The 60948-nt window shown below is 39.7% G+C and overlaps 1 protein-coding gene across 1 annotated transcript; it reads left to right on the top strand.

Annotated features, from left to right (window-relative positions):
* The first annotated feature begins 396 nt into the window (after positions 1-396).
* On the top strand, positions 397-38643 carry Cwf19l2 (CWF19 like cell cycle control factor 2). The gene is made up of 18 exons (XM_048343771.1): positions 397-532; positions 2605-2715; positions 3948-4067; positions 4494-4607; positions 5271-5390; positions 6400-6493; positions 11153-11268; positions 13655-14313; positions 15585-15675; positions 16521-16613; positions 19727-19843; positions 22080-22217; positions 26394-26603; positions 27393-27509; positions 30463-30618; positions 33555-33635; positions 36716-36817; positions 37942-38643. Exons 1-18 carry the CDS (start codon positions 440-442, stop codon positions 38080-38082), a joined length of 2673 nt encoding a protein of 890 aa, XP_048199728.1. The 5' UTR covers positions 397-439; the 3' UTR covers positions 38083-38643.
* Positions 38644-60948: the final 22305 nt, after the last annotated feature.

Here is a 60948-nt window from a genome sequence, read left to right as displayed (position 1 = left end):
TGCTCTACCACTTGAGCCACAGCGCCACTTCCAGTTTTCTGGTGGTTAATTGGACGTAAGAGTCACGCGGACTTTCCGGTCCAGGCTGGCTTTGAACCGCGATCCTCTGATCTCAGCCTCCTGAGTAGCTAGGAGTACAGGCGTGGGCTACCGGCGCCCACCTTTCCTTTCCATTTCCTTCAGGAAAACCTCGGTGCCCGCCTCTTGGTGGGCGCAGCGGGAGCGTGGGTATCACCACAGTGCCTGCCTGGCTCCCCATTTAAGACGGTGTCGGTCTTATTGCCGGAAGCCTCACGTGTGCGCATGCGCTGTTGTCAGAGCCACGCCCCTTTCTGCCCTGTACTCGGGAGTCCCGGTTTGTTTACTAAAAATTACGACCGGAGTCGCAAAGCGAGGTTTGCCTGACGGACGGCCTCCTCGCTTTACGGCGAAAACAACGATGGCGGCCTCCGGTGTGAGGTTTGAAAGCGCCAAGAGTATCGAAGACCGTAAAGAGCAGCTCCGAAGTGCCAGGGCCGAGGTGCTGCGTCAGGTACTCCTGTTTTTGTTGTCGTTCTGTGGAGCTGGGGGGGGGGGAACCCTCCCGCTCTTTCTCCGAGAGGGGTCCCCCGTGGCAGTGTGGTACCCCGGGTGTCTCTTCAGACGTCTGCTTCCGGACCCCCGAGGCCCCTCCCCTCTAAGCCCTCGGTTCTCCACACCTCCCCCACCCCCCCCTTGCTCCGCACCCGCGAGTACTCTGACGGGGCATCTCGCGGTCCGTCTTTCCCGAGATGAAATGCATCTTTTCCAGGTGCATAAGGCAGGCGCATTGGAGTAGGCCGGCGGTTCGTTCACACCTGACTCGCTGCAGGCTTACATCCCAGACTTGTCAGCCTGCGCGGATCGAAACAAGACCTCACACCCGAGATGCAGGAAATCTGCCCCCCTCCCCAAAGGCTGAGAAAAAAAAAAAAAAAAAAAAAGAGATGCAGCCCGCTGTTGGTGTCTCACGCCTGTAATCCTAGCTACTCAGGAGGCCGAGATCTGAGGATTGCGGTTCGAAGCCAGCCGGGGCAGGAAAGTCCATGAGACTCTTATCTGCAATCACCATTTACCTCCCCCCCCAAAAAAAACAAACAAAAACCCAACAACAACAACCCAAACAAACAGGGAAGTAGAGCTGTGGCTCAAAGTGGTAGAGCTCAAACATTGAGCTCTACCTAAAACCCAGGGACAGCACTCAGGCCCTGAGTTCAAGCCCCACGACCGACAAAACAAACAAAAACAAAACATTAAAAAAAAAAAACTGAGATGCAGAGAGGTAACATAAAAATAGAGTGAACCACTGAATTACCTGACAAGCTATTCAAGATGTAAGAACTGTGATAACCAAAAGAAGGGGGAGGCGGTCTTGTTCAGTTGTGAAACACTTGCTTAGCATGTGTGAGGGTCCTGGTTTCTGATTTCCAGACTCAGGGAAAGATAAGAGAAGTGTGACAATGAAAGGGCACAGTTGTAATTGTTGAACCACAAAGAGTAGAGTGTAGGTTTTTGTTTTGTTTTCAGATATGTTTTAAATGAATTGAAATGCTTGTGTATAAGGGGTCAGTGGCGATAAAGTAGAGGAGACCGAAGGCTGAATAGTGGCTACAACCAGAAGGGAGCAATTGGTCTGGACAGGTGAATAGTTGATACCATTCTTTGATTTCATAATATGTGTATTACATGCTCTCTATTCTTGTCTGTATCATATTCTGGCAGTTTTTAGAGGAAGTAGGCTTTATAATCTATGATACATTTTATAGTAGATATATACATGGGGTTTGAGAAGGACTGAATCCAGTTTTGGAGTTTGGGAGGAAAAATGAGAGAGCAGAAACAACCTCCTGGAAAAAACTGGTTTTACATCACTATTGTGGAAGAGTGAATAGAAATTAGCAATATGGTCATTTCCTTTTAGAAAGATGATTTTTTTCCTAAGGCATCCTTTGGGGGCTAAGTATTAGGAGTATAGGCATTGCCTGTTTAAGGCATGAAGGTCAGTCTCCTTGTTGAAGGTCAGACTCCTGATTGTTGTGAAAGTCTAAGGGAGTAGCCGCAAGTTGGGAAGGAAACAGGATTCCAAGTCATATTGAGATGGAGAAGGGATGGCCTGGAATTCTATCAATGATAGAATTAGATAGAGGTGATTCAGTGTATTGCAGGTTAGTAATGCCCAAGGGATATTTATTTTATTTATTTTTATTTTTATTTTTTTGGCCAGACCTGGGACTTGGACTCAGGGCCTGAGCACTGTCCCTGGCTTCTTTTTGCTCAAGGCTAGCACTCAGCCACTTGAGTCACAGCCCCACTTCTGACCGTTTTCTATATATGTGGTGCTGGGGAATCGAACCGAGAGCTTCATGTGTAGGAGGCAAGCGCTCTTGCCACTAGGCCATATTCCCAGCCCAATATTTTAAAGTCATTTTTACACTAGCAGAAGAAAATTCCTGGCAGGCATAGACCATTAATTCACTTTTGACCTCTATATCCACTCAGGTGCCTCTATAGCAAAGTGGTATTTGTTTTCATTTTCCTTTTTTGGAAAAGCAGTTGCATTCATTGCCATTTTTTTTCATGTTGTAGGCCAAAGCCAGTTTTGAAAAAGAAGAAAAGCGTAAAGAACTTAAGCGGCTTCGAGGTGAGGACACATGGATGCTACCTGATGTGAATGAGCGAATTGAACAATTCTCAGAGGTATTACCATGTTTATTTGGGGGAAGGATACCTATCTCTTTCCACACTAATCAAATTAGTACTGACAGAACAGTTTTATTTACTGTTTTCATAAGTTACAGAATGAATATTACATAGTTGGCAGTATTGAATAGTTTTAGCTCTGGCAAAAGTATTGTAATATTTTGGATGTCATGGCGCTAAAAGATTTTATTTGTTTTGGCTCATGGAAAATTTAGCTTCAAGTTCCTAGTCTTTGTAGGAAGCTTGTGGACTTAAAAGTATACATCTTAAATTTTATATCCTATTATGTTCTTTTAATCTTTTTTAGAGGGAGGAGACTTAAGCTTCATTTTCTCCTCTTTTAAATTAAAGAAAAATCAACAGTACCCATTTATATTTATGGAGTACAGTCTAGTATTTTGTTCTATGTATACATTAGAAAAACTTAGTAACCCATCTTTCATATCACTCCTTTTTTTGTGGTGAGAACATAAAAAAAATCACAAAAATGTTTTGTAATTTTGAAATATTCAACACATTTCTCTTAACTGTGGTTACCAGGCTGTGCAGTAAATCATTACATTTTTTTCCTTCAGCCTGAGTTCTTTATCCTTCAATTGGCATCTGCCCTTTCCCTTCCATCTCCTCCTGCTACTTTGTGATTTTGCTTCCCTCTCCTGTTTCCCTTCCCCACCTGCTTTTAATTCATGCTGTTTTAGTATATGCTTTATGGCCTAATAATTTTACTCAGATGTTTGGGGAGACTATATACATGTTCGGTTTTGTTTGTTTGTTTTTGTCAGTTGTGAGGCTTGAACTCTGGGCATGGGCACTGTCCCTGAACTCTTCAGCTCAAGGCTAGCTCTCTACCACTTGAGCCATAGCACCACTTCCTGGGGGAGACTATAGAGGAATTATATGTGTTATGTTTGTGTGTATGTTTATATACACATGTTTGTATATTTGTGTATATATATATGTATGTGTGAGTGTTTACTTAAAAATATCTGTCACATGTATTTACACCTAAACATTTCTGTAATTTTTATGAGCTATATCATTTATCAGTAGTTTCTGCCTTAAAGAAAATATTTTAAAGTTTCTTGGAAGGTTTCATGTATTTAGTTGTGATCTTGGTTTCTCTTTCTGAAAGATTTAAAGTGCCTTTGAGTATGGATTTTTTTTATCCCTTCAAAATGGCTTCATTTTTAATACATTTCTTTCTTTGTTTAAAATTTAATTGCTTACAGGAACATTCTGTGAAGAAGAAGAAGAAAAAGGAAAAGCATTCAAAGAAAGCGAAGAAAGAAAAGAAAAAAAAGAGCAAGAAACAGAAATATGAAAAAAATGAGTCAACTGATAGTTCATCAGTAAGTACATACTAAAACTAACCAAAACAGCTATTTGAGAAAATTTACTAGATATGATGTAAAAATGTGTAGAAGACATTGATGTGAGGATGTCCAGGAGATGTAAGCAATGTAGATCTTTAGTTTAGAGACAGGAAAGCGGGTGGGGATGTGATTTAGGTAGCAGTGTTTGTGGCGCCATTAGAATGGATGACATCCCTAGGGGAACTGGGAGTGAAACACTCACAGTGAAGAGCCAGATAGGGAGTGACGAATGGTGCTTGTACTCAAGTGATTAGAAAGTTGAGGGAACAGCTGGGAATGATCAGTATTATAAAAAGAAGGGGCAAGAAAAAAGGAGAAATCCAGCGGGAGCATTTTACCTATGAGTCATCTGAAGAGCATAGGGAAGCTTGTGAATTTCACTTATGTGATAAATATTCCTAGAGCTCGGAAGATGAATGGGTTGAGGCTGTTCCTTCCCAGCCTCCTGGCAAAGAAAAGGCCTGGAAAGTGAAGGGTGAAAAGTCTGAAAAAGAAGAGGACAGCCAAGTTATTCAGGTGAGTGAAAGAAGTGGCAGCTTCTAGGAATAGCTGAATGTCAAGATGGAACATGATTATAATTTCTCCAGGAGAAAAAATTAGTCTCAGAAGCAATTTGTGGTTTCTGAATGATTTTTGGTAATGAAGCTGTTTGCTGAACATCTGCCATGCGTTGTGAGACATCTGTACTGCACCCTTAGAGTTTCCAGCTTCTGCTTGTTGAAAGAGGTGGTACTTGCCCCTCAGATGTGGGTAGCCTTGCACTGTTTCCTGTCTAACCCTTCTATGTGGGCAGAGTTCTGTCACAGTGTTTGTTCTCTCATCATACATTAAAATGTGTTCGAATACTTTCAGGTGAATAGTTCAACAGAGTTTGAATTATAGTTGATATGTTTAAGGAAGGATATAATTTGTCCACTCCACCACAGGTAAAGGAAGAAAGATGGGGACTAATGTTTGATTGCTGTGTGTCAGGCCTTTTGCTTCGGTGCTCTATTCTTGTTACCTTGGGTACCCCTGAAAACCCTGAAAGGTAGCATTGTGTCTCCTGTAAGGGAGAGAAGCTTGCTTAAAGGCATATAGCCGTGTAGGGTTTGATCCTGCTCAAGTGCCTTCCGAGTCCCTGCTCTTAGCAAATTCTAATCAGTTCAGAATGAAGTGGCCTCCTTTTCTTTTCAACAGAGGGATGAGTGGATGACTGTCGATTTTATGTCTGTTAAAACTGTGTCGTCAGCATCACTCAAAGCTGAAAAGGAAACCATAAGAAAAATAGAGCAAGAGAAAACTGAAGCCCTGGAACGGGTAAGAGTGTTTTTGAAATGCTTAATTTTCTAAATTAAATTGCCTTTAATAAACTGTGAAGACAGTTATATAAATAGCTTCATTTGTAAAGTATTTTATCTTTCATGACATTTAATATAATGAATGTGGACTATCATGAACTATAACATAAATGCCTTGACTCTTAGTTTCCTATAGGAAATGAGTTTATTAGATTTATAAATCTAGGGCATGTCTAGCTGAGTGAATATTGAGTGGATGTTACCGTCACTGAATTAAGACTGGACCCCTGATTTCCTTTTCAAGTGAAACACATTGAATTAGTTATCATAAGAGGCTTCCATTTTATCACACTTAGAGATTCTGAAATACAAAATGAGCATGTATAGTTTATATTTGATTGTTTTCACTTCTTTGTTTTCACATCTTTAGAGGCAAAACAAAGTCAAACTGGGGGAAAAAAGGAGGCTGAAGTCGGAATCCAGCTAGTAATGAGGCATGAAGCTTCTTCAGGCAGCTTTTCCCTAGACCAGAGATGATCACTCTATGAGTTATCTTTGCCCCCAGCACAAGCCCCAGGGCAATTCAAAGTGGATAACGTGGCTTAGGCTGTGATTATTCTCCAACCTAGACTCACTGTCTCTATTGTGTACACTCCTAATTTCTAACTAGTCTTAAGTTAGATTGATTTCCTTGAAATCGTTGTATTTTCTTTCCATAGGTGTAATGAACATACTGGAATGTTTGTGTGTTCTCTACCCCCTCCCCATGTCCTTAACAGAAACTAAAGCAATTTCTGCTCATCTGTCTGAGGCTACCACATACTACTTCCTCTAGGGAGTCTTTGATCCCTCAGTGTGAGACAAGTTGGAATTTTTTATGTGACATTCATATTTGGTATTTCTATCTTTAGAGCAGGTATCCATTATGTATTGTCTGTATTCCTTGCTTTATAATAAGCCAGTTAGGGCTGAGTCAGTTTCATTGACAGTTATATCTTCTACACCTAATACCTTTCTGTTTTCCCTAGTCCAAACTGCTGGAAAGAGAATTGAACCCATATTGGAAGGATGGCGGGACAGGCCTTCCATCAGAAGACTGTGGTGTGTCTTCAGTTACTAAAGGTATCCATCTGCATGTTGTGCTTGTAGATACATAGATGTTTCTTGGTTCTTATAACTTGGTGTTAAGAGAATAGCCTGATTTTACAACAAAGCATGGATAAAATACTTAGAATTTTTTGAAGCCTTGAGTAAGTCATTACTACCTAAGAAGCTTATTTCAGTTATATATTTGGGTTCAAACTGATTATTTTTATACTCTGTAATGCTTTTTTTTTTTTTTTTTTGGCCAGTCTTGGGGCTTGAACTCGGCCTGAGCACTGTCCCTGGCTTCTTTTTGCTTAAGGCTAGCACTCTACCACTTGAGCCACAGCGCCACCTCTGGCTTTTTTATATGTGTGGTACTGAGGAATCGAACCTAGGGCTTCATGTATGCAAGGCAAGCATTCTTGCCACTAGGCCCAGTCCCACTCTGTAATGTTTTCATTTATAAATTTTTATTTTAAGTGGGTTAATATAAAGTATGATGCCTTTCATTTATTATATTAACTAGGAAAATGTAAAAATTATTAAGTGTGAAATTGTATGTAAATAGTGTGGAAACATTAAGATGTGATTTCATATCTTTAGAAAGTGCTTCTTTTCCAGTATTCATAAAATTTGTATTGATCTTAGGAAAGTGTTGTTCTTTTCCAGCAGATGGAGACAAAGTACGAGCCACAAAAACATTCTTTTTCACTTAGTTAAAAATTACTGAGATAGCCAGGCACCAATAGCTTATACCTGTAATCCTAGCATCTCAGGAGGCTGAGATCTGAGGATCATGTTTCAAAACCATCTTGGGCAGGTAACGTCTGTGATATTCTTTATCTCTAACTAAACACTAAAAATTCTGGAAGTGGAGCTGTGGCTCAAATAGTAGAGCATTAACTTTGTGCACAAAAGCTCAGGGAGAGTGCTCTGGTCCTGAGTTCAAGTCACAAGACAGGTACCAAAAAATCACTTTTATGCCTCTACCTATTATATTTTCTTGCTTTATATGCATTATTTATTTTTTGATTGTTTATTTAAATCTTTTTTTATTTTGTATGTACCTAAAGCCACTCAGAGCCACAAATAGGTTTCTTTTTTTTTTTTGCCAGTCCTGGGCCTTGGACTCCGGGCCTGAGCACTGTCCCTGGCTTCTTCCCGCTCAAGGCTAGCACTCTGCCACTTGAGCCACAGCGCCGCTTCTGGCTGTTTTCTGTATATGTGGTGCTGGGGAATCGAACCTAGGGCCTCGTGTATCCGAGGCAGGCACTCTTGCCACTAGGCCATATCCCCAGCCCCACAAATAGGTTTCTTAATAATTTTTTGTTTAGCAGTTTTACTGAAGTTGTTAAGAATGACAGAGTTTTTCTTTTTCCTATAGCATGGGCAGATGTGTTTGTGCTAGGTTGAGCCCTAGTACCTTTCTCTATAGAAACTTAGCAGTTAGGGGAAGTAGCCTGACTTCATGATGCATACTTTTACCTTGCCTAGGATCAGTGGACAGTCAATAAATTCATCATTGAGAAGATGAGGATCATCAGATTCAGCCTTTGGGTGTTGATAGTCAAAAGGTAGCAGAGAGGTAGTTTATCCTTAAGTAGTGTCTTTTTAGCTGGTACAAAGAGCAGAAGTGGGACGAAGGTGGTCTTAGTAAAGCTTTCACAGAGCTGTTCTCAAGGACTCATTTTGCTCGCTTGTCAGAGGCTTGGAGCCTAGAACTGAAAATGATTTGTGGGTTTTTCTACATATGTGGCTAGCGTTATCATTCTTGTTTAGACACCTCAAAAGTGTTACACAGTATTGAGAATGTTTTGTCTCTACTAAGGCAGTAGAGGTAACAGGTTTTGTTGGCATAGACTTAGACTGTGTAGTCAGACTACTTGAGATTCAATTGGGCATTTCTATTAATCAGTTTTATGATTTTTTTGGGGAGAGTTTTCTAACATTCCTGAGCCTAATAGGGAATAATGATAGCATCTATCTTAAATTATTTCTGTGGAGATTAAATTAAAAATCTTTTTGCATAGTATCTGAAATATACTGACTACTTCAGTAATGATGTCAAAAATTTGTTCGGTGATTAAAAGTTTTGGAAAGGTTTTGTCAACAGTTTTTTGGGTAATGATACGTTTTCAGAAATTACTTTGTTGATTTTACTCTTTTCCTTAGCAGAAACTAGTGGAAAAGTAAGCCAGTCATTTTCAGAACTGATAGAAAATTGTTTACAATCGTATCTTTTTTTTTTTTTTTTGGCCAGTCCTGGGCCTTGGACTCAGGGCCTGAGCACTGTCCCTGGCTTCTTCCCGCTCAAGGCTAGCACTCTCCCACTTGAGCCACCGCGCCGCTTCTGGCCGTTTTCTGTATATGTGGTGCTGGGGAATCGAACCTAGGGCCTCGTGTATCCGAGGCAGGCACTCTTGCCACTAGGCTATATCCCCAGCCCTACAATCATATCTTAATAATGGGAATATCTATTTAATTTTAGAGTTTACACAGCACATTTATAAATCAGCTTCTTTTCATAGCAACCATATGAGAAAGGTAGAATGGATATCACTGTCCTAATTTTAGTTCAAGAAACAGAGGCTTGGAGCAGTTAGGTAATTTTCCTGTAGTCTGTGAGTACAGCTAGAACTCAAGTCTCAGATTCCTTGTCTGGATTCTTTAGAACACTTGAGTTTATTATCATATGCTAGTAGAAATTCTTCCTTATAGATTCTTTGAGTGTGATTTTGCCTTTTCTGTTGATTCTTTTCCCCCTCTATCTTTTGACTTTCTCTGCTCAAGTTTTTGTCTTGGAAGGACTTTGGAAGGACTTCGGAAGGTGGCTTTCATCAACCACCTTCTTTAGTAGATGAAGAAGCAAAGCTCCAAAGAAGTGAATGACTATCTTTTGATCTTTATGGCTTTTTAATAGTAGTAGCATGACTAAAATTTAGGTCTCCTGATAGTTATTCTATTTTTAGAGAACTAGGGGAGACACCCCAGATTCATTGGTTGTATTTTGTTGACCTTTGAATTATGTTTGAAGCATTGTTTAATTTTGACTTTTTAATAAAAAAGTTTTGAAGTACAAATACATATCAACACTGCATAGCAGTGAGTTTGCTATTCTGATTTACACTATCTTTATCTCAGCATAGAAAACTAGCTGTATTCTTGCTTTTACATTCTGTATTTAACATGTTTTCACATAAATGGTAAATATTCAGTAAATATTTGTTGATTGGTCTTGATGATACTGCAAGTTGGTATTTTTGTTTGCTTTTTAAATATTTAAATTTGGTGTTTTCTCATACTAAAAGACTTCATTAGTATTGTTTTAACTAGAAGTCTATTAAGAATGCTGGAGAAAATATATCTTCAACGCAGTTTGTTGATATTGTGTAAATACTTTTTTTTTTGGCCAGTCCTGGGGCTTGGACTCAGGGCCTGAGCACTGTCCCTGGCTTCTTTTTGCTCAAGGCTAGCACTCTGCCACTTGAGCCACAGCGCCACTTCTGGCCATTTTCTGTATATGTGGTGCTGGGGAATCGAACCCAGGGCCTCATGTATATGAGGCAGGCACTCTTGCCACTAGGCCATATCCCCAGCCCCATGTAAATACTTTTAACACTATAGTTTTCACTTATGCCTGAATTAGCTGGAAATATTTGTTTTAAATTTCCCTCATAAATAGCACCATAAGAGAATAAAAACACTTGTGTTTGTTTCTCTAAGCTGTGTTACATTTTTAGAATCAGAGCTGTGCCCACTAGCACTGTATTAGATTCACACTTCATCCTGAGGGGTGAACAGTTTAATGAGATAGCTGGGGCAGTAGGAAAGTTACTGCCTTCTCTACTTAGCACTGTGTAGATTGCAGATTTAGGCTCAGATCTGTGAGGGGTTACACTTTTAATTTTGCACTCATAGACTATAAATAAGAGAAAAGCAAAAACAAACTTTTGAGTGAAAAATGTAAGTATTATCTAGACATCTAGGCTTGAAGTACAAAGTATAGCAAGGCCACAATTGTTTTAGAAGAGATTGCTTGAGGGGCTGGGAATATGGCCTAGCGGCAAGAGTGCTTGCCCCCCATACATGAAGCCCTGGGTTCGATTCCCCAGCACCACATATAGAGAAAATGGCCAGAAGTGGTGCTGTGGCTCAAGTGGCAGAGTGCTAGCCTTGAGCAAAGAAGAAGCCAGGGACAGTGCTCAGGCCCTGAGTCCAAGCCCCAGGACTGGAAAAAAAAAAAAAAAAGAAGAAGAGATTGCTTGATAAACTTGAGATTTGAATGAGAGAATATAATCAAACTGGATAGAACTAATTTGAGAATTATATATTGAAGCTAGATGCTGGTAGCTCATGCCTATAATCCTATTTAATTAGGAGGCTGGGATCCAAAGGATCAAGGTTCAAATCCACTCCAGGGAGAAAAGTTTGTGAGACTCCAAATAACTAGCGAAAAGTTGGGTTGGAGGCCTGGCTGAATTGATAGAACATCAGCTGAATAAATAAGCCAAGCAAGTGTGAGGCCTTACATTCAAACCCTGTAGTGTTAAACAAATAAACATAATTTTAAATGTGCTTATTGCTTTTACATATGCAAGGAAAATATTCAATTTCATATTTAAGAAGTGATAGAATCAAGTACCAGTTCTTTGATGACCACATTAACAATATAAACTGTCTGTTATTGCAACTTAGCTTCAGGAATAGAGGATGGTGGATTAAGCTGGCTAAGGAAGTCTTATCAAAGAATGAAGGAGCAAGCTGAAAAAGAAAACAGAGATTTTGAGGATATTGTATCTGAAAGGTATGGGGTAAGTATATCTAGTAAGGAGATAAGCATGTATTATTTTTAGAGTTACTTCAAAAATTAAGTGCCTTTAACTTTGTTTTGTGCCATGAAACACTTAACTTACTTAAAGTATGTGTTTAATGTAAAAATAACATTTTTGTGAGAAATTTTAAATGGCATAGAAGATATTCTTGAGTGAACTACTATTGAAACTTCATAAATTTGTTTGATATATTGAGGAATTTTAACCTTTTCCAGAGAGAGAGAGAGAGATAGAGAGTGAGAGTGTGTGTGTGTGTGTGTGTGTGTGTGTGTGTGTGTGTGTGTGTATGTGTGTCAGTGTCAGTCCTGGGATTTGAACTCTGGGCTTGGGTGCTGTTTCTGAGCTGTTGTGTTCAAGGCTAGTGCCCTACCATTTGAGCTATAGCTCCACTTATGGTTTTGGGGGCTAATTGGAGATAAGAATCTTATGGGGGAGGGGAGAGGGAGGAAGGGAAAAACTGGGTGAAACTGAGGGAAGAGGTGACACTGTTCAAAAAGAAATGTAATTCTCTGGGTGCTGGTGTCTCAGGTCTGTAATTCTAACTGCTCAGGAGGCTGAGAGCTAAGGATTGTGGTTGAAGCTAACCCAGGCAGGAATGTCCATGAGACTGTTCTCTCTAATCACAGAAAAAGCCAGAAGTGGTACTGTAGTTCAAGTGGTAGAGTGCTAGCCTTGAGCAAGGACAGTGCCTAGACCCAGAGATCAAGACCCAGAACTGGCAAAAAAAAAAAAAAAGGAAATGTACTCATTACCTGACTGTAACCCCTCTGTACATCACCTTTACAATGACAATAAATAAAAGAAGCAAGTTGAATGCAAAATAATACTTAAAAAATTCTCTGTCTCCTCCAAAACCATGGGAGAGCAATTTCTAACAAAAAGGAGTTTCACAGACTTCCTTGTCCAGGCTAGATTTGAATCACAGTCCTTGGATCTCAGCATCGGAGTAGTTAGGATTACAGATGTGAGCCACCAGCACCTGGTGATTTTTAATTATATAACAGTATATACTCTTATTATTTTGGGGGCTTGAATTCAGGTCCTGGGTACTGTCCCTTGAGCTTCTTTTGCTCAAGGCTAGCACTCTGCCACTTGAGTCACAGTGCCACTTCCAGCTTTTTCTGTTTATGTGGTTCTGAGGAATGGAGCCCAGGGCTTGCATGTTAGGTAAATATTCTACTGCTAAGCCACATTCCCAGCCCTGTACGTACTCTTAAAACTTAACAGTGCATCAGTACGCATTTCCAATCCCATTTACTTTCTTTGCTCTGTAAGTGATGTGTTATCTTCCTACCTTGTCTACATGCCTACTCACACGAATGCAGCCCTTCACCAATTCATCTTTGTGAAGGATTTACTTTTGAGTTTGGAGACTCGGGGATTAATAGTTTTTGATTATGTATAAGTTTTTTTCTGTCTTCTCGTTCCATCTCACAAGGCTATTACTGAGTCTTTCCGATCTGGAAGATCAGCTAGGAAGATCAGGGGCACTTTTCTTGTGTACATGTACTTTTTGTCTATATCTTTGTTTCTTCTTTGTGGAAGTATCAGTATATACCTGTTAGGTTATTTAGAATCAGTTGTCTAGGCTATTTTATTTATTTCTTTTCTTGCAACTAGAATTCCCAGGCTAATTTTGTTTTGATGACTTTGTATTCTATAGGTATATCTGGATATTATTTGAACAATTTTAAATTTATTAGTCTTGTTCTTGAACTTTTTCCCCCATCAGTCTGTTGTCTTTTAGGAATTTAGTAACCCCCTTGAATCTCATTTCCAGTATGAATTATTTTAAAATACTATATGTTTGTTGTATTCTGTATTAATTAGTACAGAGTATTTGGTAAATTTTCATTGCTTGCTCCTATTTTTTTTTTGGCCAGTCCTGGGCCTTGGACTCAGGGCCTGAGCACTGTCCCTGGCTTCTTCCCGCTCAAGGCTAGCACTCTGCCACCTGAGCCACAGCGCCCCTTCTGGCTGTTTTCCATATATGTGGTGCTGGGGAATCGAACTGAGAGCTTCATGTGTAGGAGGCAAGCACTCTTGCCACTAGGCCGTATTCCCAGCCCACTTGCTCTTATTTTTAACAGTGTTAATGTGGGATGATTGTATGGGTGCCTTCCTGGTAGTATGTATTTTATTCTACACCTTGACAGGGATCATGGTACAATGACAGTGGGAATCAAGTCACTGAGTCCTTCTTTTTTTAAGTTAATTTACTTTATTGTTATTCTAAAGGTAATGTACAGAGGTATTTACAATTACTGAAGTAAGTATATTTCCTTTTGTACAGTGTCTTCTGTTCCCCTCATTCTCTTCTGGATCTTTCTTAATTTTAGATATATTGTTATTTTTTTCTTTGTAGTCGATGGAAATATTTCAGTCGAAATTAGAAGAAGCCGAAAAAATTGCATTCAAAAAAGAAGATTATAGACGAGATGGGTGGAGGAAACCAGCATATTTGGATGAAACACAAAATAATAAGGAAAGTAGAAAGTCAGACTTGGTAAAATCTAGCAACAGTTCAAGAGATAGATACGGTACAACAGGAAACAGAAACAATGAAGATCGGTTTTATGCTGATGAAAAAAGTAAGAGATCTGGGTCTTTAGAAACATGTACCAGAGAATCCAGCCCAAGGCACAGTCAAGAGTTCTCTTCTAGGAATTCCAGACCTAAATTCTTAAGACCCTGTGATGATGACCAACCTCCCTTTCACTGCAAGGTCAGAAGTTTTGAACCATCTGCTTCATCTTTAGCACTCGTAGCTCAGGGTTCTTTGCGTCGTGGTTTCCGAAAACCCATGGAGAACAGTGACGAAAACAGTGAAAAAACACCATGGCATTGCCCTGAGAGGAGAGAAGGAGACAAGAAATGTATAGATCCAAAGCCATTGGAAACCAGGGGCAGTGGTGGCAGCCGACACAGTCCCAGAGATGGAAGAGAAGAGTTACAGATTGAGAGCGTGAGAGATGCCCCATCACAAAGAGAACATTTGCAGCACATGAAGTCTACTCTTGAGAGGTATTTTGTCATTCTTCTCTCCCGCTGACAGACTTCTTTCCCTTCTACTGTACAGTAGAGGCTTACCAGACTTCAGATATTGGACAGTCCTACAGGGAAAGACTTAAAGAAATATCAGGGAAATCTCTTCATCCAGTTTATCTTTCTTTACTTCTTCATTATTCTACCTGGCTAGTGTGGAGATAAAAAGTAGGCGAATTAGACATAATTTTGGTGGCTAGGTGAGTTAGATATGGAAAGTCAGATCCGTAAGTACTTGGAAAGGAAAGAAAGGCAGAAAATGCAGGAGGAAAAGCTACTAAGATATTTCTCATTTAGGAAACAGAAATTTAACAGACATACCCTGAAGCAGGCAGATTTCACGGGAGCATAATTGAACATGTTCTCTTTAGAAGGATTGTGAACTGTGGTTATCTATTTTATTTTGCATTAGACACATGCAGCAATTTCCCTAACATGCATGGCTATTTCTTCCGGTGAGCAGGTAGGAACAGTACATTTTCAGAGAATTTTTGAAGATTAATTTAATGAGAAATAATGTAAATTGAGAGGAGTTATGTTGAGTAGGAAGTAAAAGTTTATAGAAAAAATTAAAATTTATAGAAAAAAGTCTAAAATATATTTGGGTTGCCTGAAAATCAAATAAATTACATTATCTGAACAATAAAAATGATATGTCTTAGAATTTTAATTTGATAAAACTACTGAAAAATAGTTACTATACAAAAAGTATAAGTGATGATAAAAGCAATAACTCAACCCACAGAGGCATATAAAAAGTTGTAATGTTCTTTTGATCACATAAATGTGGTGTTCCTACTGTTTGTTTTAATTGCTTCTTGAAATATAGATTAAAAGAACATGGGGGGAAGGAAAATTGTAGTGATGCATTATTTCAAATAGTGTCCTTTGTCTAAGTGTCAGTCTTTGAGTTTTGTTTCCTTTTTAAATGAATATGGAACTGTTAAATGTTGTTGTTGCTGCTGCTGTGGTACTGGGGTTTGAACTTCAGGCCTTAAACTTGCTAGGCAGGTACTTTACTGCTGAGCCATGCTTTCACTCCAGCATAGTTGATTTTTATGTTTACCTCATTGTCACTAAAACTTTGGGGCATCATAGCTGCATAACAGATTTTTAGTTGAACATTGAGTCTAATTTTTATATGTTAGAATCATGATCCCCTATTGATGCGAAAGGTAACATTAAATCATTGATGTTGTTACTTGCACTGACTTTTTGTGTGTTCTCCATCTGTCTTGTTCCTGCCGTAGTGCTGAGGGTGAGTCCACGCACATCCTGACTGTTGATGAGAAGAACAAGTTAGGGGCCAAGATTATCAAAGCAGAGATGATGGGGAATATGGTAAGATCTTATATGTTATTCTTTTGGAGAATAGAGGTTAATATTTAATGTGTACAAGTGCTTTTGGAAGTTCCTTAGCACTGTGAATATCACATACATTAAAAAATAACTGCAACTGAAATTCCTAAACATTTCTAGAAACAGTACTATCTATTCTTTTCCAAATGAATTGTCTTATTTTCTCTATCAGATTTCTGAAATGAATGTTCCAAGGGAACTGTGTGACTTTTATTTTTTAACTTTTCTAATTTATGGAACAGAATATATTTGAAAGAGTTGAATATATCACTATTTTGTTCCCGATTTTATTGTATTTTATTTATTTGTTTGGGTCTTAGGGCTTGAACTCAGGGCACTGTCCTTGAGCTGTTTTTGCTTAAGGCTTGTGCTTTACCACTTAAGCCACAGCTCTACTTCTGGCTTTTTGGTAGTCTATTGAAGATAAGAGTGTCATGGGCTCCCTAGGTGGGCTTTGAACCGCAGGTCTCAGATCAGCCTTCTGAATAGCTAGTATTGCAGGTATGAGCTACCAGCTCCTGGACTCCCATTTTACAGTGAATACTTACTACATTTTAAAAAATGCTACTTAAAAACCTAAAAATGAGCTCTTAAAATGATTAATTTGTTTATTCAAGGAATGTGTGTTTGATACTGTATTAGATCCTTTTATGGGTTAGCTCAGTTGGTTAAAATGTAGTGCAGTAGGCTGTGAATTGGTCGTTGAAGTTAGCAGCACGAGATCTTGTTATGCTGTTTTCATTTCTGTTGTAGATATTTGAAATATTATGTAGTGAAGAATTAAAAGACATGTCATACCCATTTTTACTTATTTTTTTCTTTTGGAGGAATTAGCTGAAAGACTTAAAGCCCAACTTGAAAAGGCAAATAAATTCAATGAAACTGTAACACAGATGCCGTCAAAAAAACCAGGGTCAGAGGTGAGTAATAAAGCTTACTGTTTGTGTAGGTAGACTGTTGCCTGCATAATCAGTCACCTGTGTAGGACTATTTTGCAGTTGTGATCCTTTAATATGAGATGTGTCTACATGCATCTCTGTGTTTCTATGTATGGTTTGCTTGTTTTTTTAATTTCTTTTCATTTATCCTCTTAAAATTTCACCCAAGTTTTCTAATAGAAAGAAGCCTAAGTCAGGGGCCAAGAAGTCCTGCATTTATTCTAGACTCTATTGCTGTATGTGGTAGAAGTCTATGTGGCTCTTCAATTCTTTTCCTAAAGACTAAGAAACTTGAGTTGGATATCCATTTAATAAGGGACAAATAGTTTCGTTCTGTGATTCATTCATCTATTCATTATTGAGCAAAACAGATTAAAACACTTGCCAACATGAAACTTCCACTTTAATAGGTTTAATAGGGTTAGAGGCAAGGCAGTGGTAAGATAATAGCTAAGTAAATTGCATGGCACAGTAGAAAAATTTATTCTTTTTTCTTTTTGGTCATTCAAGGGGCTTGAACTCTGGGCCTCTACTCTGTACCTGAGCTCTTTTACTCAAGGCTAGCCTACCACTTGAGCCACAGCGTCATTTCCAGTTTTTTGGTGGTTAATTGGAGATAGGAGTCTTACGGCCTTTCCTGCCTGGGCTGGCTTTGAGCCATGATCCTCAGGTCTCAGTCTTCTGAATAGCCAGGATTACAGGCATGCATGAGCCACTGGTGCTTGGTCTGCAAGTTTTAATCCTATGGTGGGTGGGGATTTGAGTGCACAGGCTGATGCCCACTAGCGAGGGACTGTGATGTAGAGACCTGCAGTGAGCTAATGAGAGCACCTGTGTTTGAACGAAGAGTGCTCTAGGCATAGGGAGAGAGTATTTAGAGGCCCAGAGATGGGAAAAGATGTGTGGGAAGAACAGTAAGGAAACCAATGATACTGCAGTGGAGTGAATGAAAGTAAAAGTCATTGAGAAGGAGATAGGTTTTCTGACTGAAACAAGAAGCTATTATATGAAGTAATGAATGTAAAATATATACTTTTCTGGGCAGGTCTACCATTTGAGCCCTTCTATTAATTCTTTTTTGCTTGAGTTATGATTTAGTCTCGTGTCTTTGCCTCAGGCTGGCTAAAGACTGCTCCAGGACTGGTACACACAAAAAATTAAAATACAATACAAATGAATGATAGAAAATTGAAATAAAGAACATTTGAAGTACTAAATCCAATTTTTTTTTGTGTTTGTGTGTGTGTGTGTGTGTGTGTGTGGTTTGCTGGGTTTTGAGGCAGGTACTATACCTTTGAGTCATGGGTCCAGCCAGGTTTTTATTTTAGATTGAATTAACATAAGATTGCTCTGTTGACTGCTATAAAAGTGTCTAAACATTCAGTTTCTTTATTTACCTCATCTTGGATTAGTATCAAGTATTTCATGGCTGGTATAGTGGTGACTCACACTGTTCTGTGGTCGTACTTCGCATTGTGGTGATTAGGAGATTCTTAGGGTTTGCAGGTTTTTGAGTACAGAATAGCGTGATTATGCTGTGTTGATGCCTTGAAGTTTTTGACACTATGAATGGTAATTAGGTTTCAGTGTGGAAGACTGAAAACCCAGGGATTCTGGGATCAGCATTTGAGAGGAAGTTACAAAGGGAGGAGTAGGTGAAGGTGGTTTTTGTAATTGTGACAGTTCACATAGGATGTAAATCCCATACTAGGCTGTAAACTTGAAGGCAGGGGCTTTATTTTTTTAAGCACATTGAAGAAGAAATATAGTTTCTTAAAAATGTTTGATGATTAAATGGATGAGTCAAAGAAATAAAGGTAGAATAAGAGTTTCAGAAGCTGGGAAATGGGCCTGGGAATATGGCCTAGTGGTAAAGTGCTCGCCTCATATACATGAAGCCATGGGTTTGATTCTTCAGCACCACATGTGTAGAAAAAGCCAGAGGTGGCGCTGTGGTTCAAGTGGTAGAGTGCTAGCCTTGAGCAAAAAGAAGCCAGGGACAGAGCTCAGGCCCTGAGTTCAAGCCTGGCAAAAAACAAAACAAAAGCTTGGAAATGCAATAAGCAGAAAATGTTTCAAATCAAATTCATTGATTGGATTTGGTAATTTGGAAGTCCTTAGAGAGATTGGTTTAGTAGTGTGATGAAGTTCGAAGCTGGATTATAATGTGTTGCCCATCTTCATTATTTGGTAAGAGAACAAGTAGAGAGATTCTTCACAGTTTAAGTTTTTACTAGTGTTAATTGTTTCACCTAAGAAAGAAAAGTAGTGATCATTTTTATTTTCCATTTAGTATTGATTGCAACCCTCTCCCCCAAAAAACCAAAACCATTTCTTGAAAACCAGTAATAGAGCGGAATTTTTTCCCTCAAAAGAACTAAATCTCTGTTAAAATGGTACTGACATTGGCTTTTATATTTAATTCTGATTTGAGAGGAAAATTGAATAATTTTCTTAGTCTTATTTCCTGTTGATTTTTAAAAATGACTTTATATCCTAATATTCTTTACTAGAAATCTACCAGTATTGTTCCATTTTATTCATGGAATAAAGTTTATTCTTTATTGTCCCAGGCATATATTTGGTTAAAATTTTGTAGTAAAGGTATGTCTTTAGGTATGTGGGATATAATTTGTTCAGAAAAGTCAGAAATGAAGCATTTGAAGGTTGCTAAGAGACAAGAACTGTCACGGCAGTAAGCAAGTTGCTTTATTACTTAGTTGCTTTGTTTCTTGTATTCAACTTTTAGTGACTTCTTGAACTTAAGAAGTGTCCCCTGGACATAACATCTGCTGTATAAATGACGGGTACTCTCCTGTAATGCCTGGGGGGCTGCTGGTACTCTATTATCTCTTAGTGTCTAGAGGAAAGCCTGAACTTTATGATTATATATTTTTTAAATAATTTTTTAAATAAATACTGAGTATTTTCCCCAGTTTTTCCGAATAGATTATGGCAGTTTTATAATATAGTAATAGAGGTAAATAATCCACAATATTATGAGAACTAGAATCTTTCTCATGTTGTTTTGTTACTGAAGAGACGCATTCAGCAATTTCCACAATTATTCCAAGTTATCTCTGATCTTCTCATAGAATGAAGAGCAGCAAGAAGTGCTTCTGGTCAGAAGCGATGAGTCTGGGAGAGTTTGGCCCGTGGCTGCACCTGGAGGGCCGCTGGCAGCCAGGACAGGAAAAGGGAAGAAACAGAAGGTATGTGTCACGTGTCTCTGCTTATCAGGCTTCCTTTTCCCTTAGACAGAATTCCTTTTTTCCCTTCAGGTTTTTTGTTTATTTTTGCTTTTTACTTTCATTAAAATATTTGTCCTTGGTTTGTTGTTCTGGGGTTTAAACTCAAGGGGTCTATTAATTGAACCACAACCTTAGACTACAAAGTACTTTCTTTATTGTAGCATCCTCATGTAACCATTAGACAATAGTTAATTAGGTTCTTTCTTTCTTTTTTTTTGCCAGTCCTGGGGCTTGGACTCAGGGCCTGAGCACTGTCCCTGGCTTCTTTTTGCTCAAGGCTAGCACTCTGCCACTTGAGCCACAGCGCCCCTTCTGGCCGTTTTCTGTATATGTGGTGCTGGGGAATTGAACCCAGGGCCTCATGTATACGAGGCAAGCTCTCTCGCCACTAGGCCATATCCCCAGCCCTTATTTCTTTTATTCTTAATTGTATCTCTTTGCCTTTTACAAAATATGTTTTTTGTCAAAAAATTATAACATTAAATGAAGGCAATTTTAATTTTAGTGTGCATTTCTTTGATGTTGAATTTAGCTTCTTACTGCATACTTTCCATGTCTCTTGTGGAAAACCTTGTTCTTCTAGACCAGGTGCCTGTGCTAGACAGCTACTTTGAGACCTGGTGATGGGGTGTCCACTCACAGTCAAGCCCTAATTGTGTGGGTTCTGTGAGCCTGCATGCACCTAATTTGCTTTTCCACCTTCTTGCTCCACCAATTAGTTTCTAGCACCACCATGAGGCTCTTGAGCTGAAAACAACAAAGCAATATTGAGTTTTCCTGTGTTAACTTTTCGTTTTAAATTTGAACATCATGCAGATGATAATTGAGTACACCAAAGAATCGTTTGTTCAGACTTTTTCTTTCACATGTTTGTTGCTTGCTCTTTGAGTGCTAAGAGATACTGATTAATTCTTTTCCAAAATGGCAATGGGCTAGGTCCCTCTTTTGATGTTATGGGAGGAGCTAGGGCCTGGAGAGGATGTAAAGGAGCTTAGTTAAGGTTTGAATGTGTGAAGTGACAGAGTTAACAAGGATTCCTTAACTCACGTCCACATGGCACTGAGGGCCCTTTTAAGTTGTTACTGCTGTGCAATCTACGTATAGAAGTGGTTTATGTTGATTTAGGACTGGAGTTTGCTGTTGGAGTATAAACAAATGGCAAAAAGACCACATACTAAAGATTTGCAGGCAGGGTGGGCTTGAAATTATGGCATTTGAGGTTTAGGCTAGCGAAGAGAAGAATAGCAGTGTTGGGAAAATAATTGGATCCTGGTTACACAGACCTCCAAAAAGAGGATTTTATTTGTATAAGGAAGTATGAGAGCAGCATTGAGGAAATATGTCTTTGAAAGGAATAAGTACTACTTTTCTGTTTCCTACTTGTGTATGGAACTGACAGAAGAAAACCGGGGACTTGCTTCAGTGGGAATCAGGATATCAATTTAACTTTTGGTAAAGCTGTTTACAGAGCCAGGGTTAACTGTGAGAAGTGGTGTCTCATCAGTTCTGGCTGCTGTTTCAGAATAACATAGTCAAGTAGTTTAAATTGCAGAAATTTATTTCTTACAATTCTGGAGATTGGGTGGTGGCAGGATTGTCTGGTGGGGGCAGGCTTCCTGGTTTGCAGGTGGTAGTTTTCTCGTTTTATACCTCACACAGCGTGAAACAAAGAAGCCCTGTCTTGTTTTTGTAGGAGTACTAATTTATTCATGATACTCTCCCTTCATGACCGAGAATTACTTCCCCAAAGGCCCTCATCATATTGGGATCTCAACATATTAATGGGGAGAATGAAATAATCACCTCTCCAGAGCAGTGATTTTGATCTTTATCTTTGTTTTTTGGCATACGTTTCATCTCTGGATACCTGCAGCCTTCCTTCTACAGTGGCAAGGCATTTGAAATACAAGAAGAACAGAGAAAAGAAAGGGTTGAATAGTTTTGTTTAATATAAACTCAGAGGTCAGATCATATGGCACTTCTGTCCTGGGAAAGAGAAGAGTAAGGGGGAGATGTAATAAGTGTAATTTGAATGGAAGTCTTTCACATAGAAGCAACTAAAATAGAATAAATTGGTAGGATAGGCTTTGATACATGGTAAGATTTTTACATTTATTATCAAACTTAAAGGTAATCTATCAAAAAGGTTTTGGAGACTTACGTTTTCACTAAATCAATTATGTTTGTTTTGTCCTAGGTTTCAACCCATGAGGGAAAAGAAAGAGTCAGATACTTTCAGGATGATGATCACCTAAGTCTAAATGATTTAGTCAGAAATGAAAAGATGGGGACAGCAGAGAATCAGAACAGACTCTTTATGAGAATGGCATCTAAGGTAAGAAGCATTCCTTGTAGACTTTTAAATTTGAGAAGCTGATGCTTACATCTAACCATTATCTACTTTTCAGGGAGATCTGATTCTCTTGAATCCTGGTTTATTTCATTAAATTTTGCTGGCAAGGCATATTTGGAGCATATTAAAACAAAATACATTTGAGATTCTATTTATTTTTAAATATAGACTCTGGATTATGTAGTTTAGGACCAGAGTTTTTTCTTATTTATTTTTTAAAATTTGAGTCAGAGTCTTGCTGTGTTGATCAGAGTGTTCTGGAACTCAAATTTCTCCTGTTCCAGCCTCCGAAGTAGCTGAGGTTCCAGGCATGCTGGCACAGAGACAGAATTAAATGGTTGGCTTTGTGCTGCTTGTTTATAGTATTGTATTAACATTCTGATAAGCATACTGTTTTTATCCAAGCAACTTATTTCCTTTGTATTATTTAGAGGACACAGTCCTTTGGTTGTAGCAGCTAAGGAAAATGTAGAAAGAGCCAACCCTTTCTCCTGTAGCCAAGTGTGTTAATTTTTTCATGTTTTTTTTTTGGGGGGTGGAGAATGGGCTGAAGATTGATTTGTGTATGAAGGAAAGCAGCTTATCATAAAAAAGACCATGTTAAAAAAAAAAGACCATGTTGCTTTTTAAATGGACAAAGCCATGTCAACATTACCTATTTGCAGTAGAACCAATGGGGATGCAGTTGCTATTGAAATGTTGATTTGGCATTGTGATTTTTTTGTAGTTCTTAATATTAACCACAGCATAGTAGAACTTTGTCTTGTACCTTTAATGATTAAAACTAGCTCTGGTAAAAATTTTAAGTACTACTGAAAGCATGTAAAAAAAATACCTGGAGTATTAGCCTTTTCTATAAATGCTGTATTTAATATCTTTACTCTTTAAAATTTTAAGGACTAATTAGCTGAGTTACTACATTTTAAAAAATAATGTCATCATTGGCAGGTAGTTTAGAGATGTTAAGTATTTCCTTAAAGAGACCACATAAGCTCTTTACCTTGTGTTTCTTCCAACTAGTTGCAAAGCCTTAGTTTATGACTTTTTCTGTACAGTGTCATCTGGTAAATATTTTTAGCTCTCTGAACTCTCAGCTTTGCTGTTGTGGAAAAAAAAAAAGCAGCCACACACAGTGTGATTATATTCCAACAAATTTTATTTACAAAAATGTGGCTGGCTGGCTTTGGACTATGAGCCATCGTTTATTAACTCTTAGATTCAGGATATGTAAATGATAAGTACCTTCAGAGCATCTGTATCTGAACTTGGGTGTACTTCTGTTATGTATTGGGCCTTTGTGAATGGATCTAAGCCTGCAAGAAAGTAACCAGTCAGGAATAGCTGGGATGGAACAAGCAGTACTTAATCTCACTCATTGTGTGAGGTGTTCTGTGGGCAGCACGTGGCACACAGAGAGGACAGGATTATTGCTCGGGGAACTTAGAGGCTAAGAAGGGAAAAAAGAAACAAAATAATGATGAAACATGAATTTAGTATTAAGAATGTACAAACCTCATGCGAATGACAAGGGAACAATCTTGGGGAGCATCACAAGGGTGCCTTACTTTAAACTGGGAAGCCAGGAAAAGTTTTGAGTTGGATGCCATGTTTGAGATGACTTCTGGTCAATATTTAAATCTATGGAGCTGCAATTGACACATACTTTACTTTTTGATTTCTATCTTATAACGATTTTTTTGATTTTTGCTGTCCATCTTTTATTGCTTTCCTAAAATTCACATTATATTTAGATTAATTCAGATTATATTCACTTTCCTTCTGGCTATATTTTACCATGAACCTTAAATGACACATCTTTATTATAACCAAGAAGAAAGGCATCTTGTGCCAAGTTGCACCTGTGTTTAGATAGGAGGATTGTGGTTGTTGATTTAAAAAAAAAAACCTTTTCTATATGAGTATTCACTGTGTAACTACTGAAAAAGGGAATACTAAGAAATAGCCAGGAAAAGAATGGTATATTTGCCCATTTTCTCACTGTATACATGACAGTGTACTTACTGTGATTTTTCTAAAATATAATAGGCATCTTGTCTTCCTTTGAAATCATAGAACCAAAGAATTTTGGGACATGTTCTTTTCAGTCTTGATTAACCTTCCACTTGTTACAAATGAGGAAACTGAGAGTGTAAGAGAACTCAATGCTTATATGGGATGTTCTGGTTCTCACAATGACTGAGCTGGAAAAGGCAGGAGTAGAATCTTCACCTTGTAACTTCCATGCCAGCTCTTCTGCTTAAACAGTCCTGCCTTTCAAATGACTCATGTTCTTTGATAGTCCTTAAGTGTGCCTAGATCTAGCTGTCTTTATCCAACTTCCATTTATTAGTTGTTGGTATCTGAGAGTAATGAGTTGTGTATGCTTTTCTCTTTCCTAAAATATATTTTATTGCCTCCAATGTTTTTAAAATATAAGCTCTTCCATTTAAGATTTCAGACGTCAGTGTTTCCTTAGCAACATAAACTCAGGCACATCTTCCTGTGATCTATATACATTTTTCCTCATTAATTTTGTTCACACTGTGGGCAGTAATTTTTTTCTCTGCTGTTGAGCATTAAAATGGGTTGGAGGGGAGGAGGCTGGAAAGTATAAGAAGAGGGGGTAAAGGAGAGAAAAATCTCAGAGTAATAGGATTTTACCATAAATTCTAAGAAAGCAAGATGATTTATCACTTAATAAGAGATGTTTGTATTTTTGTTGAAAATTTATCTTACTCTTTTTGTAAATGTAGACAATATATTTTAAGTCTTACTATATTTTCTGATGGAAGTTATCTTTAAAAATCTGCATTTCATGTTTCTGTAATGTACACTGAAAGTGAAATGCTTTGCTCTTTTTTCAGGAAACTGTAATGATAACTCTTGAGAGATTAACTGCCAAATTGTTCTTAAAGGTTTGACTAGAATAAGATAAAACATGTTAAAACTGACAACTTCTCGCCACCTCCTTTGGTCATTTTAGTTCCTAGGGTGACCTTTCCCATTCTCAGACAGGTATAGATATGGGGTGAAATTCAGTTTGAAAGAGGCTAACTCAAGAGTGTGAAATCGTGTATATGTTCCTGTGACATCCTCTGGAGAAAATTTGAAATGTGGGTGTCATAAAATAATAGAAGTGGTATTTTCCTTTTATAGAGAACTGAAAAGGGTGCGGGTGGGAATTGAGTCCAAGCCACTTAATAGTAAGACAAATTGCCTAAGAATTTGGTTGTCGATCATTAAACTTAACTTACAAATACATTATTTAATTAATCAATTAAAGAAAATTTCTTGCTTTGTGGCTATGTAGAAAAGTTGTGCATGCTTATACAGAAGCATTTACTTATAACATTTTGTTTTGTTTTGGTGGGTCATGGGGCTTGAACTCAGAGCCTGGGCGCACCATCCTTGAGTGTTTTTTCTTTTCTTTTCTTTTTTTTTTTTGGTCAGTTGTGGGGCTTGAACTCTGGGCCTGGGTGCTGTCCCTGAGCTCTTCAGCTCAAGGCTAGTGCTCTACAACTTTGAGCCACAGGTTCACTTCTGGTTTTCTGGTGGTTAATTAGAGATCAGAGTGTCATGGACTTTCCTGCCAGGGCTGGCTTTGAACTGTGATCCTCATATCTCAGCCTCCTAAGTAGCTAGGATTACAGGTGTGAGCCACTGGTGCCCGGCTTTAGTTCTAACATTTTGAATAGAAACAATATATTATTTCCACATTTTTCCTTAAATGGATTATGCAATGTGACCAGTTACATGATTTCCTGATTTTCTCAGTTTAAACTTACCTTTTTAAGTCATCATTCCCAAATTCTTTTAACACATGAGTTGTTTTTTCCCCCATAGATCTTACAGATTTAGGATGACCTTGTCCAAGAAAATCTTTTTTTTTTTTTTTTTTTTTTTTTTTGGCCAGTCCTGGGCCTTGGACTCAGGGCCTGAGCACTGTCCCTGGCTTCCTCTTTGCTCAAGGCTAGCACTCTGCCACTTGAGCCACAGCGCCACTTCTGGCCATTTTCTGTATATGTGGTGCTGGGGAATTGAACCCAGGGCCTCATGTATACGAGGCAAGCTTTCTCACCACTAGGCCATATCCCCAGCCCCAACAAAATCTTAACCACTACCTTCTAACTCCCTACTACTATTATTTTTGATTTTCAGTTCATGGGGAAAACAGATGGAGACTCTTACACTCTGGATGACATGTTTGTCTCCAAAGCAGCAGAAGGGGGACGATTTGGTGAAGAGGAGAACCAGAGGAAAAGGGCGATTGCTGAACATCAGAGTCTCACGGCACGAATGGAAAACTGTCTGTACTGCTGTGACAGCTCACAGTTTCCCAAGCACCTCATTGTTGCCATAGGAGCTAAGGTAGGTGACACAATGAATGTGTGTTTGTAAGAGTCCCAAAGTATGTTTTACTTTATTCTTTGTTTCAAATAGTTTTTGTTCCTAGTCTCAAGGCAATTATAGGTATTTACATGATGTGACATACAGCCTTCTTTGTCATTTATTCTTGTTTTTCTTTTTTTTGGTCAGAGGGGAAAATCAGGCATTATCTGAGTGAACTCAAGGCCTTGGGCTTGCTTAAGCAAATCCTCTGCCTCTTGAGTCATGCCTCCAAGTCTTGTTTTTCTCTTTTAGGATAATTTTTTACCCCCATGGCTGTTCTGGTCCAAGTTCACCTACCTTTAGCTTCTCATGTAGCTGGGACCACTGATGTGTGCTGCCATACCAAGCTTATCTATTGACATGGGATCTTGCTAACTCTTTTGATTGGACTGACCTCTAACCTCAACCCTTCCAATCTCTGCCTTCAGAATAGCTGGGATTACATGAGAGGGCCATTATACCTAGCCTTAAAGAAAAATATTTTAAAAAATATTTAATAATGCCAACCCAGACAAGAATGTCTGCCAGACTCTTCACCTCCAGTTAACCACTAAAGGCTGGAAATGGATCCGTAGCTCACATGGTAGAGCAAAAAAGCTGAGGGTCAGCTCCAAGGTCCTGAGTTCAATCACAAGACAGACAAAAGAAAAAAAAATACATAAAATTTTTTATAACCAAATACATTTTTTCATCTGTTTTTCTCATGGGCTCTTCTCTTAAGACTAGGAATAAGTAATGACATTTTACCACTGGAATTTTTCCCCCTAGGTTTACTTATGTTTACCCAATTTCCGATCCCTTACGGAGGGGCACTGCCTTGTGGTTCCTTTGCAGCACCACCGGGCCGCTACCTTATTGGATGAAGACATCTGGGAAGAAATTCAGGTCAGAAAGGTCATCTCTTTATCATTGTAAAGCTCTTGAGCAGTGTTAAAACTACTGTGCAGAATCCCAAAAGGCTTTTCTCAATGATTTTGCTTTCTGTGCTTAAACATGAATCTTACCATCCTATGCAACTACCTTTTAGTTTTATTTCCCCTATTCTTGGGAACATCTGTTTACTAAATAAACTATGACAGAATAATGATTATTTTTATTAAAAAATCAGTCAAGATTGCTAATCATTGTTTTGTGTAGCATGAAATAACCATGCTTAGTAAGTCCCAGTCGGGATGAAAGGCATTTCAAGGGATGGAAGGAAATGTGGGAGCGAGCAGTTCCCTGGCAGCAGCTGCCATGTTCCTGGCGTGGGATTGGCCTCCTGCGCTGTGACCATTGTTTCCTGCTTTCATTCTGCTCCTTCTCCTCCTAACCCGGCCCAGCTTGTGGACTCAGAGATCTGTTTCTGTGGTTGATTCTTTGTGAGACTGAAAGACACAACATGGCTGGAACTACTGCTGAATTCCAGTGTGTGTGTGACAGCTCAAGACCTCAGAATGATCAAGCAAGAACATCAACTCCTGTTTTTTAATGTTGGTCAACTCAATAGTGGTTATAGGGAACCCTAATTAGGAAAATGTGCAAATCCTAAGACTTCTGAAGAGACTATGGTGTATACTATTTTCTTCAAGCTGTTGATAAACATGCCAGAAAAGGACATGCTTTGACTGCCTTTCATGAACGTTTAGTGTCTTGTCCTCAGGGAGTTTAGGATGTGAAAGGTAAAAGGACAGATTATTTTACTGTATTCATGTCCAAGTTGGCATAAGAATGCAGACAATTTTTGCAATGTGAAGTATTTTCCCCCTCTCAGAATGGGTACTAGTAACTATAGGTAATGTAAGGTAAAAAATATGGAAATTTGGTTTTTAGAATTGTTTTAGAACTTTTTGGGGATGTAGTTAAAATTTTTTTGCATATGCAACTGATTTAACTTGGAATAAAAGACATTGCTAAAGTGTTTAACTACTTAATCACAAAAATCTAGTGCCTGTTTTATAGAGCTGTAAGAAACTAAGATGTATAATGAAAACCACTGAAGTGGATAAAGAAATTTATTCAGCTCAACAGATCATAAGTCCATGAATCATTAGTTCTGCCCAAATATCAAGCATAATAGTGCAGGCTACATTGCAGTTCAGCAGACTGTGTAAGCCAGGTGCATTGTGGGAAGTCAGGTGAGAGAGGGAAAGCCAAACTTTTATGTGAATAATGGCATGGTAGCTCTAATATTCAAAATGATAAATTACTGTAGCTTAGCAAATGAATGAAATTCCTGAATGTTAGTGCAGTTTAAGGAAATACAGTTCTTCTGGTTTTTGTTTTTACTTTCAACTAGGTATGATAGTGCATATTCATTATTCTCTGTGAATGTCCTTATGGTATTCACCAGTTTATTGGAAAATTATTTATTTATATATTAAAAGTGGTTTAACTTAATACAAACTAGTGTTTGAAAACAAAGGAACCTTTTTTTTCAAGTTTTTTTTTTAGAGACTCTTTTTTTTTCTTTTTTCTTTTGGCCAGTCCTGGGGCTTGGACTCAGGGCCTGAGCACTGTCCCTGGCTTCTTCTTGCTCAAGGCTAGCACTCTGCCACTTGAGCCACAGCGCCACTTCTGGCCATTTTCTGTATATGTGGTGCTGGGGAATCGAACCCAGGGCCTCATGTATATGAGGCAGGCACTCTTGCCGCTAGGCCATATCCCCAGCCCTCAAGTTTTTTTTTTTTTTTTTTTTGGCCAGTTCTGGGCCTTGGACTCAGGGCCTGAGCACTGTCCCTGGCTTCTTCCCGCTCAAGGCTAGCACTCTGCCACTTGAGCCACAGCACCGCTTCTGGCCGTTTTCTGTATATGTGGTGCTGGGGAATCGAACCTAGGGCCTCGTGTATCCGAGGCAGGCACTCTTACCACTAGGCTATATCCCCAGCCCTCAAGTTTTTTTTTGAACAACAGTTGTAAGTATTAACATTGAATCTTAGACCTATTTAGTAGAAAATACAAAGATAATTTCTAGCAAAGCATCCTTGGCTAGTCACAAATTTCAGGTGAGTTAGATCCAAATTGCTAGTTTTATCAGATATATAGTGGTATTTGCCCTCTCAAATTTATTCTTATCACTTTGAAAGATATGCTTGGGCTTGTACTGCAGTGAGACTGTATGTCTCCCTTTTAAATAACCAGATATCTTTGCTCAAGTAGGTTTATGCAGTTTAATAAATTGTTCCATTGTCATTTTAGGGTAGGTTCTTTTTGGCTAACTTTGTATTTATACGTGTTCTGTGTTAAAAACTTGACTAAAGTATTAGCATTAATAATATATAATTAGTCTTAGAGTTATATTTTTGAAGGAAAATATTTTAATTAATTATAACATATAATTAGCCTTATATAGCTTGATATTTCTAAGAAAAATAATTTTAAGTATAAAATTTATTCTTATGCAATTAATTCTTTAAATCATGTGCCTGTTTTGCAAATTGTAGACTGCATCATTCTGCAGTGTAGCCTACTGTTGTCCTGAGGAATTGTGATTCAGATGCACTAATTAGATGGAGAATGGGCAGTTAGATAAGAAATGACAGTTTAGGAAAGTGGAAAATAGGGGTTAACTCCTAGATAAAGTATATGCTCCTAGGGACATAGAAACATCATGGCATCCCCATAATTTTGGTCTATACATCTTTCTGAAATAAAAATAGCTGTGGTATATCTTATGATAGTGAACTACAAAAACTTCCCTCATTATTTAATTGTTATGTAACCTAAAATGTTAGTGAAATATGTATATTAGATTTATATGCTCAGCTTGGAGAAAATTGTTAAACTGATCACTTTAACGTCTTTCACAGATATCATAGTGAAGTGCTTAAATATATGTGTCTTGGTTTTTCCCTTTTAGGTGTTTAGGAAATCACTTGTAAAGATGTTTGAAGGGATGGGATTGGACTGTGTCTTTTTAGAAACTAATATAAGCATGAAGAAGCAGCATCACATGGTTTATGAGTGCATTCCTCTCCCTAAGGAAGTGGGTGAGATGGCCCCTATCTATTTTAAGGTACACTTAAGTGCTGTCTTTACATATATACTTTCTCTTTTTTTTGCTATAGTACTGTTTTATGGACATAGTTATCTCTATTCATGTATTTTTCTCCATTACATAGGGAATTATATATTAAAAGAAATGAGGTCAAGCACAATATAATCTGCCAAATAAGTTTTCTGTTAAAAGAAATTTGGACTTAAAATTTTTTTTTTATTATTGTGCATTATACAAAGAATAGTGTTTTCTTATGACATTTCAGTGCATATGTGTAATGTGCTTCTGTCATACCCTCTCTACTACTCTTTTCATCCCTCTCCCTTTTCTTTCCCCATCCCTACCAGTTCCCTGTTCCCAGATTATCCATGAGAGAAAACATATGGTACTATTCTTTGTGGGACAGCTGCCTTATTTCACTTAACATGATGATCTTCACTTTCCATTTCCTGCAAATTATACAATTTCGTTTTATTTTATACCCCACTTTCTTCATCTGTATATCTATTGATGGACATCTGGGCCTATTCCATAATTTGGCAGTTGTAATAATACATGATAAATAGTAAGCTGACATGGTTTCTTCTGGTATATACCCAGAAGTTGAATATATTTTAATTTTTTTTTTTTTTGGTGAGGTGTGTGTGTGTGTCCAGGGATTGAACTCAAGACCTCATACTTGCTAGCAGGCACTTTATTTTTTTTTTTCTTTTGCCAGTTCTGGGACTTGAACTTAGGGCTTGGCACTGTCCCTGAGCTTCTTTTGCTCAAGGCACTCTACCACTTGAGCCACAGTGCCACTTCAGGCTTCTTCTGTATATGTGGTACTGAGGAATTGAACCCAGGGCTTCATGCATTCAAGGCAAGCACTCTACCACTAAGCCACATTCCAAGCCCCAGGCACTCTATTCTTTTTTTTTTTTTTTGCCAGTCCTGGGCCTTGGACTCGGGGCCTGAGCACTGTCCCTGGCTTCTTCCCGCTCAAGGCTAGCACTCTGCCACTTGAGCCACAGCGCCGCTTCTGGCCGTTTTCCGTATATGTGGTGCTGGGGAATCGAACCTAGGGTCTCGTGTATCCGAGGCAGGCACTCTTGCCGCTAGGCTACATCCCCAGCCCGGCACTCTATTCTTAAGAGATGCTTTCAGCCTTTCTCACACTAGTTATTATTATAACTTTTTAATGCTAGTCCTGAGTCTTGAACTCAGGCCTGGGCGCTATCCCTCTCTCTCTCTCTTAAGGCTAATGTCCTACCACTTAGGCCATGCTCCACTTCTGCTTCTGGTGGTTAATTAGAGATAAGAGTCTCACAGGCTTTCCTGCCCAGGCTGGCTTTGAACTGTGATCCTCAGATGTCAGTTTCCTGAAGATTAGGATTCTTAGGATTACAAGCATGAGCCACCAGTGCCTGGCTTGCACTGGCTATTTATTTTATTTTCCACCAGTCCTGGGGCTTGAACTCTGGGCCTGGTCACTGTCCCTGAGCTTCATTTGCTCAACAAGAGCTCTCTATCACTTGAGCCACTGTGCCACTTCCAGCTTTTTTGAGTATTTTATTGGAGATAAAAGTCTCTTGGAGTTTCCTACCCAGGCTGGCTTTAAACCGTGATCCTCAGATTTCAGCCTTCTGAGTAGCTAGGATTATAGGCGTGAACCATTGGTGCCCAGTGTACTGGTTCTTTTTGAGAGATTTCACTTGCTGGCCAGGCACACACTTGGACCAAGATTTGCCCATTTTTATGCTCCCTACATCCCTGGGATGACAGGGGCATGCTTCATCAGTGCCCAGCTTCTGGAGTCTCACAGGTTTTTCTGCCTGGACTGGCCTAGAACTTTGATCCTCTTCATCTCTGCTTCTCGTGTCGCTGGGATAACATATGAACATAACTGCCCTATGGATTGAAAATGTGTGTGTGTCCAGGGTGGTGAGCTTCCTGATCTCAGCTTTCCAAGTAGCTAAAATTGGTGTAGGCCACTCATACCCAGTGTATTTTTACTGTTTTTGAGCAACCTCCATACTAGTTTCAATAACAGCTGAAGTAATTGCATTTTCATCAGCAGTGAATAAGGATTCCTTTTTGCCCTGAAGCCTCCCCAATATTTGTTTCTTGTTTTTTTTTTTTATTTTTCCCCCTAATGATAGCCATTCTGAAGGGATGAGATGGAGTTTTGTTTTATAATTCTCTAGGGGCTTCAGATATTCATTGGTCATTTGTATCTCTTCATTTGAGTTCAGGTGCCCAGTTGGACTATTTGCTATTTTTTACCATTTTTAAATTTTTATTTTTTGAGTTCTTTCTTTTGTCATTAGCCAATTCCAGATGCGTATCTGGCAAAGACTTTTCTCTCATTCTCAAGGCTGTCTCTACTCATTGGATTATTTGTTTGGCTGCAGAGAAAGTTTTAATTCAAAGCAATTCCATTTGTTAATTTTTTTTCTCTTACTCTGAATCCTATTCAGCAAGTTCTTGCCTGTGCCTGGATCTTTATGTGTTTACCCTGTGTTTTCCTCCAGGGGTGTCAGTTGCAGGTCTTAGGTTAAGGTCTTTTCATTTTGAGTTCTTTTTTTTTTTTCATGTAGAGAATGAGAGGGATCTTGACTGCTCAGTTTTTTTTTGTTAAAAACATGCTTGCTTAGGCATCGATGAAACAGTAACTTTTAATTCCTATTTAAATTTTTCATTTCTTTAGTGAAATTAGTGTTTATCAAGAAGGATTTTCAGGTCAAAATTGTAGTCATAAGTACAATACAATCAAGGAGAAATTGAATCAAGATAACATGCAAAAGTACAGATAACATTTGCTAAGATAACTTGTAAACTTTAATAATAATACCTTTTTGTGCTAGTTAGAAAAGAAATGACTGTACAATCAAGGCAGTCTAGTTTTAAGATTTTAAATGGTGTCTGTACTTGCTACCCTATCACTTGTCATTGAACAAATGGCTGTTTTTTAGAAAGCCATAATGGAGTCTGATGAAGAGTGGTCCATAAACAAGAAGTTGATTGATCTGTCTTCAAAAGACATCAGAAGATCTGTAAGTATTCAATTTTTTAATAATATCAGAAATCAGAAAAATAAAAAAAAAAAAAATAAATAAATTGGACATCTTAGTTAAGAAATAGGCTGTTGGGCCAGTTGCCTATGTACTACCTGCTCCACCAAGCCTCCTGCCTGCGGGTACTGTTATTGTAAAGGTGACATACACAGGGATTATAGTTACATAGGTCAGATAACAAGTACATTTCTTTTCTAACAGGGTTAGAGCACTGGTATTGTAGTGCCGGGCCTCGCTCTACTGCCCCCCATTTGCGTGGGGCGGTGGGGGGGGGGGTTCCTGGGCTTGTCTGCTTCTTCTGTGTGGGATCCATACTCACTCACTCACGTCCTCTGGCCATCGGGATTAATCGCGGGAGCGGGGTCCCAATGCAGCCTTGGTTTGCGTGTGGTTGCGAGACCCCATGCCCGCCAGCCCAAGGAAAGACACGAGCGCGTGGTGGTCTCGGAAAATACCTCTGGGGCGTTCTGATTTATTCAAATGAGTAGCCCACAGATATACCCCCAAGGGTGGGCACAAGAGAGGGACTACAGGTTGGCCACGAGGGCTGTCCATCTAGTGATGTCAGGGGATTTCCTTTGTGGGCAGAGACCCAGACCCCCAAGGATTGGGTTCTAGGGTCCCCGGCCATCAGACACGTGCTGGACCCCAGGGGCGGGGGCTTCTCTTCCTGTTAAAGGTGGAAGAAGAGGGGAAGGGCTAAAGCCAGCTGTGGCCTCTTAAAGGCACAGCTGTCCCCAACATTGTACTAGGTTGTTTTTTTTTTTTTTTTTTTTTGCTAGTCCTGGGCCTTGGACTCAGGGCCTGAGCACTGTCCCTGGCTTCTTTTTTTGCTCAAGGCTAGCACTCTGCCACTTGAGCCACAGCGCCACTTCTGGCCATTTTCTGTATATGTGGTGCTGGGGAATCTAACCCAGGGCTTCATGTATACTAGGCAAGCACTCTTGCCACTAGGCCATATTCCCAGCCCCTTGTACTAGGTTTTATTGGAACACATGCTATGTCTTTCAGTATTGCCTCTGGCTGCTTTCATGCTGCAAAGCAGAGTTAAGTAGTCCTAAGAAGAATGGCTGATCTGCAGAACCTACAATGTTTTATCATATGACCCCTTTACAGAAAAGTTAGCTACATACCCCACCCCATTCTAGTAGGTATTACTAGAATGTTTCTCCTCCATTTCTTCTTTTAACAAATAGACTAACATGACTCCTCACTATACTTACATCCCAGTCAGAAGATTCAAATTTCACTGCATTATTGATAATACATAGTTTTAATTCAGGAGCGAAATACCATCTACAGTCTTTTTCTTTGCAGATGAGTTGGGTCAAGACAATATATTAAAAAAGTAAAAGGAAAACAAAAACAGTCCTAAGTGTTCACTTTACTTCTCTTATGTATTCGATTGTAGAAAATGCTGTATATATTATACACATTTTGTTTGTGCTCTTAAGACATAATTTTCTGTGATATTAAATATTCTTCAGAAAATATAAACTTTAAGAGAAATGTTTTATTCCCCCCCCAAAGAAATGTATTATTCCCCATTTTCTACATTGCATATACAGTTTTCATACCAATGAACTATGTAGAATTTATTGTTTGGTTTTAAAACCAAGATGAATACCCAATTTAAGTACCAAGAGGTCTTGTTAACTAAAATGTAAAATAGCAAGCACAGTTCCTGTGAGGATGGTAGTTGTGTATTCAACATTAAAGCCTTTCTTTGAAGGTCAGAGGCCTTCACTGGGCCTTCCCATAATTTTGTATCTTGAGCCTACTGAGAGTCACCTTCAGTGGAGAGGAAGCTAGGTACTCTCTTAGCTCTAGGACCTGTGATTATGCAGGTGGGGTTGTGAAGGGAGCTGGTCTGCAAGAATGCCAAGGAGTCATTCTTTAGTATAACAAGCTTTCCGTGTCTTTTCAAAATGATCAGTGTGGCTGAATATGGAATGAACACATCTTGAGTTGCTTTAGCATTTTTTAATGTCTGAAAAAGCCTCATTATTGTTCCTTTAAAAGCTTTATGTGCTTAGTTATTCCATAAGGTTTATTTAAAAAAAATTGCCTGCCTATTTTTCACTAGATATTTTTTTAGCTTGCAGTAGAGATTCACATATTTGTAACTCACACTTTAAAAAAAATTAATTTGAAGGTAGGATTTTCTTCATCATCATGGTCGTTAGTTTCCCCTTGTCTGCCCATTGTGCTTACTCTTATTAGGTCTTTTGATTTTTTGCAGTGTGATGTGAAGCCTATAGCAATATCTGAGGAAGACAGAGATGGGGTTTCCCTAACTCTTCTGACTTGGTCTCAAATCATTGTCTCCTGATCTTACCTCCTGCATATCTAAGATTACAGTCATAAGTCTCTATGTCCAATCAAGGAGGAAAACCTTTCAGGGATATAAGATATACTTAATTTATAGAGAAAGCAAAAAATTATGGCCTATCGAGTCAACATGGAGCTTAAATTACTCTGTGTGTGTGTGTGTGTGTGTGTGTGTGTGTGTGTGTGTGTAAAAAGGAGATGATACTGAGAGTTAATCCTAGAACTATTTGAAATTACTGTAGATTAAACATTGCTATGGCCATCTCACCAATAAATAAGTTATGGTTGTTCTTGTTCATCTTTTAAAAATATATTGGAATAAAGTCTTTAGGTATATCATAAACAAAGCTCCAGTTTTATGGCCAAGCCCCTCTTCTTCATCTTCATTGTAAGTAAACATGAGGAAGTATATCCTTATTTTCTTATTTATGTATTCTTAAGAAAGCTTTTCTGTGGTCATATAAAAACACTTATGTCCTGTTTTTTCCAAAGACAGGGAAATACAGGGTTTTGATTATAATTGCTAGACAAGATGAAGAACTGTCTGGCTGAAACCCTATCAAAATGAAACCTTTTACTTAGCACATTAGGTCATTGCTTAGGTACCCCTAGAATTGGAAATGTATTATGCACATTTATCTTGAGAATGCTGTTACTGTCATGTCAGGGAGCAGAATGGGAAATCAGCAGAACTCTATAATTTCATTGTTACACATCTGTTCCTTTAGGTACCCAGAGGCTTACCTTACTTCTCTGTAGACTTTGGCCTCCAAGGAGGATTTGCACATGTCATTGAAGATCAACACAAATTCCCTCATTACTTTGGAAAGGTATGTTTACAAATAGGATACAATTCCAGAGGTTAACACTTTTCTTTTAAGGGAAATAAACTTTATGCACAAGGGACAGTGAAGTAATGAGTATTGCTCTATACAGTTGTTTGAGAAGCTACAGAGAATACAGAACCAGGGGACAGTGTTCATGGTCAAACTAGAGAATAAATGATCTCACTTTGTGGTTAAGCAAGGTGGAGTCTAAGAATGTGTGATTCATTTTGTAAGATGGTTTCTGGACACAGAATTTTGGGCATAGGGTCCAGGTCTTTTGATTGCTGGTACTTTCAGGAAAAAGATTGCCTTCTTAGGAAGTATAGGCTAGGGCTGGGAATATGGCCTAGTAGTAAAGTACTCGCCTCGCATATATGAAGCCCTAGATTCGATTCCTCAGCACCACATATATAGAAAACGCAAGAAGTGACTCTGTGGCTCAAGTGGTAGAGCACTAGCCTTGAGCAAAAAGAAGCCAGGGACAGTGCTCAGGCCCTGAGTCCAAGCCCCAGCACTGGCCAAAACACTCAAGATATCAGATGGAACTGTTGCTCCATTTTGAGAAAACTTATAACCTAGATTTGAGAAACTTATGATCTAAAGATTTTCCACAGGGGGCTGGTAATATGGCCTAGTGGTAGAGTGCTTGCTGTGTAAACATGAAGCCCTGGGTTCGATTCCTCAGTACCACATATATAGAAAAAAGCTGGAAGTGGCGCTGTGGCTCAAGAGGTAGAGTGCTAGCCTTGAGCAAAAAGAAGCCAGGGACAGTGCTCAGGCCCTGAGTCCAAGCCCCAGGACTGGCAAAACAACAACAACAACAACAACAACAAAAGTATAGTTTGTAAGTTTGTGTCAGGAACTTGAATGAAATTAGTGAAGCAGTTGAAATAAGTCAAAAGAAGTAACAAAATTGACAAGTTGCCTAATAGGATATATAGCTAGGGCTTTAAAAATCTAGAGTTAGCATGTTAAAATTAATTGGAAACAAGATTTTTTGTACTTCAAACTGGTATTTATGCAACTTTAAACATGGAATGCTTCTTAATACAATATTTAATAGGAATCAATAGATTTCATTATTGTTTATACATGCAGTTGTTTGATATTTTCTCATTCTTTAAAAGGAAATCATTGGTGGGATGCTGGATCTAGAACCAAGACTTTGGAGGAAGGGGATCCGAGAAAGCTTCGAGGACCAGAGGAAGAAAGCGCTGCAGTTTGCTCAGTGGTGGAAACCCTATGACTTCACCAAAAGCAAAATGTAGTAATGTGAAATGTCTCATTTTTAGCTGTTTCTTCAGATCGCATTCAATTTCACATCCTCTTCATCTACCTGAATGACTGAGGCTCAGGGCTTGGGAGACAGTAGCAGCAGTGGACTCCTGTGGGACCTCGGACAGCGTGCCCTACTGGAGGGTGGCCCTTCTTCTTCACCTCTTTCTGGGGACTTCTTTATAGTGACTGCGGAGTAATGTGGAGACACACTGGATGATCTGCCTCCTTCCCTGTTTTGTATCTACTTCTTCATGTCCTAAATGGTTCAGTTAACCCAGAAAAGGGCTTTTGGGAAAAGGGAGGGGGACTAAAGAAGCCTAGAAAGAAAGGCTTTAGAGGAAAATGAGTCTACCTTTAGGTAGGTGAGTCTACTGCCTGACTCCTTTTGTACTTTTTACAATAAGACTCGATGTGTTCTATTTCCATACAATTTTATTGAAGATCTCTTTTAAGTTTCTGCCAGTACTATATAATATCACCATGCATTCTCTTTGTTAAAGGAAGGAGAATATCTGAAAACTATCGAAGAATTAAATGGTAATGAAAATATAGTATATTCACAATTCAAATGTGTTTCCATTTCTAGACTTAAAAAATTTAAATGTTGGTGCATTTAAAGTATTTGTTCTAAATATAATGTACAGTTCCGTGGGGTTATGAATGTTTTATCAGCTGTCTGGTGACTGGTGTGCAGAGCTTTTTAGTTTGATTGAGTCCCATTTGCCAATCCTCACACTTACTTGCTGAGCAATTGGAGATCTATTCTGGAAGTTACTGCTTATGCTAATATGTTCTAGTGCTTTCCCTAGTCTTTCCTATAGTAATTTTAAAGTTCCAGTTCTTACATTAGGATCTTTCATCCACTTGGAATTGATATTAATATATAGAGAGATAGTTTCAGTCTTCTGCATGTGGACTTCCAGTTTTCCCAGCACTATTTGTTGAAAAGTTCTTTTCTTCGATGTTTGTTTAGGAATCCTTTGTTAAAAATCAGATGGCTGCATAGATTTCTAGGAATTCTGTCCCACTGATTTTACTATTTCTTTTTGTATCAATATCAGGCTGTGTTTCTTACCATGACTGCAGTGCAGTTTGAATGCCAGTGTTGTAATACCTCCAACAGTTTTTTTTTTTTTTTATTCCTCAAGATTACTGTGGCTATTTGGGATCTTTTATACTTCCATATGAATTTTCAGATTGATTTTTCTATTCCTGTAGAGAATGATATTTAGATTTTGTTGGGAATAGTACTGAATCTGTAGATTATTTTCAGTAGTCTAGCCATTTTCATGACACCGATTCTGCCAGTCTATGAGTATGTGAGGTCTTTCTAGCTTCTGATATCTTTTTCTAGTTCCTTCTTAAGGTTTTTTTTTTTTTTTTGGCCAGTCCTGGGCCTTGGACTCAGGGCCTGAGCACTGTCCCTGGCTTCTTCCCGCTCAAGGCTAGCACTCTGCCACTTGAGCCACAGCACCGCTTCTGGCCGTTTTCTGTATATGTGGTGCTGGGGAATCGAACCTAGGGCCTCGGGTATACCGAGGCAGGCACTCTTGCCACTAGGCTATATCCCCAGCCCCCCTTCTTAAGGTTTTATCATTTTCATTGTAGAGATCTTTCACCTCCTTGGTTAAGTTTATTCCCAGGTATTTTATTTATTTTATATAGGCTATTATGAATGGAATTTTTCTCCTGATTTCTTTCTAAACCTATTCATTGTGTATAGAAATACTAGTGATTTTTACATATTGATTTTATATTCTGCTATAGTACTGAGAGTGTTTATCAAATATAGGATTTTTAAGGTCGAATCTTTTGGGTTTGTTAGGGGTAGAATCATATAATTACAAATCAAGGTAATTTGACTTCTTTCTATTTACATCCCTTTTCCTTCTCTTGCCTTAGTGACCCATTTGGCTCATGTCCTACCTCCTTTTTAGTCAGATTGACTAAAGGTTTTTCAATTTTGTTTATCTTTTCAAGACACTTTTGGGCTCACTGATTCCTTTAGTCTCTGTTTCACTGATTTCTTCTCTAATCTCCTTCCCCCTCCCCTCCCCTCCCCTCTCCTCAATTCTTGAACATCAGGCATTTATTTCTCTCAGATTGTCAAGCCTAATTAAGGATAACAGCAGGGCCTAATCTTTGTTTTTTCTTCCTTTTCCTTTGGGTTTGGCTATTTCTGGATTTTTTCTTTTTGAAAGAGCTTGAGATACATCATTAGGCTGTTTATTTTAGATCTTTCTGTTTTCTTTTTCTTCACAGATATGCGCTTCCTGTTAGCATTACCTTTACTGTATTCCAAAGATCTGCTAAATTGTATTCTCATTTTCCAGAGATTCTAGGAACTTGAGGACATCTATCATATTTTTTTCAATGACCCACCCAGCATAACAATGTGTTCTTTAGTCTCCATGTGTTACAGTCCTTTCTGTAGTCTTTTTTGCTGTTGAGAGGCACCTGTAAAATAGTGAAATGTGTATTTCAGATGGAGTCAGAAAGCTTTTCAAAGCCCATCGACTAAATGGCCCCGGCTCTTCTGAGCCTGGTTTTCTTTTCTAGAAGACAACCATAGTAATTGTAATATGAAATTATAACAAAGATGAAATAAGGCAAATGAGCCTTGCATTCATTCAACATTCCATTGTAGAACATTCCCCTACAATAGACTTTAAACTTTGTACCTTTCTTCTTTGTGTCTCCCATTGTACAGATAGTAGTTTGCAATGGCTTATATTTTGTTGAATATAATCCTCTGTATTCAAAATTAATAGAAAAATTGATTGACCTATTTCAAAACCTCTACTTTATAGTTTTCTTTGTGTCTTCTCTCTTTCTCTATTTTAAAAATAGCTTAACTTAAAGCTTAGCTGAATTTATTCATTATTTCCGGTGTGGAGGGGCTTTATGTGTGTGAAATAAGGACTGAGACTGTGGCTCAACCCCTGGTATGGGCCAGCCTAGCCTTCACCAGGCCCTGAGTTCAACCCTCATACTGCCAAAATAAACAACATCCTGTGAAATAACAAGTATAGTTGTTTTCCTGAAGAACATTTCACTGATGAAGCCAACAAAATACATAAAGATACAAAGTTCTGTAGAGATTTTAGAGTTCTGAACATGCTTACATATAAAAAAACTAGGTTTCTTTGAAGAAGTTGGTATTTAAGGTGAAAAGATTTATTATATAAGTAAAACATTACAGGAAGAAAGCATGAGTTGAATATTGTGATGTGTTTATAATTTCACCAGTTTTAATCAAAGGTACGACATGTCAAACTCAAAAACATAGAAAAGAGTTTCCAGTGAGGCAGTCTTTATTTAAGGGGGTGGGAGAATAAAAATAGAGTTATGATCTGGGTACTGGTGGTTTACACCTCTAATCCTAGCTGTTTAGGAGGCTAAGATCTGAGGATCATGGTTTGAAGCCAGCCAGGGCAGCAAAGTCTGTGAGACTCATCTTCCATTAACTACCAAAAAAGCCAGGAGTGGAGCTGTGGCTCAAGTAGTAGAGCACCAGCCTTAAGCACAAAAGCTCAAAGATAGTGCCCAGACTGAGTTCAAGTCCTAGGGCTGGCAAAAAAAAAAAAAAATGGGGGAAGGGGACTGGAATCTAGGATGCACAGGCATAAGCTGGCATGTCCAGAGAACAGAGGAAAGGTGGGAAGTTTTATTAAAAGTGAGAAATGTACCTAAGTTGATTGAGAAAGCTGGTGAGCACTGGTTGGTGAGAGGCAGCAGTTCCTGTGTGACGCTAGTCCTAAGGTCATGGCTGACAGCTCCCATAATGGTTGCTAAGAAAAATGAGTCTAGGAGAAGGTGGGCTGTTGTGCTGTGTTAGTCATCAGGGTAGTTCATGGAGTAATTGTTGGTCCTCTGTGTTTTCTCCCTGTGGTGTTGCAGCTCTATTTTAGGTGGATATGACAAGAATGTCCTTATTTGTATGCTCAATTTCCACATAGACAAAGACAGTAAAAAGAAAATATAGGCCTCTTTTCTGTTCTACAAAGAACTCTAAAAATAACAAGTAGATCATAGCCCAATAGGTACTTGGGGCACAGTAAGTTTTAATGTGTTTCACAATGAAATCTGAACTGAGTGGAAGACATTTTTGTCTTGTTTAAGTGCAGAGAGAGATAGCAAAGCCTTCTTTTCAAACTATTTGTTCATACTGTCTGACATGATCGATATAATCTTTTCTCTGTGCAGACAACCGGGACTCGTGTTTGCTACTTGAGAACTGCTGTTGATAATAATCATGCACATGCCTTTACATTCTTACTGCCTGTCTTCTGCTACGAGACTCACTTATTCTTAAAAAAAATTCATTATGAAATCTGTGTACCATTCTCCTGCAGTTTGTTTTATTTACTCTTTGAAAATTCACTTTGGTATCTGTTGTTAATAGGCTTCCTTGCCATATAGGACACTTAATGATGTTGACTTTTAACTTTAATGTCGTGACTTTTAGTATATCAGGGGCCAAACAAGTATTTCTACCATAGATTCAGCTTGAAGTATTTGGTACCTCTCCTGATCTACCAGTAAAATAAAACAGAAACAAAAAAAAATAGCAGTGGCTTTGCAAATACTCCTACACCGTATATACCTTCTTGTAATTTCTATTACAGGAATTAACCTGTAGTGGTTTATGTAAAACTCAGGGAGGTCATTGTGCAGGTTATGTAATCCTTCTTATAATAAAGTAAGGGTTGGAGTAAGTGTTGCCCTTTTGAGCCAGTATTCTGCAGGTCTATCAGTGCAAAGACAGCCATGCTGCTAAAGTACTAAGAAGGACTCTTTCAGAGACACATTTGAGGTTTTTTTTTTGTTTGTTTGTTGGTTTTTGGTCAGTCCGGGGCCTTGGACTCAGGGCCTGAACACTATCCCTGGCTTCTTTTTGCTCAAGGCTAGCACTCTGCCACTTGATCCACAGTGCCACTTCTGGCCATTTTCTATACATGTGGTGCTGGGGAATCGAACCCAGGGCTTCATGTATAGGAGGCAAGCACTCTTGCCACTAGGCCATATTCCCAGCCCCAGAGACACATTTGATACATCTCTTTTGATACATGCAGAAAGTACTTGGGGCCATTAAAAAAAAATGAAGTCTGCCCTGCCATGGGTTTATAATGCTAATATCACAAGTGTGCATCATGATACCCAGCATCATGGCGGGCTCCTGGTAGCAGTTACATGGAATGGATCTCTTGCACTCTTCCTTTTCACCAATAAATTATCATTAAAATGGCTACAAGAGAGAGCTGGTGAACTGTTGACCACAATCCAAGTGCAGAGATAGCTTTTGGACAGGAAAAGGTATTTTCTTGCCTTGTGTTAAGCAGTCCCAGACGCTCTTGTTCTCTTAAATCTTGGTAAAAATTAATAAAACTCTGGAATCTTTCAGCAGTAACTCCTAAACATCACAGTCTCTACTAGTAAAAATGATCATTTTTTCTCTTTGGTTTATTGGTATCGCTGTGCTCCAGAATCAGCATCTAGGGGATTTATCTCTGTGAAATATGCAGGGACAGAAGTTATTACAGAGTGCTTTTCATCAATCCTTTCAGATTGATGGTTTCCATTAAGATATATTTTGGTGATAAGTGGTAAGACATGCTGGCCTTGTATTAGTTATCCAGTATGTACTGAATATTAAGCAGTGATCATTTTCAGCATGGTTGTATTTCATTATAATTATTGTCATGTAGTAAGTAAGGCCCAATGTCAGATTGCACATCAGATGCCGGGTACAAATTGATAAGTAAGAATAGTTGCTTTTAAACAAAAGTATTACGGCAGCAAGATAGCCACAGTCCACTTCAATTTTTGTGGTATCTCCACTCATCTATGATGTCCTGTTTGGAAGCATCATGGCATGATGTCACAGCATTGAGTTTGAACTGATGTAGCCACCTATTCATATTCATGAGGCTGCAGGCACATTATTTAAATGACCTTGTATGCTTCCTCTCAGAGCTGCATAGTGCAGAGTTCTAGGAATGGAACCCAGAGAACTTGGCCTTGAAGGTTCTTAGGGTCTAGTGAGAGGAAGGTTAGGGGCATGGCTTCAGAATGTCTCAGTAAATTATTAATGACTTAACATGTATTCCTCACACAGGCCAATCAAGTTGCCTGTGTTGATTCTTTCTTGTCCCCTCCCTCTCCCCCCCCAATACTCCCTATTTACCTTTTCTCTTTGGACCTGAATTCATATAGCAATAATTTGGTATAGTTCCAAATGGTCATGTCAAGTAGAATTTTACTGGACACAAAGTCTTAACTTGGAGCATTTAACTCTGAGATGTCCTATCTGTGCATTCTCCTAACTGTGTATTGTGGGCTTTGCTACAGAAAATCAACTTTTCAAATACCTAATAGAATTTTCTACTTACTTGAGTTGAACAAGTCACCTGCTTTTCCTTTGACCCCAGGCATTGTCGAGGTGTGTAACTGGCATACATTTTGAGAATGTAAAGCTATTCAGGGTGTACTACTCAGAGGATACTACCTTTCTAATAAGTGGGAAATAAATGGCTCACTTTTAAAACTTTTAATTTTTCAAGCTGTTATGGTCTGTTTTTTTAAATCTCTAAACAAGAATCGAATAGGCTACCAGCAAATCATCAATCAAGAAATATGAATGCTCATAATGGCATAACTTTTTATTTAGGGGTTTATTGTCACATTATTGTAAGTAGTCTCTGGAGTTCAAAAACTTGCCCAGAATAAGACATAATCTTTGAATAGTTTGTCCAGCTACTTACCAGTGTACCTGGTCTCAGAAGCAGCTAGAAGACATCTATTAATACAATATGTCAGTAAGCATTAATGCAATTTTGTGGTAGAGAATGGGATTTATCATATAAGAAAATAATAACTGTAATTTAAGTTTTACCATTTATCATTGGAAAATGTACAGGTCAGAGAGAAAGGATAGATAATAGCATAAAGTAGTTTGAATCTAGTGGTTATCAATGATAACAACTCAGTTCTCATCTTCACAACAGTCTATTTTTTTTGTGTGTGTAAGTTCTGAGACTTGTCAGGGCCTGGGCGCTGTCACTGAGCTTTTTTGATCAAGGCTAGTGCTCTACCCCTTGAGCCACAGCTGCACTTCTGGCTTTTTGGTGGTAATTGGAGATAAGAGTCTCAGACTTTCTTACCTTGGCTGGCTTTGAATTGTGATCCTTATATCTTTGCCTCCTAAGTAGCTAGGGTTACAGGTGTAAGCCACCAGTGCCCAGCTGACAATCATTATTTCTTAATGTCATCTTTACTATCTGTGTTAAAAACAGATATTACCTACTTATATACATAATTTTTAAAATGACGTAATGTTCTAACTACCGTAAAATAGATTAAAATACTTTGTTCTCAATAGAATAATTGGGGGCACAATAAGATGGTTAGAGTAATGTCCCACAGATTTCCAGAATGTTCCCTCTGGGGTGGTACTGGACCAGTTGTGAATACTGGGGTTAACTGTTTGCAAAGCAGCAATACTACCTGGAGAGATCACTGAGTAAAACAGCGTGATTTATTTCCCCACAGAGAAAACCATCTCCATTATGGTACTTTAAGAAACCAGAGAAGACGACTAAATGAATTGCATTCAGCTGTATCGTCAACGTATCAACGCCCAAATAACACACATCTTTGTCCGCATCTTCCTCTGAAATCCTAGGAAATGCCCTCCTCAGCTTTTTCCTAACGTGTCCTTCTGTTGGCTTTAAGCAGAACTTATGGAAAAACAGCCAGGCATGATAGTCTACACCTGAAATGCCAGCACTCAGGAGGCCAAGGCAGGAAGATTATGAGACTGAGGACAGCCTAGGCTACATAACAAGATATTGTCTCAAAAACAAAAAAAAGAACCCCTCCCCAAACTGTGGGGAAATAAGACACCCTGTTATTTTGTCCTTACATTCTATAATTCTCCCTTACTGCAGCCTCAAAATGAAAAGGTTCACCCACATTATCACATGCAGATTGGCAACTCTTGAGCCTTTCATCCACTCAGGAAACAGCCACTAGAGTCAGCATGCACTTGCACGCAGGTTTCCCTCCTTCTGCTTTATTCATCCTGCCTCCAGCCTATTAGATAGCCTGGCCCATATTCAGGCCAGCAGGCCGCCCCCCTCCCCCCTGGCAGCCCGTGTTTAGTCTGAGAAAACACTCAAGTCCTTTCCTTGGGTCAGCTGTGGCAGCGATGCCAACACAGTTGCTTCTCCTTCGCCATCCACTCTGGAACCAGCCAGTCACGCCGGGGGGGATGAGGGCTGTTAGACTTCGAGTCCCTTTTCCCACTTCAGAAACCTTCCAAGTGGTCCTACTGACAGTCTCTCTGCAGGCTGGAAGGGAAGAGGCAGGGTTGCATTTTTGCACCTTTCATCGGGGGCATGGACAGTTCTCCCGGCCCACAGCAGCTCTCCCCTCAGTGCTTGCACAAATCCTCTCTGATTCTCTACTGTCTTGTTTCTTTTATATCCTGGATATGGCTGGAGAGGCATCTTAACTTTCTTTTAATGCATACATCTTGTTCTGACACTTCTTGGAATTTTATGTGCTGGAGGATAAGTGGAGATTGTAACATTTTATTTTCCTTAGGTTCCCAGGTAACAGTGCAGTGAAGGAAACAAAGGAGAGATGGTGAAGTTGTGAAAAAAAATAACATTTTAAGTTTAGGTCCTATGACTGGCTTTGTGCTCTTGGAAAAATGACTTAAACCTGCTTTAAAATTAAGGTAATGAGCTGAGTACAAATGGTTCATGGCTGTAATCCTAGCTACTCAGGACACCAGATCTGAGGATCTAGTCTGTGAGACTTTTATATTGAGTTAAGCATCAAAAAAACAGAAGAGGAGCTTGTGGCTCAAGTGATAGAGTGGAAGAAGCTCAGGGACAGTGCCTAGGCTCTGAGTTCAAGCCCCAGGACCGGCATGTACACATGCAAGATCGTGTTCTGATAAGATTATTGTGGGTAGTAGGTAAGGTGGTTTGTAAATCATTTAGGCTGGAACATGACAGGTGCTCAGTAACTTGTAGTTGTTATAATTGTCAGTTTTGGTTTATTCATTTAAATATTCCGGGGCTTGAATTCACAGCTTTGTGCTCTTGTTGGGTGTGTGTGTGTGTGTGTGTGTGTGTGTGTGTGTGTGTATGTGTGTGTGTGTTTTCTCCACTTACAGCCACAGCACTAGCTATACACTTCCACTTTGGCTTTTTGCTAGTTAGTTGGAGATCAGATTTTCTCAAGATTGTCTGCCCCAACTGGCTTCAAACCATGATCCTCAGATCTCAGCCTCCTGAGTAGGATTACAAATGGGATCACTAACGCTCAACCTCTTGGTCATTTTGGATAGGTGGACTGTGCGTGACATCTTAGGAGTTGGCAGATTTAGGAACAGCAGAAGACATTCTATTGGGATGGCAAATTGGCATTATGATGGGCATCCAACATGGTAGCAGTGGTGAGGTGCCATTGGGAGCTTCATAGACTGCAGACAGTAGTCAGATGACTAGGGTAGAGGTAAGAGAATAGACTTATCAGTGTCTGTCAGACCCATGTGAAACTTTGCAGGAGCAAAAGCCCCACCATTTGGTGAGACATTCACGAGTCATCTGTGGGATTACTGATAAGGTGAGCCTGCCGTTCCCACAGTCAGTGAGCCAAAGTGAAGAACACAACTTGTCAAATTTCCTAGAAGGGAGAAGGGAGAAATACTGCAAGGTTAGAATGCTTTCCTTTGCAATCAGAACCCAGACTTGTGAAATACTGTTACAGTCTGGGGATAAGCGACTGCTTGCATTGATTTACTGGCCGAATAAGAATTTCCTGCTGCAAATTCTTTTAGCCCTTCATCTTAAACGTAAAATGTTTTGTGCCTTTTTCAGGCATCTAGTCTTTATCAGAAACAGGAATAATTAATGTTAGTTGCATCTGTCCTTACAGCTAGAAAAAACAAACAGAAAACTCTCAGGGGCTGGTGACTCATGCCAGTAATCCTAGCTATTTAGACGGCTGAGGATCATGGTTCAAAGCCAGCCTAGGCAAGAAAAATCCATGAGATAGTCTTATCTCCAATTTTCCACCAAAAAACCAGAAGTGGAGCTATGGCTTAAAGTGGTAGTGTGCTAGTTTTGAGCAAAAATACAGCTCAGGGACATACTGGGGCCCTGAATTCAGGCCCCATGATCCATAAAAACAAAACCAAACCACCTCAAGTTTTCTTGAACAATTCTCACTACTCTACTTGCATCTTGTTTATTGTATCCCAAGGTCACAACCACTACGGATAGAGGAAGTTAGACGGCCTCTTTGGTGGGTTGGAGCAGGTCTTATGTTAGTCTACAGACAGAATCGGCCATACATGCCGTCGTCTTTAGACCCCTTGCCCCCCTCCCCCTCCCTCCCCCCCCAGGAGTTGTACAGTTGGTTTACAGGATATAGTTTGGTAAGTATTACTGTTGCATTGGTTTGTCTTTTGTCCTTTGTCTCTCCATTTTGGTATTCCCCTTCCCTAGTTCCCATACACATATATACAATATCCAGCATACCAAAATCAGTTACAGTGACATCAGGGGTAAAACCATGGGGAGAAAGACAAAAGAAAAAGACATAATTTCACATGGTATGTTGAAAATAACAGTGATAAACCATTTGTTTCCATAACTTGGAGTTCATTTCGCTTAGCATTGTCTTGTATGTTTATAGGTACATAGCTATTGAGCTATTGTGATCTTCTGCTAGGATTATCCTAGATGTGTACTAATTATTCCCGATGAGTGGAACCATAGAGTCTATGTTTCTACGGGTCTGGCTCACTACACTGGTAAGATTCCTTTGAGCCGGGTGCCAGTAGCTCATGCCTGTAATTATAGCTACTCAGCAGGCTGAGATCTGAGGATCATGAATTGAAGCCAGCCAGGGGAAGGAATTACCCTGAGACTCTATCTCCAATGAAATTGGGAGTGGTACTGTGGCTCAAAATGGTAGATCGCTGTCCTTGAGTGAAAAAGTTCAGGGAAAGCACCCAGGCCCTGAGTTCAAGCCCCATGACCAACTGAAAAAAAAGATTGTTTTGCGCCTTGGAACAAAGCTAACATTGGGATAGACCTTGCTTTTAGAAAGCTGTGTGGTGAGTGACTCACAGAGATTACTCTTAAATAGGGTTGGTTAAAACTATAGGCGGAAAAAAGAGCATCTCTCAGCTGCAATTTAAAGTTATTGCTTTGTCACCTGAGTCATGAACATACTATTGCCACGACTAACAGAATGTATGACAATAGGAGAAAGCAGAGGAGCTACGGTAGTGACTGGATGACACTAGAAACTTCCTAGTGGACGAGCTGGGAGCCGATTTGTGGTTGATGTCTCATTCAGGATGGATCTTCCATTACCTGGTGCTACATGACATTCTCTAAATCTAGCAAGTTCTAAAGGATTCTTTTAGGAAAAGGTGTTTCAAAGAATTAGGTTTTTGTTAGTATCCACAGATTTGCCATTTCCCAAGCACTTAGGCCTCTGTGGCTCCGTGGAGGGGACTAAAGCCAGGCATGAATCACACTGGTGTCAGGGCCAGACGCCATGCAGACAGAACAAGACCATGTGGGCTGGATTTAGAATCCCTGATCGGCGGCCCTTTGCCATGTATGGAAAGTAGTAAGTTAAGAGACAAAAGCATGACTTTTGCCTTGTGGTTAGAAAGGGTGCAAGGATGTGGCTTTAGAGAATTGTTTCCTTCCAGGCATTTCTCATGATCTCTACATGGGAGCTCTGGAGAGGATGGCCATGGAACAGTCTAGAGACTAAGCCATGCGGAAGTAAAAATGGTCACACTCTTCTTCTGATGCAGAATGCTCACCGGTAAGTATTCATTTCCCAGCAGTCTTCAAAGCTATAACCCAGGAAGATTGTAATCTAGATGTCATCGCTATAACTAGTTTCTGTATTAAATTGCCTTTGAGTTCATGACAAGCCTGATTGTTTTTCTTCCTTCTATAGTATTGTGAAAGAACCAAGTGTAGATAATCTCGCACATGGATGCTAACAATGAAAAGGTGCCAGGGTTTTGAAATGTACTGTACACACTTTGTTTTAGCTTATCGACTGTGAGACTCAACCTTGAGCCGTTGAAAGCCTGGAGCAAGTATGTTCCTAGAATTTATCCTGTCACTTTTCCCATTAGCTATCTAGATCTTTATCCTTTTGACTTTCACATTAAACTAAATAGTCTACACATGCCACAACAGCCTTCATTGTCTTTCAAAGCTAAGAATAGACAATAAAAAGTCTGGCATTTTAATTAGATATTTGCCTTCCCCTATTGTTTAGAGCCAATCTAGCAAAGCTGAATAATAGATGAGAGTTTGATCTGACATCAGACATCCCTGCCTCAAAAAATTGCATCACATTAGACAGCATAGAATATAAGATGAGAGTCATTTATATTCATTTCCCCTTATACCATACCTTGCTATGCTTTTTTTTTTAGTTACTCACTAAATGATTTTCTATTCTTGAAGCAGAACAGTGATTGTCAGTTGAGTGCCTCTTCTCTGAAAACATGCATACTGTCCAAATTGTTGCTAGTAGAAAATGAGAAAATTAGAGTAAGAGTTCAATTTACTTGGTGTCTTCCTTTCTTTCCCTTCTCTGCCACATGTCACATGTGGACACTTGGGTGTTGGGTCTTGGCTGAACTCACAGGAAGTTGACACCCAGCGACATTACCCACTTTCAGAGTATGGGCTCGAATAGAGGAATGAACACACTGCCATTCTGGGCCAGCCCCAAATAAACCTGAGTAGCTGTCCAATTGGATGATTGAGTCAAGAAGGCTAAATAGAGAGGGATGATCTAGGTGACAGTAGCTTGAAAAACAAATCAAGCAAAAACAAGGAAGGTAGACGAACATTAGAATCTGATCCAAGAATGAGTTCGGTCTTGCATTATAAGTGTTACACTCCAATTATACGTTACACATGCATCAGGTATAGTTCAGGGAACTTTGGGAGCAGAAGGAACTTTAGGGAGTAGTTTAGGAACTGTGAAGAATAGAATATATGCTTATCTTAATCTTCCATTTAAATTGTTCTTTAGAATGTCAAAGATGTGTGCACTTAAAGTCTGGAGAGAGAGGTCGACGAGACTTGTTCGACACTCTCTGGAAATGGTGGTTTAACCTAGGGTTTTTCAACAGTGACACTGCTGTGATTTTTGGACACTCTGTTGTGCCTGTCCATAGTCGGATGTTTAGTAGTGTCTCTGAATTTGTTTATTTATGGTCCTGGGGCTTGAACTCAAAGCTTGGGTGCTGTCTCTGGGCTTTATAGCTCAGTGTTAGTGCTCCAAGGCACTTTGAGCCACAGTTCCACGTCTGGTTTTCTGGTAGTTAATTGAAGATAAGATTCTTATGGACTGTCTTGTCCAGGCTGGTTTTAAACCATGATCTTCAGATCTCAGCCTTCTGAGTAGTTAGGATTACAGGCATGATCCACCAGTAAGCCACTTGTGCACTCCCAGTGAGATTGAAGGTTTCCCTGCCGTGTCACAGACCATGAAAACATGCTATGCGGTCCCCTCTCAGAAGGACCCGAGGACAGAAAGACCCCTTGTAAGTGAATTTGGCTGTACCAACAGCTTGTGCCTGGCTCCATTATGACAACCAAAGTCTTTCCCAGACATTGCCACATGTCCTATGCAAGGTTGAAGTCCTTCTCAGTGAGATCCTCAGTTAATTGAGTTCTTCTCCTATTGCTCTTCCCCTTCTCTGCCAGCACCTCTAACTATCCTTTGCTATTTACAGCACTGCGGTCTATTCAGAAACCACAAAAAACATTCTGGTTAGACAGGATTCCTACCCTCAGAAAAGCTCAGATACCAACACAATGGCAATATGTGGGAATGTATGTTAGAGTAAAGGTCTGCACACACTGATAGGGAGGAAATTTATTTGCTCGAGGCAGCTGGAAGAGAGTCAGAAACCATTGAATGGGGAAGGAATTTTTAAGGCTGATAGGTGTAAATCATCAGATGAGAGAACATTCTAGAAAGGGACAAACTGGTGAAGAAATTGACAACTTGTCATGTAGCAGATGGAGATGACAAAGATTTGGGAATGGCTGTACCCAAGGTGAGAATGAAGGATAGCCAAAAATTGATTAGTGATGAGTTGGAAAGGAGCTAGGGCATAAAAGGGACATATATTTTGTCGTCAAAAGTCTGAGTTTTATTTCTGGGAAATAAGAGCCCTTAAAGTTTGAAAAGCAGAGGAGAGAGATGTTCAGAGTTATTGTTTAGAGAGACAACCTTGGCACCAGGTGGAGAATGACTCAGGAATGACCTGATACAAGAAAAAGGAGATGAGTTTATAGCCACTTGCCAAACAGCCTATTCAACAGATGAAAAAGGGTTTGGACTCCAGTAGTGGCACTAGCTTGTCAAAGATATATTGGTGAGATGTTTTGGAAATAAAAGTTTGAAAACAGGTCATGGATGGATCCTAGAATTTATATATATAGAGAGAACACAGAGGGGAAATTGTTTAAATGGAGTTAGGAAAGACAAAGTAAATGATTTTGGATATTAGGGTTTTTTATTTTATTTTTTCCTGGTTGTGGGGCTTAAACTCAAGGCCTAGGTGCTGTTCCTGAGCCTCTTTGTGCTCAAGAGTAGCTCTCTATCCCTTGAGCCACAGCACCATTCTGGCTTTTTCTGACAGGTTTATTGGAGATAAGAATCTCTTGGACTTTCCTTTCCTGGGCTGGCTTTGAACCATGATCCTCAGATCTCAGTCTCCTGAATAGCTTGGATTACAGGCATGAGCCACTGGTGCCTGGCTTAGATTTTTTTTTTTTTGGGGGGGGGAGTTCTGCGAGCTCTAGAATATTAAGGCAGATATTTCTAGCAACAGTGGGCCACAGGAGGGGTGATTATAGGTAAATTTGAGCATCAACTCCTGGAAAGCAATTGAACCTACAGCTTGGGTGAGAATAACCCAAGAGATGCTACTAGTGAGCAAAGTGGTCAGGGACAAGGCCATTGCAGGATGTAAAGGAGACGAGAGAGAACTGTTGTTATAAGAGCCCGTCCATGTGAACACCTTCCAGCAGTGTGCGCAACACATCCAGACTTAGTTGAGAAGCTGTGAGAGGTTGAAACACTGAGTACTGGATTAAACAGCAGTGATCTTGGAGCATTTCAGTGGAGTCCTTTTGGGACTAGGAGTTAATGAGGAATGAAGAAATCCATGCAAGGACTATTCAATTTTTCTAGAAGTTTGACTCTCAAGAGGAGAAAAAGAATACAACTGGAGAACATAGGTGGGTCCTGTATTCTCTTCATATATCAAATTGACACAATAACTTGCTAGAGATTGTCATTTATTTGTCCAAGATCAGTCATAGGGCAAAACCAAATGTCTAGTATTTGGCTTCCCAATTCAGGCTCTTTTCTACTTGCCTAATGGATGGAGCAGCCAGGGCAGAGGAACATGATCATAACCAGACAGTATGTGTGTAAGTGCATATTTCATCCAGTGCATGTAGCGTTAGGGTGGAGATGGGCGAAGTGAAAGAGAATTGTTTTCCCTCTTGTGCTGAACTTCTGAAAACATGGACAGGCAGAGTTCGTTTTAAGCCTCATTTGGCATGTTCTCTTGGCTGGGTGTGAAGTATTCCTGGCAGCCAATTCCTATTTTTCCCCTCCTCCTTTGCTGTAGCCCTGACAGCCTTGTGCTCCCACTGTGATTTCAATTCGTGACCTGACCAAGGATGATAAAAAGTAAATTGCATTCCCATGTAGATGCGCATTGCAAGCCAGTTAACTTAGGTGCCTGAAACATTTTTCTCACTTGGGCCACACGCATCGATGGAAGCTTGTTTCCTTGATTAAAGAGATGGCATTTTTGTTTGGTGTTTTCATGAGAGAGAGAAGCAACTGTTTTGCAAGGCTGCACAGGCTGCTGGAGTGAGAACAGCCATCTGCACTGAGGGGGATGACGTCAGCATCCCTTGTCTCATGTCAAGATAAACCTCACATCCAGACACAAGGAAACGGAATCCTGGTTCTGACTCAGGCACTGGGAGCTTGGCTCAGTAGAGCTGGCCCTTGTCTCTGTGGACCCAGAACTTCAATCTGATCTGGAACTAGAATTAGATCAAGAACTAGAATTAGGTGCCAAGCCTAGCAGTGCTGGAAGACAGGGTTCATCTGGAAAGGTAGTCTGTATGCCAAAGGAGTAGATTTGCATGTCTTGTGAAAGACTCTGGCCTAGAAATGAAATTTTGTCATAATCCTAGTGTAGATTATTTATTTCTCAAAGCTGCTGATTTACCTCCTGTAAGAAATAGCAAGTTTAAAAAATATTTTTTTTTATATTTTTCAGCCATAAGGAAAAACAAAATCACACCATTAGCAGGAAAATGGGTGCAAGTGGAGATCATTATGTTAAGTGAAGTAAACCAGACTCAGGAAGGAAAGCGTCAGATGATTTCTCTCATAAGTCTAATCTAGAGGGGAGAAGATAAAAGGGCTAGAGAACCTATTAGAGAAGGGAAAGTAGAGCAAGGAATGGGGGAGGCAGAAATTTAGAGGGTCATGGGAGGATAGATATGACCACGATATATGAGATACATGTATGAACATAACAATGAAATCTATCTTTGTATAGTATGCATTAATAAAATGATACATTTTAAATGTTGATTCTTTTTTTTTTTTTTTTTTCCAGTCCTGGGCCTTGGACTCGGCCTGAGCACTGTCCTGGCTTCTTTTTTTTTCTCTCAAGGCTAGCACTCTGGCACTTGAGCCACAGCGCCACTTCTGGCCATTTTCTATATATGTGGTGCTGAGGAATTGAACCCAGGGCTTCATGTATAGGAGGCAAGCACTCTTGCCCCTAGGCCATATCCCCAGCCCCAACTGTTGATTCTTAAGAGGAAGAATCCAGTCACATTTTTATAATCATGAAAATAATGATTACATATAATTAAAGTATTAATCCATAATGTATATACTTGTCTATAAAATTCCACAGATTAAAAATGTTATGGTTAATATTTGTAATTATAAATGTAATTATTTGTAATACATTTATAATAAGTATATTGATAGTACTTGTTTAGCCTAGTAGCATGCCAGTAGGTAATGGATGATTTGACTTCATCTCATTTAAAGTTCCTTCGGTAAATTAACTATGGTTTTTACGTTGAATGAATGCTACTCAATCAAAGGAACAACACTGCAAAGTTTCAAAGAAAGCTACCCGAAAGGTCCTTGGCTGATGAGCTATGTGAAATATGATATAGCCAGAGGGAATAAAACAAAACAAAAGAATGAGTGTTTTCCTCCACAGTTTTGTTTTGGTCTGTCAGTCAGATTTGCAGTCTGGTTATATCTGATAACAGTGGAAGACCTAGATGCAAAGAAAATAGATGTTTATGGGCTGATTTTTTATGCTCAATTGTTAACTTCCTTAATGAAATAAGAAGTAAGCAGTGTCAAAATTTTCTTCTTTCTGCCTCTTGAAGTTCATTTCTAGGCTAATCTTAGTCTTTGGTTCATACCTAACTCTTCCCCTATTTCTTTCCATTCCCCTATTTTAGGAAAGAATGAATCTAAGATTTTAAAAAAAATCCTAAGTGGAATTCAGGAGAGCTCATACTTTTTAAAAAAAATGAACATCCATCTTTCTGAGTTATTGGTTTTCATTTTTGTGAAAAATATACCTGCCAACCTTCTGGCCTGACCATGAATTCTGGCAGCATAAAGAGAACTTGAGTTCACATGGCTCAACTTCAAGACTTGAAGTCCCTGTGGAGGTGGTTCTGCTGTTCATCAGGTGAAAGCAACCGAAGTTCTAACTCCACAGCTGCATTCCAGCTGTGCTCACAACCTTTCTAAGCGGCACACTGAGTAGAGGAATACTGATTGACCTAACGTATTTACAGATCTTATTGGGCAATGTGGCTTCAGTCTAATTTCCCTTCATTGCTAGAAAATGTAGGGAAACGACACTGTTACCACAGCAAGCTTTGCCATCTTGAAAGGGAAGGATATTGCTATGTGAAATCATTGGTTCATGCTGCTCTCAGCTGTTTTCTTGTTTGAGTAATTTTGTAGGAGCCGTAAATAAGGTTTTGAAATTCCAAGTAGCCTTTGGTAAGAAACAGTAATTCCTCAGTTAAATGATATTGCAATCTGCACTTGTTTATAAGGGTCCACGCATAATATGGCACCTTATAAAATGGGTACTTAAGAAATACTTGCCACCTGAATAAAAGGGCTTTGTGACTGTGTTTCCTAACTTACCTCCCAACCTTCCTTTTAACTTGGAAAGAAATGAGTGCACATCATCTTCATAACCTTTGTAACTTTCAAAAAAATGTTTGAGGCCCAAACTAGCTTTAGACTTTTAAAGGAGAAAAGCAGTAAGTCTATCTTTCCCCCTGATCTCGATAATTAGTTTATAAATAATTTCAACTTGGTTCCTGACATATGGAAAGATAGGAATGCATCTCTCCCATGAAGTCTCCATTTGTGCCGTCTTTTCCTTCTCTTGTCTCCAAGGAAAAGAATGAAAACCCCAAAGGGCTTTTGGACACCTGGTCGCTAAGATCCAAATGACACACAGAGAACATGATTCCTCACTCTTAGAATGAACTGTCAAATCTCTTCTCCAAATATAATAGGCTGTTAAGTGGGACATATGCTGTTGCCTTTAAGTTCCAGCTAAAGCTGCGAAGGATGATAAAGGGAATGCATCCACACTTTCCCAAGACAGCTGCTAGACTCACCCACCAAGGTCTACAGAAAGATAGCTGAAAGGAAGACCTCACTTACCTCCAGCCTGGGTAACAGCAGGAGACTGGAAATGTCGACAGCCATTTTGATACTTGAAACATGCTGAATGGGAAAGAAGGGATTTAGGCAACAGAGTGGAAATAGTATCAGTACACAGTGAGAACACTTAACTAGGGAAGAGAGGTTTCTAGGGAAGGAAGTGGAGGTTATGCTATGGAAATCTGAATTTTTGTAAGGCCGAGAAAACTGGTGTGAATCCCTGTAGATGGATCCACAGGCTTCCAGCAGGAGTGATGCATTTCATATGTACACTCAAATGCCTGTAGATGGATGCGTGTACATAACTTTTGTTTCTTGGGCTTCATTTTCAGCATAAGGGGGCGACTCCACTTCTTTCCCAACTATGAAATATTTGAACAAAATATTGGTGGTGTTTATGGAATTGTTGAAAACTGTGTGTGTAAGTGTGAGTGGTGTGTATATATACCATGAAAGCTACTCTACAAGAGATCATGTGAGAATGTTTTTGTCATCCTTGCATTTCCAAGTTTAGGAAGAAAAGGGCCCGGCATACGGCAACATTCTAAATCTAGGCAGCTATCAAGTCAGCAGCTGCTGAGCACCAGCCTCAGCAAGCATGAGACTCAGAGTTCAAAACAGCCAGCGGTAGTTTACCCTTATCGTTTATTCAAGAACTTCTACTTAAGAGAATTAGCCTAACCTCTCCTCACTTCCTCCTCCCCCTCTTTGGGAGGACTGAACCGGGAGAGGGCGGGCTGGGTTTGGGAAGTGTCATGCTTGTGGGATGATGATGGGCTGGCCTTTTCTGTCCTCCGAGCTTCCCGTGTAGCTGTAGCGAGGCTGGCAGGAGTTGTTCTTCCAGGCAGTGAAGGGCTCAGAAGGAATCACTGTAAAGATAAGAGAGGGAGCTGGAAGAAAAGAAGGCTGGCTTGTTGGCTTCCAACGGGATTAACATGGAGCCTGTCCATCTGTGTGAGCACCAGAGGCAGAAAGACAATGGGGAAGGCTGATTTCTGGTGAAAGAACTGATGGGTTCCCTGTGGGCATCATGACCTCACAGTGGCAGAGGTCTGGGGCTGCTGAGGTTGGGGATCAGTTCCTCCCTCAGCAAGACAGGAAGGCCCACAGGAAGCCTGCAGAATGGGTTCTGGAAAAGGAGCCTGGGACCCCAGCAGAGGGTCTGGGGCCTCACTCAGAGATAGCTGAGAGGCAAGCCTGGCTCCATCTTCCCCCCCCCTACGCTGCCAGAACCCCAAGAGGAGCTGGAGACATGACTGGGGAGGGAGGAGCGAGGGAGGAACTTTTGAGTTGTGGGTGAAAGTGAACAGGGCTGATTGTGGTGATGGATTTCTAAATGTCTTTTAAGATGTGTGTGCAAATCAATGTGCCTGAAATGTTTGGGAACCCAGGCAAGAGGAAAGACAGTGCCGTGATGTAGTACCATCCTCGGTGGCCATTATTAGACAGCATGGTTCCTCCTTTATCCCCACAATGGAGCCTCCTCCACAAATGGTTGGTACCATGTGGCATTCGTCTCTCGTCTCCATGGGAAGCCACGCTGATTCCCAGGGGGAAACCAATCTTTTTCACCCCTGAGCTGAGCTTTAAGACAATAGTTAAATGTGGGTGACACGTTCTGCTTTTCAGGGGGACCGTCTTAAAAAGGTGCTCATTAGCAGTTGATATGCAAGGGGAATGCTTTCTCATGTAGCTTCATTTAGAGCTATTTTTATTTCATGAACCCTAGAAAGCTGTAATGAAGCAACACACCCCTGTTGTTTTCCCAGTTCCTGTAGCAGAGACAGCGTTTGGGGCTCTGAGCTTTGAGCTCAGCAAAAGCAGGGGGAAAATGTAGCTGAAAGATTACAGCCGGTAGAGGTAGCCTGGGCATCTGCCATCCACACAGCGAAGAATTAGTAATCTCTAAATTGGTGAATGAGCACCCATCCATGCAAAATTCACCATGATCACCTCCCCCACCCTCTTCCCCAACCAATCTAAGCAAGCTTTGTTGTTCCATGTTCACACGCGCCCATAGTTTGGTTATTTTTACCCTCTTTTATTCTCTCCCTTCCTACTTGTACCTCCCAAGGACAGAATCTGTTTTACATTCCTGTCATTTATTTATTTATTTATTTATTACGGTATGCTAATTGTTCAAAGGAATTTCACCTTGTTGTTACAGATGCATATGCAGTATTTTAATCAGCCCAAGTCCCTCATCATTTGCCCTCTGGAAGGGGGTGAGAGAAAGAATGAGAATGTTAGGGGTGAACAGGACCAAAAGGTATTACATCTGGGAATGAAGGTGGCAAATTGCAACTCTCTGGAAGCTGTTGAAGAAGGATGATAAATTTCAGAGAGCTCAAAGTTGGGCAGATGGAAGCCAGGGAGGAGAGAAGTCCCAAGAGTGATTCATCTTCCCTTTGCTCATCGTCTCCCAGCTTGTGTAGATCTCATTTCTTTTCTTTATTATAGTCTACGATCTCTTCTTCAAACTGCCATCCCTTAAGTAAAAGTGATGGTTTTCCCTTGCTTAAATGAATCATCAGTGTAACAGATAGCCTGTCAAGGTAGAAATTAAATGAGTGCCCACAGAGAAACGTTCTTATTAAATGTTCAAGGTGCCAATGACAGGTAACTCAAAATGAATTTGAGAATAGGAATTGTCACTTGGCTGCCTCAACTTTCGAATGCAAAGTTAAGGCCATTAGGCCACTTGGAGGGTTTCTTGCAGGTCTGTGTTTGAGAGAGCTGTACCGCTGGTCTTAGAAAAAAGTAGGTTGAAAAAGGCCTTGCTGAATTTTGATTGGCAGAAGAAAAGGTCCTAGCACTAAGAAAGAAAGTGGCGGAGGGTCATCCCAACCTTGCCATAATGGGTGGCACTGTTGTCCTCAGCTAGTCTCTGTGGTAGTACCTCTGGGCACAAACAGGATCCCCACGGAAGCTGTGCAGTGTGGGAAACTGGTGTCTGTAGAGAAGTCCTTGGAACTATGCAGTTTTCTTGCTTGGCTCAGCTGAGAATATCAACAGGATGTAGCTTTCATTCCTATGAGTGCCTTTAGGCATGATCTATTGATGTGTTCATCTCTGCTTTGGGATGAAATCTTGGGCAGATCCCATGGCTCCAGCCAGTCATCTTCAGGGACTAAAAAGTCCATTGGTCAGAGATGAAAAGTACAAACTATATTGAAAGAACTCCCTCATTCAGATTCCCAGTTTCTACGAGCTAATTCCATCTAGGCTATGGTATTTTTGCATTATTACCTTTTTGTTTTAGAGATTCTTTGTTCCTCCCAGGATAGAAATTTATTAAAGGCCAGGGTTTTGTCCCAATTCTTTATTCCATTCTCTACCTTCAGTGTTCATCATACCACCTGTCTGTGTCACTGAAGACACTTAAAATTCACTTGCAGATTCAAAATTGCATCGATTCCTACTATTGGGTGACAGAGTAAGGGAATGACAAGTTGGAAATGAAAATTAATAGGAGGTTCATAAATGACAGACTCCCCATGTGTGGAAATCTTTGCTGGAGAATGCCTCTGATGTGTGTTTCCTGATAAGATGAGGTGACTTCTCAGCTTTCAGTCAGAGATTCAGCAGTGCAAGGCATCAATGCAGAATGTTGCCTGTGAAACACAGCCTGCATCTGGGGCCAAGTGACATGTCTATCTCGAGATATATGGCGATGACTGAAGTCTTTAGTGACTTGAAAGAGCATTGGAAAGGCAAGCGTCTGGTAAGAATGTGTGACTGCTAATCTGTCACTGTCAGAGGCCCTGAGACACTGTATCAGGAGGAGAGTCTAGCTATGTTCACATGTGTTAGTCATGATGTAAGGACATGAGGCCTGCAAACTGTCCCAGGTTCCTTTGTTTGCTTTGCATGTTTTCCATAAATGTCCTCATGAGAAGCTGGATACTCGGGTTATTTAACAGCTAGGGGTGAGGGGAGAAGGGCGGGCTGGGCAGCCACCCTCCCTCGTGGACAGGAATCACCAGTGAGCTCAGCTTCCATCATAATCATGC

Source organism: Perognathus longimembris, chromosome 3 (genome assembly GCF_023159225.1).
Source record: "Perognathus longimembris pacificus isolate PPM17 chromosome 3, ASM2315922v1, whole genome shotgun sequence".
Lineage (NCBI taxonomy): Eukaryota > Metazoa > Chordata > Mammalia > Rodentia > Heteromyidae > Perognathus > Perognathus longimembris.
This window is presented reverse-complemented; position numbering and strand designations above follow the sequence as displayed.

Bases quoted from the DNA above. Each gene is read 5' to 3' on its own strand.
- Cwf19l2 (XM_048343771.1), top strand. From the start codon at position 440: ATGGCGGCCTCCGGTGTGAGGTTTGAAAGCGCCAAGAGTATCGAAGAC. The intron at 533-2,604 runs GTACTCCTGTTT...TTCATGTTGTAG, and splicing joins GGGCCGAGGTGCTGCGTCAG to GCCAAAGCCAGTTTTGAAAA. The intron at 15,676-16,520 runs GTAAGATCTTAT...TTTCTTTTGGAG, and splicing joins CAGAGATGATGGGGAATATG to GAATTAGCTGAAAGACTTAA.